At 44.8% G+C, this 72,089-nt stretch overlaps 2 long non-coding RNA genes across 2 annotated transcripts; both read left to right on the plus strand.

Annotated features, from left to right (window-relative positions):
• Positions 1-720: 720 nt before the first annotated feature.
• Positions 721-6,760, plus strand: LOC308358280. Its single transcript, XR_013968313.1, has 3 exons — positions 721-906; positions 2,553-2,615; positions 5,756-6,760. It is a non-coding gene; the product is annotated as an uncharacterized lncRNA (long non-coding RNA).
• A 25,571-nt stretch (positions 6,761-32,331) lies between these two features.
• LOC308358752 lies at positions 32,332-48,927 on the plus strand. The gene is made up of 3 exons (XR_013968335.1): positions 32,332-32,440; positions 39,982-40,098; positions 48,856-48,927. It is a non-coding gene; the product is annotated as an uncharacterized lncRNA (long non-coding RNA).
• Positions 48,928-72,089: the final 23,162 nt, after the last annotated feature.

The following is a 72,089-nucleotide window of genomic DNA, read 5'->3' on the forward strand; positions in this document are numbered from 1 at the left end:
CCTTCAACCTGTTTGGCAGTAGGCCCCTTACTTTTTATTTCAGGGCATTGCTTTAAAATGGTGGTGATTGTAAAAACCTATGCTTGTTATTTATTATTAGCATTTTTTTAAACTGCTAGTGAAATTTTGAAAGTAAGACCCTGCAGGAGTAGTTAATTTAGAAATGCCCTTATATTTATATATCCATTGTACAATTTTGGATAACTCTTTCTGGATAAAACTTCGTAGAAAAAAAGAAACACAAGAGGATATTAATTTAGAACTCATCTCTTAAGTTGAATCAAACAATTCTTGAAAGATACCCAGGCTTTTAATGTGTGTGAAGTTGTTGAGAATAACCTATATAATCTACATTCTTTATCCAAAACTCAGCATAGGTTCAAAATTAATAATGGGATAGAAAAATGTCCACTTGGAAATTTCCTTTCTAACTTTTTTTTTAAAAAGATTTTATTTATTTATTTGACAAACAGAGATCACAAGCAGGCAGAGAGGCAGGCAGAGAGAGAGGAGGAAGCAGGCTCCCTGTTGAGCAGAGAGCCCGATGCGGGGCTCGATCCCAGGACTCTGGGATCATGACCTGAGCCGAAGGCAGAGGCTTTAACCCACTGAGCCACCCAGGCGCCCCTCTAACTTTTTTTTTCATAGAAATTTCAACATAGAGAAAAGTTGAAAGAATAGCAAAATTGCCACCATCTTTGGTAACATTTTGCCTTATTTATCTCTATATATTTTTTAAAGATTTTATTTATTTATTTGACAGAGAGAGAGAGATCACAGGTAGGCAGAGAGAGAGGAGGAAGCAGGCTCCCAGCCGAGGAGAGAGCCCGACTCGGGTCTCAATCCCAGGACCTTGGATCATGACCCAAGCTGAAGGCAGAGGCCCCAACCCATCGAGCCACCCAGGTGCCCCATCTCTATATTCTTATCTTTCCATGTGTACATGTTTATTTCTACATGTAAGAGGAAGTTGTTGACTTTACTCCTAAATGTTAGCCTTTTACCCTAGAGTCCCACCTTTTTTACATGATCTTTTGGGAAAAGTCCAAGGAAGTTGTATTAGAGAATGTCTCACATTTTCTGTTTCCTCACACTGTCACCTAACTTGTTCCTCTACCAAGATTTTTTTCCATGTTGGAAGTTACACATTTTGTTGGGTTCTGAAGAACACTTCCAAGGTAATTCTGCATTTTTTGTAAACATAACATCGGTGTTTCCCATAATTAGTAATACTAAGAATTGAAGCTTTGGTAGGGTCGTCACTGCTGGAGCTTTCTATTGTATAGCTTCTTTTGCAATTAATGATCTGAATAGTGATATTTTTAACATCTCAATTTGGGAAGTGATCATGTGTATCCATAAGTTTAGGACTGGATTAAAGAGAAAACCAAACATTATGAAATAACGTTCTACTCAGAGAAGATAATGAGATGCCTGTGTATCAGAAATTTTGATATGAGGGCATAACTGTAATTGGAACATTAATTTTTAAAAAATTTTTATTTATTTATTTTGAAAGAGAGAGAGCGAGCGAGCTCACGAGCATGAGTGGGGGGAGGGGCAGAAGGAGAAGCAGACTCCACACTGAGCACGGAGCCTGATGTGGGGCTTGATCCTAGGACTTTGGGATCACTGCCTGAGCCAAAGGCAGACACTTAACTAACTGAGCCACCCAGGTGTCCCTGGAACATAAATTTTAAAAATAACAAAGTTGGGATGCCTGGGTGGCTCAGTCAGTTAAGTGGCTACCTTCAGCTCAGGTCATGATCCCAGGGTTGTGGGATTGAATCCCGCATCAGGCTCCTTGCCCAGCAGGGAGTCTGCTTTTCTCTCTGCCTCTGTCTGCCACTCTGCCTGCTTGTGTTCTCTCTCTCTCTCTCTGACAAATAAACAAAATCTTTAAAAAAGTCAATTAATTAAAAGCTTACTGTCACAGAGTATGCAATGAATAAAGCTTTAAGGGACAATCATACACATTTGTTCTAGGACAAAGCTCAACAGTATGAGTTTTGAATTCTTGAATTCTCTCTCCCATTGAGTTGCCTTTTGAAAATTAGTAGACTATGTAATATTTATTTCAGAATATTCTTCTATACCATTGTACCATGTGTCTATCATTCTAACGATACCAAAGAGTGTTGATTACTGCACATTTCAAAACTGCTACTGCTTTGTTGAAAGTCTTTTTCAATTACATATTTTAAAATCAGCTTGTCAGTTGCTATGGGGGAAAATGTTTTGGGGGATTATCATGTAGATTGTATTAAATCTACAGTTCAATATGGAGATAACTCACATCTTAACAGTGTTGAGTCCACCAATTCATGAACATGTTTTTTATTTAGGTCTTTAATTTCTCTTAGCAGTGTTGTGTAATATTCAGTCTTCCACATATTTTGTTGAACTTATCCTTAAGTATGTCATAATTCTTGAGGTTATGATACATGCTGTTGTTGAATACATATAATATATATAATGTTGAGAAGTATTCCTTATGGGTGAACCACAGTCCGTTTGTCCATTCACCAGATACCAGTTTTGGTTGTTTCCAGGTTTTGGCAATCATGAATGAAAGCACTGCTCTCACTTTTGTGTGGACATTTTCATTTCTTCAGGTAAATACCTAGGAGTAGATGTGCTGTCATATGGTAACTATATGTTTTTAACTTTAGGAGAAATTGCCAGACTATTTTCCAAAGGAACTGTACTAATTTACATTCCCAACATCAGTGTGAAAGTTCCAGTTGTTACACTGTTGTCTATACTTGGTATTGTCAGTTTGTTTTTGTTTTCAGGTACTCTAATAGGTGTCTGATGGTACCTCACTGTGTTTTTAATTTGCATTTTCCTAGTGGCTAATATGTTCACCACTTTTGCAAGTGATTATTTAACATCCACGTATCTTGCGAAGCATTTATGTATTGGGCTGTTTGTTCTCATACTGTTGAGTGTTGAAGAGTTTATTATATATTCTAGATATAAGCTCTTTGTTAGATGTATGATTTATAAATATGTTTTGTCCAACCCAGTTTGTCTTTTTATTATCTTAACTGTTGTTTATAGAGCAAAGGTATTTAATTTTTCATGTACTCCCATTTTGTTGGCTTAACTTATGGATAGTATTTTTATCTAAGAACTCTTTACCTAACCCAAGGTCATGAAGATAGTTTCCTGTATTCCCTTCTCAGAGTTTTTTGTTTAACATTTTGTGTCTATGATTCATTTTGAAATAATTTTTGTGTAATATGTGCAGTTACAGGTTGAAGTTCATTTTTTTTTGCATTTGAATGTCCAATTGTTCCAGCACCACTTGTTGCAAAGGTTATTCTTTCTTTATTGAATTACCTTTGAACTTTTGTCAAAAATGAATCTTCCACCTCCCAGTAAATATCATCGTGCCTATGACTGGTCCAAGGAAGATTAGATGTATCAGAAAAATGTTATGAATAATGATTGAGACCATTCAACAACTTCTGATTCATCTATAACCGTTTCCTTCTTTGATTATATATTTTGGACTCCATGGGCTCCATAGTATTTATGTTGGAGCCCCAGCCTCCATCCAGACCCTCCCCTACCATGATGGCCACTCACATCATCATCTGAGTTTTTATGTCTCCATTTATCTTTTCCATTTTGCTACTATATAGTACTCATTTTGATGGAGTTTGAATGTTTCCTTTCTGTGTAAACTATGCAACATCCAAAAATATGATTATAGATACTGATATCTGGTATTATCCAGATGAAATGATGGTACCCAACACAACTCTACCATAATTAGAAGCACACAGTTTCAAGTCAGCAGTGTTAGTGCCTCATTTTTTTCCATGTTTTTTTAAAATTAAGGCATAATTAACATATAATATTAGTTTCAGGTATGTAGCATAATGATTCAACATTTGTATATACACTGTGAAATGGTGGCTATAATGTCTAGTTTCCTTCTATCATAGTATAAATCTATATAGATCATACAATATTGTTGACTGTAGCACTATGCTGTATATTACATCCCTGTGACTTATTTTATGACTAGAAATGTTACATCTTGACCTCCTTCACCCATTTTACCTACCCCCCTTCTGGCAACCACAAATTTGTTCTCTGCATCTGTGCTTTGTTTTTCTGTATTCCATATATAAGTGAAATCATATGGTATTTGTTTTTTCCTGATTTATATCACAATATAATACCCTCAAGATCTATCCATGTTGTTGTAAATGGCAAGATTTTATTCTTTTTATGGCTGGATAGTATTCCATTGTATATAAATACCACATTTTCATTATCCCTTCATCCATTGATTGTTCCCATAATAATACTGCAATGAACATAGGGGTACATATATCTTTTTGAATTAGTGATTTCATTTTCTTTGGATAAATACCTAGAAGTGGAAATGCTGGATTGTATGGTAGTTCTAGGTATTTATTTATTTCATTTTTTGAGGAACCTCCATACTGTTTTCCATGGTGGCTGCACCAATTTACATTTCACCAACAGTGCACAAGGATTCTCTTTTCTCCACATTCTCATTGAAACTTGTTAATTATTGGTTTTTTCCCCAAAAGCGATTCTGACAGGTGTGAGGTGAGATCTTATTGTGGTTTTGACTTGCGTTTTCCTGATGACTGGTAATAAACATCTTTTCATATGCCTGTGGACATATGTCTTCTTTGGACCTGTATGTCTTCTTTGGAAAAATCTCTGTTCAGATCTGCCCATTTTTTAATTGGATTGTTTTTTGCTACTTAGTTGTATGAATCCTTTATATATTTTGGATATTAACCCCTTATCAATGAGTCATTTGCAAACATCATCTCCCATTCAGTAGGTTGCCTTTTTATATTGTTGATGGTTTCCTTCATTGTGCAGAAACATTTTAATTTATCTAGTCCCATTTGTTTACTTTTGCTTTTGTTGCCATTGCCTCTGGAGTCAGATCCAAAAAATACCTCCAAGAGCAACATCAAGGAACTTGCTGCCTGTTTTCTTCTAGGAGTTTTATGGTTTCTCATCTATTATTCAAGACTTTAATCCATCGTGAGCTAAAGTTTGTGAATGGTGTAAGATGGTGGTATAGTTTCATTCTTTTGCATGTGGTTATCTGGTTTTCCCAGCACCATTTATTGAAGAGACTGTCTTTCCCCAATTGTATATTCTTGGCTCCTTTTTCAGAACTTTAATTGACTGTGTATGCATGGATTTATTTATGGGCTCTCTATGCCATTATGTAGGTTTTTGTATCTGCCCAGCTTTTATCTTCTTTCTCAAGATTGCTTTGGTTATGTAGTACAAATTTTGTGGTTCCATAACAAATTTTAGGATTGTTCTATTTCTATGAAAAATGCCATTGGGATTTTGATAGGAATTACACTGAACCCATAGATTGCTTGGGGCAATATGGACATTTTAACAATATTATTTCTTCCAATCCATAAGCATGAAATATCTTTAGATTTATTTGTCTTTGATTTCTTTTATCAATGTCTTTAAAATTTCAATGTAAGGATGTTTCACCTCCTTGATTAAATTTACTGGTTGTTTTATTCTTTTTGATGTAATTGTAAGTGGGATTGTTTTCTTAATTTTTTCTGACAGTTTGTTAGTATATAGAAACAACTGTTTTATTTCATATCCTGCAACTTCATGGAATTTATTAATTCTGATATTTTTTTTGAATCTGTAGGGTTTTCTATATATAAAATCTTATTGTCCACAAATAGTGATAGTTTTATTTCTTCCTTTCCAGTTTGGATGTCTTCTATTTCTTTTCTTTACCTAACTGCTCTGGCCAAGACTTGCAATACTGTATTGAATAAAAGTGGAGAGAGTGAGCATTCTAGTCTTATTCCTGATCTTGGAGGAAAAGCTCTCAGCTTTTCACTGTTGAGTATGTTTGCTGTGACTGCTATAAATGGCCTTTATTATGTTGAGATTGATCATACTATACCCACTTTATTGAAAGTTTTTTTAATCATAAATTGATGTTGAATTTTGTCAAATGCTTTTCCTGTAACTATTGAGATGATCATATGATTTTGATTCATTTTGTTAATGTAGTTTATTACATTGATTGATTTATGGCTGTTGAACCATACTTTAATGCCTGGAATAAATCCCACTTAATCACAGTGTATGTTCTTTTTAATGGATTATTTTATTTGGATTGCTAATATTTTGTTGAGGATTTGGTATCTATGTTAGGCATATTAGGCATTAGGCATATTGGCCTGCAATTTTCTTTTTCTGTGGTGTTCTTGTCTGGTTTTGATATCAGGGTAATTCTGGCCTTGTTAAATAAGTTTGGAAGGATTTCCTCTTCTTTTTTCTTAAGAGTTTGAGAAATTTTTCTTTGTCTGAATACCTACTCACATATTCTACCTCCCCAGAAGTATCAATCAGTGTTAATTTGGTATGTATCCACTTCACAGAAATTTCACTTACATTTTTTTGATTCTTTGCCCAATCCTTTCATGACAGCTTAAACTCATAGAAAGCTTCATACTTGTTTTTTCTGCAATGTCATACAGATGTAATGGCATGTAAGACCTTTTTGCTTATCTTTTTAAAGAAGTCTCCTTCTGGGCTCACTTTTATGTGTTTTATGTATTTTATGTGTTTTATGTATTTTAACCCATAATGGTCTATATTCTCTCTATTGCTCAAATTGTAACAGGCCAGAGATGTATCTCACTTCTCTGTGTCTGGAGAGGACTATATTAGTTTTTAATAACTTTTTATTATTAAAATTTCCAAATACAGTTTATTTTTTTATTAGTTTTTTTTTTTTTTTTAATTAATAGAAACGGACCAGCATACCCAGAATATCTGAAGGTGGGGCTGAGGTAAATACCATTTCCTTGCTTGGGCAGGGCCTTGCATGGTTTGAATCTTGCAGAAGAAGGGACTAATAGGGCTTTCTTATCAGCTTGCCCAAATGTGAGACACAAGAGGAAGAAAAGCCTTTTACTGTAAATAAAAATGAACTTAAAATGGATCACAGACTGAAATAAAATGTAAAAGTACTAAATATTTAGAAGGAAATAAAAGAGGAAATTGTTAGGACTGAAGGGTAAGTGAATTATAAACAAACATTAAATGCACAAAAAATATCAAGAAAAGGATCTGTTTCCACAATTAAGAAAAAACAAAACGGGAAAAGTAGGGGCATCTGGCTGGCTCAAGTCAGTAGAGCATGTGACTCTTGACTCAGGGTTGTGAGTTCAAGCCCCACTCTGGGTCAAGAGTTTACTTTATATAAATCTTAAAGTAAAATGAAAACTAGGAAAAGAAAAGCAAAAGAAAACAAAATAAAAGATCTAAGTGGGAATCAGGGAAGTAAACAGACTAAACTCTAAGGTCGATGAAACCAAAAGCCTTAAGAAAAATAAAATAGATAAGCCTCTAGCCAAGATTTACCATATTAAAAAAAGAAAATACACACATTATCAATATCAGGAATGAGAAAGGAGACATCGCTACAGATTATACAAATACTGAAAGGGAATAAGGGAAAATCATGAAACTATCTATACCAATAAATGAACAACTTAAATGAAATGGACAAATTCCTTTAAAGGCAGAAATAACTGAAGTTTACATAACAAAAAAATAGATAACCTGTGTAGTCCTATATCTATTAAGTTAAATTTGGAATTAGAAATCTTTGCATAAAAAAAAAAAGAAATCTTCGCATAAAGTTATTTACATCCATTGCATCTCTGTGATGGAAATAAAATACAATGGTGTACTACTACATATAGTTTCCCAACTTCCCAATCAGGGACAGCATGTCATACCTTGAAAATGGCCACATGGTAAACACTCTAACTCAGAGCTTGACTTATTGTTTCATTAGCTGTGACGATTTAAGAAAATAGACATGTTAATAATTCAAATTAAAAGGGTATTGTTTTCTATAGTTTTCTATTGGGGACAACATAAAATTTTGAGGAAATATTTTCAATATTCAAACTAATTACCTCAAAGTAAATGTTACCAATATCATTGATGAATGACTGAAATTCCAACAAAGTTCTTTGCTGTTTCATTGTATTCTTGTTAATGAAAAGAGGAATATTAACCAACATTTATTTCAACAATAAGCAAAAGATATGAATGCAAAGACATTTTACCAAAGATATGTGGGTGGTAAATAACATTTTAAAAATGCTCAAGGTCATGAGTCATTAGATAAATGCAAGGTAAAGCCACAGTAAGATTCTACTACTACCCACCTGTTAAAATGGCAAACATTAAAAACATTGATCATAGCAATTGTTGCCTAGTATACGGAAGAACTGGAATTCATTCACTGCTGGGGGAAAGTAACATGGTATAAGCACTTTAAAACACAGTTTGTCCATTTCTAAAAATTTAAATATTCCTCTGCCCTGTGACAAAGGTACTGTACTCCTAGATTTTATCACAAAGGAAACGAAAGCCTCAGCCCCTATGAAGACCTGTACATTCATGGTCATAGCTTAATTTTTAATAGCTAAAAACCCATGTCACTTAACATATAAAAAGGTTAAAAAGTTACAGTGCATTTGAATAAGGATTCTGCGAAGACAGTAGATAAGAAGCATTAGGAAGTCATCTCCCTACTCTGACAAAAATTGTACTGGCAGAATGTGTCTATTGTAACTATTTTGGAACTCTGGGGTCCATTCAAAGGCTTATAACTTCCAGAGGAAGGCTTAAGCAGCAGTAAATGACAGTTAATTTGGGTCAGTGTCAGTCCTTAGCACTGTAGCAGCTCCCATCCCTTATCCCCTTGCCCTGTGGCAGGCAGCCATTTGTGTGTCCCTGGAGGACCTTGCATGCAATTTTTGGGAATCTAGGTAGGACCCCACTCTCCAAATATTGAGGATCTGTGCTCCAACCTGATTGCAGAGGTGAAAACACAGAGTGGGCAGCCATTTGTGCAACCCTTATCCAATTGCTGCAAGCCCCTCCCTCTCCGGCAGAGTGACTTCCAGGGAATTTAAAGTACCAGCACATTTTTTCCCCTCCATTGTTTCTTTCTCTCTTTTGGGAGCCAAATATTTAGGATTAAGACATTCCAAAGCAACATATACAGGAGAATTTTGAAAGTCAAGGCACAGGCTCAGAAAAGACCTGAGATCCACCACAGGCTGTTCCCCAGCACAGACAGCTTATGACAACTGAATTTTAAAAATTAAGTAAAAATGGCAAACCCTGGGGAAAGATTAAGAATCTTATTTCCAGAGTTAACACATTATTAAATTTAAATTGTCCACTGTTCCAAAAAAAAAAAATCACAAGGCATATAAAGAAACAGGAAAGTATGGCCCATTCAGAGGGAAAAAAAATCTTCAGAAACTATCTCTTAAGAAGATCTGATGGCAACTCTACTAGACAAAGACTAGAATGACTATCTTACAGATGATCAAATAACTAAGGAAGACAAGGAGAAAGGCAAGAGAGTACTGTATGAACAAAATGGAAATATTACATGAGATACAGAAAACATAAAAAGAAATAAAAAAAAAATTCTGGGGCTAAAATTACCGTAACTGCAATGAAAAATTTGTAGAGGGATTCAAAAGCAGATGTGAGAATACAGAAGAATCAGTGAACTTCAAGATAGGAAAATTAAAAGAAAAAAGATTAAAGTGAACAGAATATAAGGCACCTCTGGAACATCTTCAAGCAGAACAATATATATATTGTAGGAGTCCCAGGAGATGAGAGAAAGGAGAGAGATAACTTGAAGAATTAACTTCCCCAATTTGATGAAATACATGAATATAAGCATCCAAGAAGCTCAATGAACCTCAAGGATAAATTCAAGGAAGCCCAAATCAAGACAAATTACAGTCAAAACACAAAGATAGAAAAATCTGAAAGGCACAAGAGAGAGGACTTGTCACATACAAAGGATATTCAGTAAGATTATCCACAGATTCTTCATCAGAATCCTTAGAAGCCAGAAGGCAGGGGCTGGTACATTCAAAATATTAAAAGAAAACAGAAATGGTAACCATGAATCATATATCTGGTAAAATTGTCTTTCAAAAGGAAGGAGAAATTAATTCCTAGATAAGCAAAATCCAAGGAAGCTTGTTACCACTAGATCTTCCCAGCAGGAAATGCTAAAGGGAGTCCTTCCTCTTGAAATCAAAGGGCATTATGAAGGCATAAAGATCACTTGTAAATATAAATACATGGACAATTTACCATTTTAAAAATTCTACATGACTTGGGGCACCTGGGTGGCTCAGTGGGTTAAGGCCTCTGCCTTGGGCTTGGGTCGTGATCCCAGGGTCCTGGGATTGAGCCCCACATTGGGCTCTCTGTTCAGCAGGGAACATGCTTCCCTTCCTCCCTCTCTGCCTGCCTCTCTGTGTACCTGTGATCTTTGTCTGTCAAATAAATAAATAAAATCTTAAAAAAAAATTCTACATGATTTAAAAGTTTATGCAGGAGGCACCTGGGTGGCTCAGCTGTTAAGCGGCTGCCTTCAGCTCAGGTCATGATCCCACGGTCCCTGCATCAGGATCCCTGCTCATTTGGAAGCCTGCTTCACCCTCTCCCACCTCCCCTCTTTGTGTTCCCTCTCTTGCTGTGTTTCTCTCTGTCAAATAAATAAATAAAATCTTTTTTAAAAAGTTCATGCAGCTTGTGCATTTTTAAGAACAATTATTAGCCTATGTTTTGGACATAAAATGTATAGTATTAGTATCAATAACTGAAAGAGCTGGGGATGGAATTACATGGGAGCAGAGTTTATGTATGGTATTGAAGTTAGGTTGATATAAATTAAACATAGAGTGTTAATAAATTTTTTAAAACATTTTATTTATTTATTTGACAGAGATCACAATTAGGCAGAGAGGCAGGCAGAGAAAGAAGGGAAGCAGGCTCCCCACTGAGTGGAGAGCCCGATGTGGGGCTCGATCCCAGGACCCTGGGACCATGACCTAAGCCAAAGGCAGAGGCTTAACCCACTGAGCCACCCAGGCACCCCAGAGAGTCAACAATTTTTGAATATTCAAGATAATCTCCATGGTAACCACAAAGAAAATAGCGATAGAATATACACAAAAGGAAATGAGAAGGGAATTAAAACACTTCACATTAAAAAAAATACAAAAACAAAAGACAGTAATATAGGAAATGGAGGACAAAAAAGCCATAGAGAAAACAAATAGCAAAATCACAGAAGTAAATCCCTCATCGTAATTATGTCAATGTAAATGGATTAAACTCTCCAATCAAAAGACACAGACTGACACAATGGGTGTTTAAAAATTATCTAGCTATATGCTGTCTACGGAGACTGACTTTACAGCCAAAGACACAAGTAGGTGGAAAGTGAAAAGATGGAAAAACATTCCATACAAGTAAGTTTACAACATAAATTTGGACGTTTTTCTATCCTAATAAAAGGTTTTATACGGCAAAAGGTGTAACAATGATAAACATTTATGAAACTATTAACAGACCAAGAAAATATATAACTCAAAAATTGACAGGAAAAGACAGTTTTACAGTAGTTGGAGACTTCAATATCCTGCTCTCAATAATGGAAAAAGTCATTAAGGAATTAAAGGTCTTGAACAACATAATAAACCAGTCAGATCTAACAGAAATGTACACAATACTCTAGCCATCATCAAGAGAAAACATTGTTCTCAAGTGCATATGGGACATTTCCATGATAGACCACATTAGGTCACAAATTAAAGCTTAATAGGTTTCAAAAGATATTATACAAACCATTTAATCTCAACAGGATGAAGTTAGAAACCGACAAAAGGCAAACTGGAAAATTCACATATCTGTGGAAATTAAATAATACATGCTTAAACAATTAATGGAACAAAGGAGAAATCACAAGGAATATTAGAAAATACCCAAGAAGAAAGAAAACAAAAACACAGGGCACTGGGTGGTTCAGTCGTTTAAGTGTCCAACTCTTGATTTTGGCTCAGGTCATGATCTCAGGATTGTGAGATCAAGCCCCAGGTCAAGCTTTAGGCTCAATGCACAGTCTGCTTAGGATTCTCTTCCTCTCTTTCTGGCCCTCCACCTCCTGCCCATATGGGCACGTGCACAGGAAGGGAGGGAGGGAGGGAGGGAGGGAAGGAAAAAGGCTTATATTAAAAAAGATCTCAAATCAACAACCTTACAAAGAGCTAGAAAAAGAGCTAAACCAAGAGTTAGACAAAGTTAAGAAATACTAAAGATGAGAGATTTTAAAAATAGAGAATAGAAAAACAATAGAGAAAAACAAATCCAAAAGATGGTTCTTCATAAAGATTAACAAAATTGACCAATCTTTAGCTAGAGTGACTAAAAGAAGAGAGAAGACTCAAATTACTAGAATCAGAAATACAAGTGGAGACATAACTACCAATTCTACAGAAATAAAAAGGATTGTGAGAGTACTTTGAACAATCGTACACACACACGAAAAAATGGAACCTAGGTGAAATAGACAATCCTTAGAAACACAAATCCTATCAAGACTGAACCATGAGAGAATATCTGAATAAACTTATAATTAGAGGGGCGCCTGGGTGGCTCAGTGGGTTGGGCCGCTGCCTTCGGCTCAGGTCCTGGTCTCGGGGTCCTGGGACAGAGCCCTGCATCGGGCTCTCTGCTCGGCAGGGAGCCTGCTTCCCGCCTCTCTCTGTCTGCCTCTCTGCCTACTTGTGACTTATCTGTCAAATAAATAAATAAAACCTTTAAAACAAACAAACAAACAAACAAACAAACAAAAAAACCTTGTACTTAGTAAGTATAATGAATAAAAACCAAAACCCTCCCCAAACAAAGCTCTGGACCCAGTGACTCCATTGGGGAATTATACACATTAAAGAAATAGCACTAATGTTTGTTAGGATTTTCCAAAAAGTTGGAAGAGGAGAGAATAATTCCTAATTCATTTGCCCTATACCAAAGCCAGAAAATGATACACAAGGAAAGTACAGACCAATATTACTTACGAACATTGGTACAAATATCTTCAACAAAATACTAGCAAACAGAATTTAGCAGCATACTGAAAGGATTACACACCATGTTTTTTTTTTTTTTTTTTTTTTTTTTTTTTCAAAGATTTTATTTATTTATTTGTCAGAGAGAGAGAGAGGGAGAGAGAGTGAACAAGCACAGGCAGGCAGAGTGGCAGGCAGAGGCAGAGGGAGAAGCAGGCTCCCCGCTGAGCAAGGAGCCCGATGCGGGACTCGATCCCAGGACGCTGGGATCATGACCTGAGCCGAAGGCAGCTGCTTAACCAACTGAGCCACCCAGGCGTCCCTACACACCATGTTTAAGCGGGATTTATTCTTGGAAGGCAAGGAAGTTTCAACATATGAAAATCGGTGTAATATACATTAATGGAAGGAAAAACCATAGGACCCTATCAATTGATGCAAAAAAAGCATCTGACAAATCCAACATCCTTTCACCATAAAAACACTCAAGAAGCTAGGACAGAGGGAAACTATATCTATCAGGACAGATACTATTCAAGCACTTAAAACAAATTTTTTTTTAAAAGATAAAACAAGCATTGCTGAGGATGTGGAAAAATCAGAATCACTGGTAGGAATATAAAATGATAGAGCAACTGTGGGAAGCAGTATGGAGGTTCCTCAAAAAATTAAAAATATAATTACCATATGAGCCAGTAATTCCACTTCCAGATATACCTATAAAGAAAGCGAGGGGGTGCCTGGGTGGCTCAGTTGGTTAACTGTATGCCTTCAGCTCAGGTCATGATCCCGGAATCCCAGGACGGAGACCTACACTGGGCTCCCTGCTCAGCAGGGAGTCGGCTTCTCCCTCTGCCCCTCACCCTACTCCTGTCTCTCTCTCCTGTTTGCTCGCTCTCAAATAAATACAATCTTAAAAAATAAAACAACAATAGAAGGCAAGGTCTCAAAGAGATAGTTGTACACCCATGTTCATAGCTGCATGGTTCACAACAGCTAAAGGTGGAAGTAAACCAAATAACCATTGACAGATGAGTGAATAAGCAAAATATGGCACAGAAATACAATGGCATATTATTCAGCCTTAAAAAGAAATTCTGACACATGGCATAAAACACGGATGAACCTTGAGGACATTAAGCTAAGTGAAATAAACCAGCCACAAGAAGACAAATACTAGATGACTCTATTCATAGGAGGTACCTGGAGTAATCAAGTTCAGAGAGACAGAAAGTAGAAGGGCAGTTTCCAGGGGCTTGGCGGCGGGGAGAGACTTTGGAGTTATTGTTTAATGGCTACACACTTTTGGTTTTGCAAGAAGAAAAGAGCTTGGGATGTGAATGGTGGTGATGGCTGTACAATATGAATGTACTTAATACTCCTGAACTATGCACTTAGAGATGGTCTGGATGGTAAATTTTATGTTATGTGTATTTTACCAGAGATTTTTTAATTTAAAAAATAAAGCATAAAAAACTGTGATCAATTCACTTGAGAGCCCTATGCAACAGCAAAAAGAATGACCTGTTCATACACATAGCAAGGATAATTCTCCAGATAATTACATTGTGAAAGAAAATAGACCAAAAATAGGAAATCAGTGGTTTACTGGGAAGGCAAGGAGGGATAGTAAAGGGCATGAGGTAGTTTTGTGGGTGATGGATAGGTCCATTGTCATGGTTCTGTGTTGGTTCCGAGTGTATACATACTGAAAAACTTCTTAAACGGTGCACATCAAATACGTACGACTGTTGCATGACAACTGTATCTCAACAAAGCATTTAAAGAAATTGTTGCACATAAAAATCTTATCTCCCATTCATGTCAGAAAATTAGAGGATTTGGCAATCCTACATTGACTCTCTCTCTCTCTCTCATGCCTTGGCAGCAAAAATGGCTATGTGACAAATGCTACACCCGTGGAGTACAGGATCTGCCTTCTCTCAGCCCCCGTTCTCCCACCAGTGCAGCAACAGCTGTGTCACGAAAAGTGCAGGGAGCCTTAGTACCCACAAAACCTTTAGATATTTGCTCTGTCAGTGACCTAAGTCATAGGACAGAGGTCTGGAGGGCCTGAGAATTTCTGCAAAGCCTGAATCCTGCACAGTCACATTCAAAGGAACATTTGTGGATGTACTTTTAGAACAGGTACATTCCCTCTAGCTTGCTACAGACTCGCCTATTCTACTCTCACGCCCAGTGTTTCCATACAAATTATGGTCTCAGCTGGGCCAGTAAATCTGACAGTTAGGACACCTGAATACCAGAGGCTAAACTTCAAGGCAAATGGCTCCTTGGCAAGTGTCAGGTAAACAGTGTCTACTTAACAGTGCTAGGGAACGTGAGGCATGCCGTGGAAACAGGGGGCCCTATTCATGCCGCTCCCCGATGCAGAGGAGGTTGTCACAACTGCCCCGTCCTCAGGGTCATCCCTGGCTCACAAAAATTCACGCCACTCAGATCCCAACATTAGGCCCACAAAGTCCTACCATCTTTCCCAGGAGAGGTTGAGTAGCAACACAAAGGAGGCCAAATCCGGACCGAGAGCTATTCTCCACCATCCTGCTCTTTCTCTGAGGCAATACATTTAGAAACCCTTTTCATTTGGTAGACCTCAACTGCGTTCTCAACCCACTTCCCAGTGATCAAAACACATCGGATTAAAGGTGGCTTGATCATTAAGGCAATGTAAAGTAGGTGCTTGTTGGGATGCGTAGGCTGGAGTCTGGATAAATCCATCATGAGCATCGTATGAGATCAGCCATGTCCTTGAAAGAAGGGAAACCTCTGCAAGCCGCCCAGCAGAACGCAGCTCAAGTCTTCACAGCCAAAGATATCGGTCATGTCCATAGCTACACTGGTCACAGAAGGAAGGAATGACATCTTCCTTTGGCCTCAGGCTACTCGGGAATCCCTCTCAGAAAAGGAAGAGGTCCGAACACAGGGACTGGCTGACACATATTCTTGGAGACCTGCCAGAGCTCTATGGCTTCTAACTCAAAGACTCGCAGTGGCAAAGGTCTGATAGAGTCCATGGTGAGAAAAATGCTACTTCGTTCCAGAAAGCTTCCAACAGAACTAGCATTCATAGGGACTCTGCCCATTGTGGACACTGGGATGAACAAGGTTCACCCCCTGGCTGATGGCCCCCCCATAAAGACTGATCTCAGGGCTTATCACCGGCGCACATCTTTGTGCTGGAGAGTGGTGCACACTCTCTGCACTCCTTTCTCTCGTGTGAATTTTCTGGTGCCGGACGAGGGTAGCCCTCTTGCTGAAGGTTTTCCCACATTCGAGGCACTCATAAGGCCGCTCACCGGTGTGAAGTCTCCGATGGCTATGGAGGCTGGAGCTGTGCTTAAAGAATTTCCCACATTCGGGGCACTGATAAGGCCGTTCCCCCGTGTGAAGTCTCCGATGGCTATGGAGGCTGGAGCTCTGGCTAAACAATTTCCCACATTCGATGCACTCATAAGGCCGCTCCCCAGTGTGGACTCTCTGATGCTTCATGAGGTCAGAGCTCCAGATGAAGGCTCTCCCACATTCGCTGCACCCGTAAGGCCGTTCACCAGTGTGGATGATATGATGTTGGATGAGACTGGAGATGCGGCTGAAGAATTTCCCACATTCATTGCACTTATAAGGTCTTTCTCCAGTGTGAACCCTCCAGTGCTTAATGAGGCTGGAGTTGCAGTTGAAAGACTTCCCGCACTCTCTGCACTCGTGAGCGCTTCTGCCCGTATGGACCTTCTTATGAAGAATGAGGTTGGAGCGCTGGCTGAAGAACTTCCCACACTCACTGCACTCATAAGGCTTCTCTCCAGTGTGCACCCTCTTATGCTGAGTGAGGTTGGAGCTTTGGCTAAAGAATTTCCCACATTCGCTGCACACATAAGGGCTTTCCCCAGTGTGAACTCTCTGATGTCTCACGAGACTAGAGTGTCGGCTGAAGAACTTCCCACATTCGCAGCACTCATAAGGCTTTCCTCTGTTGTGATCTCTCTGGTGCTGAGAGAGGCCAGAGGCGTGGCTAAAGAATATCCCACATTTGTTGCACTCAAAAGGCCTTTCTCCGGTGTGGGTTCTCTGGTGCTGAACAGGTGCGGGCTTGTCACGGAAAGCGTTCCCAAATTCACCGCACTTGTTAGGACTTTGCGCGCCAGTGCTCTGGGGAGGCTCCTCCACTCTGTGAACGACCTGGCGCTGGAGAAAGCCGGATGTGGCCATACCACCCGCGAAGTCCTTCCCATCCCCCCTGACTGTGAGAGGCTCCGTTGATGCGTCATCTCTGCAGCTCCTCACAAGGGAGGGCCTGTCCTCATCCCTTCGGACAGGCTTGTCTATATTCTGCTGCTGCTGAAGGTTTACACCGGACTCCGACCCTCTCCGAGATGCCTCACACGCATCTGGTTTCTGCCTGGGATGTGCTGCCTGGTGTTCGGTCAGGTGCAAAACGTCTTTCATGTGCAGGCCATGTGCGTCACGGAAGGAGTTCTTCTGGTTGCACAGAGCCTCCTTGAGCCTCCTGTCCTGTGACACTCCTTCTGCAGACACACTACGCTCACCCTCCACTCCACGGCCAAAACCTGAAAGCAGAGAAATGCTGGTGAAGCTCCCAGGATCCCTGAGGGAAGGAAGCAGCCCATGACAAATCATGCCTGACCCTGGCACGAGTCCTTGGGACTGCTGGCAGGAGGAGGAGCCTGACGTCGGGGTAAGGAATGGTCTGCCGCAGTACCATGCCTGGCAGGGTCCCAAACCAGGGGAGGCCTTGCCAGGCCTAAGGACACAAGGATGAGGCTCAGTCTTGGGCCGGAAGGTGGGGTCTCCAACTCCCTTCTCTCTAAAGGCTTTCTGGCAGGGCCTTGGCCGCTGCTAACACACGAGCCCCAGGCAGAATGGTGTGTCCAGGCCCAGGAAAGTCTGACTGCAACTGAGCAGCTCTTGTTTACGGACTATGAAAGGGAATACGCACCTATCATGACATAGTGAGTGTAGGTCCACGCTGGAGACAGTCTCAGAGGGAGCTGTGTAAAGAGTGAGCCAGGGGACGCAAGTCAGAGCAGAAACAGGTGGGCCGAGGGTCAAGAGCAGGAAAGGAAAGGTAGAAGAGAGAGGTGGACAATGGCTTCGGCACCAAAACTATGATGAACCTGAGGAAACACTGCAGGTGGGATTTGAAGACAGCAGTGACATCACCTGTCCCCCCATCCCCCACTCACCAGAGACAAGTCCACTGTACGCCCCTCGTGCCATGAGTGACGTCATGTCCACCCTGTCAGGCACCCACGGCTCTGCCCCCATCTGCAGCGGGGCAACTATGTGAGACCTGAAAGACGTCAGTCCTGAGGAAAGACAGGGTTGGTAAGTGGCCAGCACCTGGCCAGGTGACCCACCTGGTGACAGACCACAGGAAAGAAAGTGAAAGAGTACAACAGGAACACACGAGAGGTAAGGCAGGAACATCCCATTGGTCACGGCTAGCGGGAACTGCATCAGGGTTGTGGCGCTCAGGCCCTAGGAAACGTTAGCTAAAGGACGTGGTCACCCAGGCAGGGAGGGGCCGAGCACGCCGAGATCCACTGGGCCACCCACAGGACTCCTCATCCCCGGCCCCTCCCCACAATGCTTTGTGGCAGCAGGTACTGGAGCTGCTCCGTGAGGGACTGGGACACTGCGCTCAGCCTGGGCCTGGAACCTGCAGCGCATATCCTGGGAGAGTGAGGAAGGATGCGGTGCCCATAGGGCTGGCCAAGTGAAAGAAAAGGGGACAGGCGGAAATGAGCTCAGGACACCCAGCAGGGGTGAAGGCCTTACCCAGAGAGGCTATAAGGGCAATGTTCTCCAGCATCACATCGCAGTACAGAAGCCTCTGAGACTCATCAAGGAGCCCCCACTCCTCCTGGGAGAAGTCAATGGTCACGTCCTCAAAGGTCACACAGCCCTGCCATAATGGGGACAGTTCATTCCAGGATCAGCTTCTCTCCTCAGGCCCTCCCATCTGTCCCCTGCTCCCCTTCCTCCCCAGCTTCCCAACTCAGAGGAGATCCCAGGCAGTGGCTCCACTGGTGTTTGCTTTTTCTCTGCCTCACCTGACCTCTCTGTCAGTCCACAGCATCAACGGGCAGGGGGCAGAGAGACACCAGGACCCAACGCCCTCCTCTGTGGGCCCCCTCTCATGTCACCAACATTATCCTTCCCATATACAAACATGGACTCAATCTTCTCCCTTAATGGCCAGTACCAAGGCCCTGGGGCCAACAGCTCACACTCACTCCTTATATACATATCCCTTCTTGGACTGCACCTTCCTCAGACTCTGGACCTCACCATTGCATCCCCATTGTCACTGTACCTTCTCCCCATCCCAGCCCACATCACAGCATCGCTACAGACCCGTACATGTCACTGCACACGACAACCAGAACGTTCTTAGCAAACACAACCATGATCCCATCCAGACCCTTGGATGGCTCCCACTGCCAACAGCAACACCGGCCCATGATTTGAAGGGCTCCCCGCCCAGCATTCTCCTAGCCTCAGCCTAAGCCACGCAGAGCCACACACCAGATACCCTCGGGCCTCTTCCTCTTCTGTGCTGCACATGGGTTCTCCGATCCCCACCCTCAGGGTCACCCACTCCCAGCCGACCCCATTTGCCCCTGAGCTAATTTCCCAGCCCAAATGAAAACCCCCGGGCCCCATCAACGGGCACCACAGGGCCTGCTGAGAATGCAGAGCGGTGAACAAGCACCAGCCCAAGGCTCGCCTTAATACTACCTTCATTACAACTGAGCCTACCCATCCCTCCCATATCTATACCACCTGCCAGACCCCCTTGCCCGCCCCCCACAACCGGACAAGTACTCCTCCATGTCTGTCTCGATGGCGCCCAACAAGCCAACCACGGTGTCCCAGCACGAGACCCCGTTCTCAGATCAGAGGCCCCGCCTTCCTCTTTCCCTCTAACACCACTGCCACCATGACCTGAAGGTTCACCCTCTTGAACTGGCCACACAACCACACTCTTGTCCATGCACCAGATACCACATTTTAGATATTTTCACTGTGGAAAGACTATCCAAGTAAGAAGAGCAAAGGCTATTGATACTGAGCTTGAGATAGGAAGGGAGAGAGTCCCTGTCGCTCACGTTTTGGCAGACTCAAAGGCAGGCAGAGGAGTGGGAAAGCTTTTAGCGGGAAAGGGAAGGCTTCAGATGTGCCCTGAGTGGGGGCCTGCTGGCCAGGAGAGGCTGTAGGCGGGCTAACTAGATGCGGGGCATCCTACGTGACTGGTTAGGCGTGCGTGTTTGGTTTTCTCTCCTTGGTCCCAGACTGGAAGTAGGACCAAAAATTAGCGAAGCTGGCAGTTATTAATCCAGCCCTGGTCGTGTGGGGCGGGTTGTTACAGAAGGTACTGTTTCTGGATTGTCACTAGAGATAGCAATCTGGCTTCCTGCGAGTCTAATTTAAGCGGGCTAGAGTCCCGGGTTGTTTGTTGTAGATAAAGAGGTTGGTTTCCTGGGCAGGTCCCTGCAGGTTGTGACTATGAATTCTATTTCTATATATGGTCTGGCCTTTGTCCCTTTGTGTATTGGGCCTCTCCCGACCTGAACTATACCACCCTCACACACCAGATCCGGTGTCTATTTGCCCACTCGACTCCATTCCGGGGTCTCTGGGACACCAGAGCTCAGCAGGGCCAAAACTTCACTTCTGTTCTTATATTGAAAATTCCTTCTGGAACCAACTTCCCCATCTCAGTTGATGGCGCATCCTTCCTTCCAGCTGCTGCAGCCAAAGCTCATCCCTTCTCTTTTTCACTTTCCACATCGGAAAATCCGGTGGGCCTGACTTAAAAGAGGCATCCAGAATACAATCACTTCTGCCTCCAGCCACCTGCACTACTCACCTGAGCTACTCCAATAACGCGCTCCTTGCCTCCCTGCCTCCACCCTAACTCCAAGTCCGTTTTCCACTCTGTGTCCACAGGGAGCCCGTCAGGACCCGAGTCAGATCACCTCCCTCTTCTCCTCGAGACGGTCTATGGCTCCCAACACCCTCAGAACAGCTCTTCAGCCCGCCATTCCGGGCCTCACTGTCTCCCACCTGCTCTCCGATCACTCAGCTCAATCTCACTGCCAAGCATTTGCGCACGCAGGTCCCTGTGTCTAGGAAGCCTCTCCTCGCCTCCTGCCACTAGATTTCGGAAATGCGAAGCGCTCTGGAGGTACCACCTCCGGCCTGAATCCAGCACCCCAGGCAGGGCGTAGCTCCCCTCCAGCGCCCCCAGACTCAAAAGCCGAGGAAAAGTGGGAGAGGATAGAGGCAGACAAGGCCCACCTCCGCGGTCCGTGCGCCAGGCACAAGGGCGTGGGGGTCGCGGCGGCTACCTGTGCACTCACCTGTGCCGGGGCCCTGGGCACCTCCGCCACCACCATCGCTGCCCCGGCTCGCAGCGGAGCCGCCGGAGACGGGTCAACGCCCAGTGCCGCCATCCGTGCCCGGGCTCGCAGCGGAGTCGCCGGAGACCGGTCAGCTTCACCTAACCCGGGGCACGGCGGGCCCTGGGGCTCCCGGCTGATGCCGGCGTGCGGGACGCGAGGCGCGGGCGGACCTGGCGTACCCGCGTCTCTGGGCGCCGGGCGCAGCAGGTACCCAGCTCCCCGGTCTCGGCCCTCTAGCTCCGAAAAGGCCGGGTGACGCGGGCGCGCGAACCCCTGCCCGGGCCTGGCTGGCTGGCCTGGAACACAGGAAGTTCCGGCCCGGGGCGGTGCCGCGATCCCGGGCTGTCATTGGCCCGGCGCCAGGCGCGACTCCAGGTTTAGTCTCCTGTGACGGCGTTTCCGGTCCCGCCCCCAGCCGTGCTGGTGGCTGTGCAAGGTGGTTTACGGGGGTTGCTGAGTGAGAGGTTCTGGGGGGCGTGGGGGCTAAGTAGTTGTGCTGGGAGGGCGGTGCGAGGGGACCGTGCTGGATGGTGGTCGCGGGGCACAGTTCTAGGAGGTGATTCGTCTGGGCGAGGGTCCACCGCGGGGGCGCTGGGTGGTGGTGCGAACGGGGTGATAGAAGGTGGTTCCGGGAACGCGGAGCTGGGAGGGCGGTGCGAGGGGGCGGTGCTGGGTTGTGGTGCGGGGGTGTAGGGGCGGTGGAGCGGGGTGGTAGTGTGGAGGTGGCTGTGTTGTGAACTGTGCGAGTGTGCGGTGCCTGGGAAGCCGCGCCCCGGTGGGCACGGTGTTGGGTGGGAGAAGTCAGCGCGGAGGGGCGGTGCCTGCGCAGGTTTCCTGCTTCTCGCTGGTTCCTGCTGGTTCTCCGATGTTGGGGAGTCCAGCAGCTTTATCCTCTTCACTGGCCGTCCCCAGACTGCTTTGTCTGGAGTTAAGTCCCAGTCGCCCTTAGGGGACTATCATGGGAGACCAATTTGTGCGTGGGTGCAGGTGAGTCCTACACCTTTTGATGGGGTCTGTAATCAAAGGAGTGAGACTGATACAAAGTGAAGGTCAAGCAAAGCTTTATTTCGCTCTAGCACACAGGATGAAACCGACTGGTCCAGGGTGTCTCTTACAGAGAAAGCAGCTACCCCCAGCCTCACAGACTAGCTTTTAAAGAGCAAAGGCCATGTGGTTGAGCCTGGCCAATGAGATTGTAACACACAGAGAAAGTTGCATAGTCATACTAGGTCAGATGCAGGTGGCCAATTAAATTACAATTTACCATATAGTAGCTGTTTGAGCTAGCCTATCACTCTGGTCAGAATTGGCGCCCAAGTTTGGAGCCCAAAAGGCGGGATTTACATTCTTTGGTGGTTAGGGAGATAGTATGTGCACTTTACTGATTGGATGTCTCCACCTGGCCTGACTGGTCCTTGTATTCTGGGCTCTGTTATCTCCCCCGACCTGACCCGTCCTTGTGTTTGGGCTCTGTTATCAGGGACTGGCCGACCATATTTTACTGGTTTCCCCAACTTGCTTCTAAGTAAGGTCCTCTTGCGCGGAGGAGGGGATGAAGGGTCAGCTTAAGTTTTACTGCACAAACAACAAAATGGCTGTTTCACGGAGGTGGAGTCGCTCTGGCTAAGTAGGCCTTCCGGAGGACCTAGGTTCACACTGACTAATGAAAAATCAACACCTGATCTGCGGGGTCTGTGTACTCATAGTGAACGTAGCTCTAATTCAGTGCTCCTCAAGCCAGCAGCAGCATCATTTGTTAAAAATGCAAGGTCTTGGGCTACAACGTAAACCTAGGGACTCGGAAATTCTGCAGGTGGGGCCCAGTATTGTGCACGCGTACACGCGTGCGTGTGTTTTTGTGTCTGTCTCTTGGTACGTAACAGGGCCCACACGTGTTTACTGCTGCATAGGTAAGAGCCATCAGCAGCAGCAACAGCATTGTCATCCCAAGTCCCACTGTGGGAGGGCGAATCAGAGACACCTCTCTGCAGGATAACTGGGATATTTGTCAAAATAATGACTCTCTAATTCAGCAAAAAACTGCATGGATGATGGTGATAATGTTTACGTGAAAGCACCCTTTTAACCATTTGGCTATTTTATTATTTAAAATACATCAGAAAAAAACACACCACGCAGGAGAGTTTCATAAACAAGAGGTAGGCGTATTGTGTAAGGGACGGATTCTTACAGGCCACATGATTCAACGTTGGAGAACATGAGGGTTAGATGTTAGCGCCTCAGGCTTGAGTGGACATCATGGAAATGACATGATGTCAAGTTCATTACACAGGGTGTCATGTCATCACTCATGTCTAATTCTTAGGCATTGAAGAAAAAATTATTCAAGACATTTGCTGAGGAATGATAAGGCAGACTCAATTCGCAGGCCCTATTGTGCTAGGTATAGGGACCACTGCCATAGGAGCTTATAGTGAGAGAGAAGGATTGAGATCCAGGTAGAAGAAAGAAAAGTGGGAATTTATAGCCAAGGAACAGGTGGGGGTTCGGGGATGGGAAATTACTAAGAAAAGACGAGAGGTTAGAGAGGTTCTGGCTAAACCTAACAGGATTTTTGCTGAAGGCCGACTGGGATCCTCAGCTGTCACCTGGGGCGTGTTGAGGAATGAGGGACCCGATCAGGTATCACCAGTGATCAGGTACGGAGGGTAGTTCTGGTCAAACTGACTTTGGGATTCTTGCTACAACACAGACAAGAACATGGAAGTCTGAACGTCAGGGCCTCGTGGAGAAGAGAATTCAGAAGAGCCTAAGTAGAGGTTGGTCAAGGAGAATATCTTTGTCACAGGAACCAACACTTGCCCCTCTCCTGACTATCCTGTGGCCTTCAGAACAGCCAAATCCAGGTTCAAATATCTGATCACGAGACATCCCCCTTGAGGTCCATCAGCTGCAGGTTACCAGGCCTTGTCCCCACCAAGGCTCCATCAGCCCACCACCCCAACATGCAGCCCACCAGGGACCACCGGTTCCTGGAGAATTGGAAACTAAGGTCCAAGGAGGCCCTATCAGAGTGCGGCACGACATGAGGACATAATGAGGACGTAATCTCACGGTCCCTTCCGTCCATTTTTCATTGCCCTCAAACTCATTTATGTGGTCCAAATTAAAGGGAAGGGAAGCAGGGTTTATAGAAGGAGGCAAAGAGATTGCTGAGGGCGCCTGGGTGGCTCAGTCAGTTCAGCATCTCGCTCTTGATTTCTGCTCGGGTCATGGTCTCAGGGGCTGTGAGGTCGAGCCCTGTGTCAGGCTCCTGCTCAGCCGGGAGTCTGCTGGAGATTCCACCTTTCCCTCTGGCCGTCCCCCGACTCTCACTCTTTCTCTCTCTCTTTCAAATGAATAGATAAATCCTTTTTAAAAAGAGAGATGGATGAGCGTATCAGGAGTTTCAAGACAATCCATCAATTTGGTAACCAAATACTCATTTTTTAATCCTCTTGTGCATTCAACACTCATTGCCTCTATTTTATGTGACAGCCCCAAAACCCTATCCAGTCACTGCCTCAATCTCAGTCTTAGTACTTATGCTCCTAACCTAACCTACTCCCAGGAGACTATAACAAAGTAGGTTACTTGTCACCTCTCGCTCCCAGGATAACCTGTGGTTCAGGGACATGTGCAAGGACCTTTTTAAACTACTGAAGAAATTACTACCAACCTAAATTTTGATACATAGCAAAAGCGTGTCCCAAGAAAAAAGATAACTGAAATAAGATTATCTCAAGCCCCAAAGGAAAATTTTAATGGAAAAGTAACCGACATAAAATGCGATTCTAATGACTATAACTTAAGAACAATGAAAAGGGATTCCAGGCAAAATCTTCGGGGGGAGAGGGGTGAGGATCTGAGAAAGACATGTGTCTGTGTCTTCCTCTAATAGTGCATTCTCTGTACCAAATGTGAATATTATCCCCTGTGGAGTTAGAATGAAGGCATTACCATGCATACGATGAAAATCATAGTACTTGGGTCACCTGGGTGGCTCAGTCGGTTAAGCGTCTGCCTTCAGCTCAGGTCATGATCTCAGGGATTGAGCCCCACATCTGGTTTCCTGCTTGGCAGAGAGCCTGCTTCTCCCTCTAACTCTGACCCTCCGCGTGCTTGTGTTCTCTCTCTCTCTCTGTCTCATGGATAAATAAAATCTTTAAAAATAAATCATAGTACTCAAAATGGGACAAAGTGATGGTTATTCCAAGTTCCCTATATTGTCCAGGAGGAAGGTAAAGGTATTTAGATCTCTATGCACTCATATGTTAAGTTTTATAATTTTTACCTCGAAAGAATAAGTAAAATCAAAGAATATGCTTTCCAAACTAGAAAAAAATTATGGATTATAAATGAGTAGAAAGGATTTTTAAAGGACTAGGTAAAGAACAAGTGAGGCAAAGAAAAGCACAAAACCCAAACACATCAACTATTACATTCAATTAATGTGAAAAAAACATTCAGATTAGCAGTCAGAGATTTTTAATGTCCCAAATGCCCTGAACGATTAATCATAATTCATTTTCATGTTTATAAGTCTGATTCTGCTTTTTATTTGTTTATTCATTTGGATTTTTTTTTTTTTTTAGATTTTACATATGAGTGAAATGAAATGGTTTTGTCTTTCTCAATCTGACTTATTTCACTTGACATACTACCCTCTAGGTCCATCCATGTTGTCACAAATCTCATGAGCTCATCCTTTTTAATGGCTGTGTAATATTCCACCCACATCATCCTTAGCCATTCATCTATTGGTGAACTCCTAGGTTGCTCCCCTATGTTGGCTATTGTAAATAATGCTGCAGGAAACATAGGAGTGCATGTTATCTTTTTGAATTCGTGGTTTTGTGTTCTTTGGGTAAATGCCCAGTAGGGGAATTAATTGCATCATACGGTATTTCTCTTACTAATGTTTTGAGGAACCTCCATACTGTTTTCCACAGTGGCTGCGCCAATTTAAATTCCCACCAGCAGTGTACAAGGGTTCCTTTTTCTCCACATGCTTGCCAACACTTGTTATTTCCTGTTTCTTTCATTTTAGCCAATCTGGGAGGCGTAAGGTAAAGGACTACATTTTTTAAATTAGCAGGCATTATATTCAGAGCAGTTTTAGGCACAGAGCAACATTGAGCAGAACACACAGTGTCCCCATATACCTCTTCTCCCCCACATGCATGCAGGTCCTCCCTCCTTGGGCATCTGGATAGGGTTGTGCATGTGTTATAATCCATGAACTAACATTGACACATCAGTATTAAACAAAATGAATCCATAGTTTACATTAGAGTTCCCTGTGTTGTACTTTTGAGAAAGGGAAACTGAAGGAATCCTACTTCAAAAACAAACAAAACAAAACTTTTTTTGTCCTTTTCCTGTCTCTGTTCCTCCTAGGACCTGCACCCCCACCTTACCCAGGCCTTGATGTATGTCGTCCTTGTGAAGGTCAAGGAGTTCATGATTTCTCTGGAGTCTTCTAGCAGAATAGCTAACATCTAAAGGCTTGATCAGGTGAGGTTGTCAGGTACATTTTCCAAGCCACTGACTCCAGATGCCTTGAGGCCAAGACCCCTGGCGCCAGGGTATAGGTGACTTAAAGAGGACACCTGAGCAGTCACCCTTGTTAGACCAGGTCCTGGATGCCTAAGAGGACATGTGTACCAGATCACCATCACCAATAGAACTCCAGACCCCAAACAAAGATGACTCTTTCTCCTTTCCTTTCAAGTCTTCCAGATGTTCTCTCTGCATCTACTCTCTCTCCACCTTCAATAAACCCTGCTCTTCCTTCCTGAGGGCTCGTGTTTGATCTCCTTCCTGCACGAAGCCAAGGATGCATTTGGCTGGTCCTGGAGGACCCCCTCTGGGTCCTCAGACCTCACCTACGTGCCTTTCTATGGGTTTTGGTCCTGGAGGACCCCGTCTGGGTCCTCAGACCTCACCTACGTGCCTTTCTATGGGTTTTGACAAATATTTATTACATGTGGAGTCTAAGTGGGATGTCTCTCCAGATCAAATGAGCCCCCCCCCCCTTTAAAGGGGAACTAGCTGAGTTCAAGCCTCAGAATTATTCCACCTTCCTGCACGGCTTTCAGAATGAATCAGGTGATACACAGAACATTGCCCTTTTCTGATATGATCATTCACCCAGATTCTGGAGATGCCTTTTCTTAAACGGATACCACCTCTCAGTTTGAAATAGAAATAGAAATAGAAATAGAAATAGAAATAGAAATAGAAATAGAAATAGAAATATAGAAATAGAAATAGAAATAAATAGAAATCCTCACCAACACCTTCCTGCTGCCAGGAGGGGCTCACTGTGAAGGGCATGGCAGCCAGTATGTGTGTGGGAGGGGGGCAGCCAAACCCTGAGATATAAGCTCATGATTCTGTGAGGTTCCCACCCCCAAAACTGTAATTATTTCATTTGTAGCTGCACTGGGAATATGGGTTTGGGAGCTGAAGATGTTTCTCAAAAATTTTCCCTCAGTTGTTAATTACAAAAAAACAATTACAAGTTTCTAGTTAGAACCCCATAGGAGAGTATTTGAGTATTTGTGAGAGGCTCTTTTTTCCCCCTTGATCTCTCTGTGTAGACTGGGTCTTCTCTGAAGAACAGCAGGAAATACTGAGTTCTGACACATGAGGGACGGGTGGCCAGGTCTGTGTGTCTCTGTGGATTCTTCACTTCCCAGAGAAGTTTCTCTATCCCGAAACTAGTACTTTGTTAATCTTCTGACCACAGAACTGAACCATCAATTACACTTATTAGTAGAGAAACAGAATGAGACACAATATCTGGGAAGAGTATTCAGAGATACAAGTAAAAGCAACATGATGTATACAACACAGTTAGAAATTGTTTCACAAATCAAAGTTAATGAATTTGGCCTTGTTTGAACGATCCAGTGCCAGTTAATAGGAACATTGTTTAGGAACATATGCTTTACCATAATTGACCTCTCTTCATAAGAAATACAGAGAGAGCAATATCCACAGAAGAAAGAAGTTTCTAAAAGAGTAATTCACAGATTTAAAACAGCAGACCAGATGGCTCAACTAGAATATTTTACCAGTCCTGTAAATATTGGATGAGCCAACCCTCTCGTACTTAATTCAAGAAGATCACATGGTTACAACAGTTCTTTACTCTGTTGTTGTGTTTGAGTTTTCAGTAATGAGCTCTTGCTGCTTTGGTAAGAAGATATAGAAATTAGGAGTTGAAACTGATCCTTCGGTTTTCCCTACAAACAAATCCACATGTGATGCAGGTTCACTGTGCAATGAGCAGTCATTTTCAAGTCAGAGCCATCATGGTGGGCAACTAAGACTGCACGCAAACATGAACTCATTTATCCACTTACATGCAGATGGAAACACGTGTGTATGCACACCCACATTCGCATATACTTACATACTAGTAGACACATACATAGTCATTCATGTACTTATGCAACTGCAGTTGAAATTCACAAACATTCAGGCACATACTGAACACATACAAGCTAACTCTCATTGACCTGAATGTTCACCACACCTTCACACAAAACAGTTCACATTCATTTTCACACAATCGGCTAACACATTCATCGTGATATGTTCATATACAGAAGACATATCTCCAGACCTCTGGATGCCAGAAATGGGGGCCCCTTTTATCATTTGTAGTCTTCCAAGCCTGCAACAATCCACAAGGAGAGTATTTTCAATACATGGCCTTAAAAATTTCTTTGAGCATTACAACCCTAGGTCATGTCATGTGGTGGGACTGTTGGAGTATGTGGGCAGGGGCAGTTCATGGGAGTCTGATAGAGCAGGTGAGAGAGAAGGCACAAGGAAAGAAGGGCATAGGGACAAGACAGTCGTGCCAAGGTCCTGGGTTGAAGGGGAGGAGAGTGTAGGAGAAGAAAGAATGCAGAGGGGTAAAAGACAAGTGTGTTTGATGTCACAGAGAACACTGCCACATTTGAGGGTACAAGGACACAAAGTGTGCCAGGAAGTGAAGGTCTGGTGTATATTGGGATCTGGGAAAAGAGAGGAGTGAGGTTTCATGGGAATGAAGGGGAAAATGGGGATGGGCACTTTGTAGGGAAGATATTTATGGTCTGTGGTTGGTGAAATTAACAGGAGAAAAGGCCTTGTAGGAATTAAAACTTGTTTGGGGAGGAGGAAGGGAATATGTGGGGGTTAGGTGGACCTCGAAGGAAGAGAGTGTGGTCCAAGGTAGATAGAGAAGGTTAGAAGAAGAGAGGGTTTGGAGAGGTTAGGAGAAGAGACTTTGAACATGAGGAGAGAGGCAATAGAGGCACAGGACAGTCAGGGAGCCAGAGAGCCAGGAGAAAGGGTCAAGGTGATAAAGGTGGGGTAATGGGTGTGGGTGTGGATTGGGTTCATACAAGAGTCGAGACTGGGACACTGGATGGTGTTGGGCATAGAGGACCCAGGGGGAGATACTGGTATTGGGAGTGGATGTTTGGCAAGACAAAGAAGAGTCTGGATGGTGTGGTTTGTGGGAGTGATAGGAAGGGAGGAGGGTCACCTTGGAGTCCCTGCAATAGTGATCATGTAGGAACAGTATCAAGAAGATGACAAGAAGGAGGTGGTGTGCAATGCAGAAGTCTGATGGGGCTGAGCACAGGTGATGGGTGCATGCAGGTTTAGCGGGTGACTCCAGCTCCACAGGTGGGATCGTTGAGTATCTAGGTGGGAGATGGGTATGCAGGGTGAGGCAAAGGAATGACGGAGCTAGGAGGGATGGTGGTGGCACAGGACACATTGGAAGGCACTCTTGGACCCCCATTCATTAATTCCAGCTTCATGGTTAAATCACAAGTGTCAAGCAAGCTTCTAATTTCATTTAGGTGGCAAAACTCTTGCTCATATAAAATGCTCCACCACATCATCAAATAGAAAATACAGTATAGGAATGAAGGTGCCATTTTGGATAACAAAACTCAGCCCTTGCTTGGGAAATCAGGTAAAGGATGAGACCTGGGTGGGTCAGGCTGGAGAGGCTGTTTACTGGTATTCCACATTGCAAGAGTTAGGAAGACCTGTCCCATCCCAGACTCTACATATTTATTGAAAAACTGTTAGGGGTCAAAGAAATTTTATGCCCCAGCATATCATTTTTTAAAATTTTATTTTATTTTTTCACTGTTCCAAGATTCATTGTTTATGCACTACACTCAGTGCTCCATGCAATATGTGCCCTCCTTAATACTCACCACCAGGTTACCCATCCCCCACCCCTTCCCCTCCAAAACCCTCATTCTGATGAGGATTCTTTTATGTGTTGTGACATTTGTAAAATCCAGCACTTTAATTATCTGAGCTTTAGTAACTCTTATTCATGGGCTTTATTGTAAGAAAATAAACCATGGGCTACCCGAAAATTTTAAGGATATTTCCCCCAGGTGTTTTCATCATAAGAAACCATAAGAACTACATCAAAAACTAATGACCTACTGCATGGTGACTAACATAAATAACAAAATTAAAAATAAAAATAATAGAAACCATAAGAAGAAGGACTCACAGGTAATAGAGTTGTAGATTGATAATGTCTAAATTATTTTTCATTGCAGAAATTCCACTGATTTCTTAAGACAGATCTCCAGTTTGGGGGTTGCTCCCTTGGTTTAGTTATGACACCAAGTAAAAGGGATATGGAAGTTTAGAGTTACTAATGAGATGACCTTTAAAAAGAGATATTATCCCAGATTGTCTGGTGCACCCGAAGCAATTCCATGAGTCCTCAAGTGAGAGAACACACACAGATTTGACAGAAAAAGAAATCAGAGATTTGAAGCATACAAGGGATTGAACAGACTTGAAGCTGAAGTGTAAGTGAGCACATGTAGAAACCATAAGAAGGAGATAAATTGTGCTAACAACCTAAAAGATTATGGAAGGGGATTCTTCCCCAGGCTCTGGAGATTGAAACCCAGGCTGATGGACACCCTGATGTCCGATGGTGACCCTAATCAGAGTACCCAGCCAAGGTCTCACATGTTTTTGATGTAAGTACTATTTGAAAATAAATGTGTATCTCGCTAAACATCTATTAAGAAGCTCCATCAATGCAACACACTAAATATTTATTCCTCCCCACCCCGAAATCACATGGTGAAATCTAATCCCCAGTATGATTGCATTTGGAGAGGGGGTTTGGGGCGATGCATAAGCGATGAGGACGAGCTCTTGTGAATGAGAACATTCACGGTCTAAAAAATGACCCCAGAGAGCCCCTTCCGCCATGACAGTACACAGGGGTAGGATGGCATCTATGAGCAGAACTGGGCACAGGAGACGGTCCTTCTGAAAACCTTCCAGGTGGTCCTAATGGGAATCCAGCCTCGAGGACCGCTTAGCCAGACATTGTCTCTCAAAGTGTTGTATGTGAATCTCCTGAATTCCTGTTGAAACCGAATCTATAGGAGAACCCCACTCTAGGAGACTGAGATACAGCTGCGGTAGGGCCCACGAATGAGCCCTTTCAGCACGGTCCCTGAGGGGCTGATGCTTCTCCCCCCAGAACCCTGTTTCCACAGCATCCCTCCACACCAGTCCCTCCTTTGGTAGCACCAGAGAAAGAAAGCAGGACACACCCGATCCCCTACATACTACCGTCACATCTCAACATAAATACTGTGGGTTCCCTGCATTTAGCAAATGAAGGGGAAGGAACGGAACCAGAACTGGTGATTCCGGTTGGGAGGAGGGGCTGCTATAGCGAAAAGTCTGAAGACCCCACCAGCCAAGGCCGGGTGTAGAGAACTTGCAAGTTCTAGGTCCTAGGCGGGGGTGGGGGAGGGGGTGGGGGTGTGGGGGAGCCCTTCGTGGGTGGCCTCTGCGCATGCGCGAATGTGGGTGTGGGTTCTGGCTCCCTGCGCGTGCGCATTTGGAAGCAGTGACCCTCGCCTTTTCCGAGTTGGCTTCGGCGCTGCAGCAACCTTCGCTGTTCCGCCTGAGGGACCGCGTTATAGCAGCGGATTCTCCTTCGGCGAGGTTAGTTGTCAGGGAGTGTGGTCTGGTGCAGGTGTGGTAGTGCTTGAGGGCCCCGAGGAGGGAGGGGACTGCGTGCTGCCGGCCGCTCAGCTCAGAGCTCACAGCGGCTCCAGAGCCTGCACCGCGGGACAGGCTGGGGTCGGGGTCCTGTGAGAGGGACTGTTTTGGACTAGAGTCTGGTGGTACCTTTAACTGTGTGTGTTCAGTGACGAGTCCCAGGACCGTGGTGCCGCCCTCGAGGGCATCTAGAGTTTAGGGGACAAGGGTTTCAGGTCCCGGGGGTGGGGCAAGGGACCACATGCTGTGCTCCCTGTGGAGCGCATGCGCAAGGTCCTGGGCTGGGAGGAAGTGGGAAAGAGGGAAGGCTGGGATCCAGAACATGTGGGAATGAGAAGATGGGTTTGTGCTTCATTTATTTATTTACTTATTTTTAGATTTAATGTATTTATTTAGAGAGAGAGCACGAGCAGGGGAAGGGCCAGAGGGGGAAGAGTTTGGGCTTCAGACCGTTTGCACGAAGAGGGCAATCTGAGTCCTGGTCTGTGGGCTTGGGGAGGAGCTGGGTCTTGTGGGTGGTAGAGTGGTCCAGATGTGGGGGGATCAGGTGTGGAGTACAGATCCTAGTTCTGACGAGGGCAAGATGGGCCGGGAGACCTGGGGACAGGTGTGCGGCGGGAGAGGTTGCACCTGAGCAGAACCAGCATTGTTGGGAGGCCTTCGCAGCTGCAGCTTGGTTGTGGGGCTGAGTCTCCCCGCTTCCAGGCACGGCACCAGTGTTGGCTGCACACAGACTGCCCCATTGTCCATGCGGGGGCGCAGGAGTTGGCCGCACACAAAGCACACGACTCATCCTCCATGTAACAAGTCCCAGTGCTCAGGTCCAGACGCTGGCTGGAGTAGACTGGAGCTAACAGCCTGTGCACGGATGCCAGACCTCCAGTCAGAGAAGGACAAATACCATATAGTCTCAGTCATATGCGGAATCTAAGAAGGAAAACAGATGAATATGTGGGAAGAAAAGAAGAAGGAAAGTTGAGAGAGAAACAAGCCATAAGAGATTCTTAATGATAGAGAACAAACTGATGGTTGGAGGGACATGGGTGGGAGAAGGGCTAGATGGGTGATGGGTATTAAAGAGGGCACTTGTGATCAGCACTAGGTGTCATATGTAATGATGAATTACTAAATACTACTCCAGTAACCAGTATGATGCTGTATGTTTAAGAAGTTGAAGATAACACAAAGAAATGGAAAAGCATCCATGCTCATGGATTAGAAGAACAAATATTGTTAAAATTTCTATATTACTGAAAGCAATCTACACATTTAGTGCAATCCTTCTCAAAATACCATCAGCGTTTTTCACACAGCTAGAACAGTCAATCCTCAAATTTGTATGGATCCACAAAAGACCCTGAATAGCCAAAGCAATCTTGAAAAACCAAACCAAAGCTGGAGGCATCACTATTCTGAACTTCAAGTGATATTACCAAAGTATAGTGATCAAGACAGTATGGTGCTGGCACAAACAGACATGCATAGGTTAATGGGGCAGAAAAGAAAACCCGGAAATTAACCCACAGCTTCATGGTCAGCTAATTTTCACCAAAGCAGGAAAGAGCATTCAATGGGAAAAAGATGTTTTTGAGAAAACTGGAAAGCAACATGGGAAAGAATGAAACTGTACCATTTTCTTACAGTATACACAAAAATAATTCCAAAATGGATGAAAGGGCTAAATGTGAGACAGGAAACCATCGAAATCCTACAGGAGCACACAAAGACCTCTTTGACCTTGCCCATAGCAATTTCTTACTAGCTACCTTGCTGGAGGCAAGGGAAATGAAAGCAAAAATAAACTACTGGGACTTCAACAAGATAAAAAGCTTCTGCACAGCAAAGGAAATAACAAAACTAGAAGGCGACCTTCAGAATGGGAGAGGAGTTTGCAAATGACATATCTGGTAAGAGTTAGTCTCAAATATATTGTATATACATATATAAAAAATATATGTATATGTATATATATTAAAATATATACATATATATTTGGTTGATATATACATATACCAACCAAAACACAAACAATCCAGTTTAAAAATGGGCAGAAGACATGAGTTGACATTTTTTCAAAGAAGACATACAGATGGCTAAGAGACATGAGGAGATGCTCAACATCACTCATCATCAGGGAAATAGCAGTGAAAATTACGATGAGCTATCACCTCACAACTCTTAAGAATGGCTAAAATTAAAAACATGGGAAACAACAGGTGTTAGTTAGGAGGCATAGAAAGGGGAGCCCTCTTACTCTGTTGGGAATGCAAACTGGTACAGCCACTCTGGAGAACAGTATGTTGGTTCCTCCAAAAGCTAAAAAGAGAACTACCCTATACTCCAGCAATTGCACTACTACTAGGTACTTACCCAAAAGATACAAAAATAGCTATTGGAAAGGATATATGCGCCCCTGTGTTTATAGAAGCATTAGCAACAATAGCCAAATTACAGAAAGGAACAAATGTCTATCAGTTGATGAATGGATAAAGAAGATGTGTCATACATATATACGATGGAATATCACTCAGTCATAAAAAAGAATGAAGTCTTGCCATTTGTGGTGATGTGGATAGAGCTAGAGTGTATTATACTAAATGAAATAAGTCAGAGAAAGACAAATACCGAATGATTTCACTCATATGTGGAATTTAAGAAAGAAAACAGATGAACATACGGGAAGGGAGAAAAGAAAAAAAGGAGAGTGTGAAACTGCCACAGGAGACTCTTAAATGTAGAGAACAGACAGGGTTGATGGAGGGAGGTGGATGGAGAATGGACCAGATGGGTGATGAGTATTAAAGAGGGCACTTGTTTTTGTTTGTTTGTTTTTTGTTTGATAGAGAACTCGAGTAGGCAGAGTGGCAGGCAAAGGGAGAGGGAGAAGCAAGCTCCCTGCCTAGCAGAGAGCCCAACAAAGGGCTTGATGCTGGGACCCCGGTATCATGACCTGAACTGAAGGCAGACACTTAACCAACTGAGCCACCCATGAGCCCTGAGGGCACTTGTTTTGATGAGCACCGAGTGTTGTATGTCAGCGATGAATCACTAAATTCTGTTCCTGAAACCAATATTGCAATGTATGTTAACTAACTAGAATTTAAATAAAAACTTGGAAAAAAGGTAGGAGGATGTTAGAACAAATATTTTGCAACCATCATCTGATAATTGACTCACATAAAAATCATCAGCAGATGCCAAAATACTTAGAAGAGAGATAAGTTGTTCCAACAATGTCAAAATATCACTCCAGGGACACCTGGGTGCCTCAGTCCATTAAGTCCAACTCTTGGATCAGCTCAGGTCATGATCTCAGAGTCATGAGATCAAGCTCCCAGTCAGGCTGTGCACTTAGTTCAGAGTCTTTTGGGATTCTGTCTCTTCCCTCTGCCACTCCCCTTGCTTGCACACTTGCCCCTCCACACACACACACTCTCTCTCTCTCAAAAATTAATAAAATCTTTTTAAAAATAAAAAACACATTACTCCAGCAATTACTTATTAACAAAGCAGGGGAAAAGCACCTTGAAAATTAACAGGTCTAGTAAATGGTATCATCACCAAATAAGAAAACTTAATCAGCAAGTGTAGAAGATACTTATAACCTTTGCCTCTGAGTTGATGCCCTTAGTCTTTTCATTCCCACACTCTTCCCAGCTGACTTCATCACCAACACCCATTTTGTTTCCTTAACACCATTATCCCTCCACCAAGGTTTCACCTCTCTTTTAACCCTCTATTTTTGTCCTGGACCACTAACCATGTCCAGCCCATCCATACTCCAAGAACATAGTGTCATATCATATTTGTTGTTGTCTTTCATATCAATGCTATTTGAAGGTTCCAGCTACCAAGCAGTCAGTTCCCCTTGTTAAGCAGCTGACCAATCCATGCTTTAACCACTTCTCTTACTGGACTCACACAAGCTGAGCCACTTTGCAGCAGTTGTGACCACCCAGGATCAGGTACCAGACAACCAGGGACAGCTTTATGATTTGAACCTGTGAAGTGCTTCAAGTCAGCCAGTTCAGTGGGAACTCTAGAAAACTAGCTCCTCTCACTCTGCTTCCACACATGAGCTGTTCCTGTGGCTCTAGCCTGTTACCCTGTCCCCATATATAGTGCCCTCCCTCCAGCATGGTCCTGCCTGGCATCCTTCTCCTTTTGGAGCTGTTATTAAGAGTTCTGACTTTCTTCCAGTCACGTGTCATGGTGTTGTCCACCATCAAATAACATCGAAATCCTACAAAATGTATGTTTCCTGCCTTCTGTTCTCTAAGCCCACATGGACATGAATTGTCCTGGGCTTTCCCACCCTTCCCCTTACTGTTGCTGATTGTCTCCCTTCCGGATTTTCCCCCTTGTTCTTATGACCAGTGTACACCTAGGCCCCCAAACTAATGTCTGTTGTGTTACACCCTTAACTTCCATGCACATTCTCCTCTTGTTCCCTTAAGACCTGCAGTGCACTTGAAACATCGTGCACCCTTTAAGCCCTGTGTGCCTTTTTATCCTGCATACTCTCACACCTCCCACACTCCATATACTCCTGTTAGGAATATTGTTTATCCCCGAATTCATATTTCATAGCCCTAATAACTAACAATCAGAATGTGGAGATGAGATGGGACCTTCAAAGAGATGATTAGGCTAAAAATGAGGCTGTTGCAGTGCACCCTAATACAATATGACTGGTGTCCTTACTAGGAGAGGAAGTTAGAAAATAGCAGCAATGCAGATGTGCAAGACCAGAAAAGAGGCTGAGCGAACATCACATAGGGAGAAGCTGGCCATATTCAAGCAACAATAGAAGCCTCAGAAGAAACAAACCCTGCCAACCCCTGGATCTTAGATTTGTCACCTAAAAACTCTGAAGAAATAAGTTTCTGTTGTTTATGCCATCCAGTCTTCGATATTTTGTCAAGGCAGCCCTACTGAACTAACACTGTCCCGTGTCACCATGTTTCATTGCTTTGCCCTCTTCCCCTCTGCTGCTGTTCTGCTGTGTTACAACCCATGAATTGCCTTTCACCACCAAATTTTCCACCACACCCTGCATTTCCAGAGCACAGCTCAGAGAAGTTTTGAAATGCTACACATGTAAAATGTGCTCCTGGCATTCGCAAAGAGTGCAGTTGCAGACCTGGCTCCTCTTTCTTGCATTCACAGGCTTGGACATAGGAAAAGAATTACTCTATACAGACATTTTTCTGAGGCGCATACACCTGGTGACTTTGTGAGGGTTTTTGTGAAATTGAGTAGGACAGTGGTGTTTGGGTGTGTATTATGAGTGTGTATGAATGTGAGTGTGAGAGTCAGTGGTCAGTGTGCACATGACTTTGGAGGTGAGCCTGTATATGCCAGGATGGGAAAGACTGTATGTGCATGTGTAGTTGTCTCGAGTGCGCGTACTGTGTGTGTTTCTGAGTATGTGAGCATGTACGTGCATGTTCCTATGTGTTCGCAGAATGGGTTGACAACCATATGGTTCTATTCCTATACTGGGATACTGGATGAGTAGGAAGGATATAGGGAAAATTTGGCAAAACTTAACAGAGGTCTGTCCTTTGCCATCTCACCCTGGAAGATAATCTAGACCCCTTGTAATGTCATGCTCATAGTATTGCCTTTGTTTATCTCAGGGCATGGCCACCAGATGGTCTGATAGTGATTTATGATGGGACCTTGGGCCAGGCAGAGTCAGGTCCACTTCTGAAGTAGCTGAACACAAAATAAATCAGCCAGACTTCCCTAGAACAGGAGAATAAAGACCAGCTATCCAGTCAGTATGTGATTGAGCTCCAGTAAAAAGTGTGAACACCAAGGCTGGGTGAGCATCCCTGGTGGCAGTATGCTTACGAGTGTTGTCAAGTATCGATGTCTGGAGAATAACACATCCATCACTTCACAGAGGGGACACTGGAACTCTTTCATGCGTTTTCTGGACTCTACCCCATATACGTCTTCCTGTCTAGTATTAATGTGTATCCTATCCTTTCAGATACAGATTAATAAGCCATAGTGGTGAGAGTGGTGAGTACAACAGCTCTCAGTGCCTTATAGGAGTTCTTCTGAAGAATTCTGAAAATGGCGCATGGTTTTAGGAACCCTGAACTTGAGTTGGTATCAGAAATAGGTGTGTTCGCATTGAACGTTAAAAAAAAAAAAAAGAGTAGGTGTGGTTTGGTTAGAATGGTGAAAATTTACAACTCAGGAAACAACAGGTGTTGGCGAAGATTCAGAGAAAAGGGAACCCTTTCTTTAAAAATAAATCATAGTACTCAAAATGGGACAAAGTGATGAATATTACGAGTTCCCTATATTGCCCAGGAGGAAAGTAAAGGTATTTATATCTCTGTGTACTCGTATGTTAAGTTTTATAATTTTTAGCTTAAAAGAATAAGTAAAATCAAAGAATATGCTTTCCAAACTAGAAAAAAATTATGGATTATAAATGAGTAGAAAGGATTTTTAAAGGACTAGGTAAAGAACAAGTGAGGCAAAGAAAAGCACAAAACCCAAACACATCAACTATTACATTCAATTAATGTGAAAAAAACATTCAGATTAGCAGTCAGAGATTTTTAATGTCCCAAATGCCCTGAACGATTACTCATAATTCATTTTCATGTTTATAAGTCTGATTCTGCTTTTTATTTGTTTATTCATTTGGATTTTTTTTTTTTTTAGATTTTACATATGAGTGAAATGAAATGGTTTTGTCTTTCTCAATCTGACTTATTTCACTTGACATACTACCCTCTAGGTCCATCCATGTTGTCACAAATCTCACGAGCTCATCCTTTTTAATGGCTGTGATATTCCACCCACATCTTCCTTAGCCATTCATCTATCGGTGAACTCCTAGGTTGCTCCCCTATGTTGGCTATTGTAAATAATGCTGCAAGAAACATAGGAGTGCATGTATCTTTTTGAATTCATGTTTTTGCTTTCTTTGCCCAGCAGGGGAATTAATTGCATCATACGGTATTTCTCTTACTAATGTTTTGAGGAACCTCCATACTGTTTTCCACAGTGGCTGCGCCAATTTAAATTCCCACCAGCAGTGTACAAGGATTCCTTTTTCTCCACATGCTTGCCAACACTTGTTATTTCCTGTTTCTTTCATTTCAGCCAATCTGGGAGGCGTAAGGTAAAGGACTACATTTTTTAAATTAACAGGCATTATATTCAGAGCAGTTTTAGGCACAGAGCAACATTGAGCAGAACACACAGTGTCCCCATATACCTCTTCTCCCCCACATGCATGCAGGTCCTCCCTCCTTGGGCATCTGGGTAGGGTTGTGCATGTGTTATAATCCATGAACTAACACTGACACATCAGTATTAAACAAAATGAATCCTTAGTTTACATTAGAGTTCCCTGTGTTGTACTTTTGAGAAAGGGAAACTGAAGGAATCCTACTTCAAAAACAAACAAAACAAAACTTTTTTTGTCCTTTTCCTGTCTCTGTTCCTTCTAGGACCTGCACCCCCACCTTACCCAGGCCTTGAGGTATGTCGTCCTTGTGAAGGTCAAGGAGTTCATGATTTCTCTGGAGTCTTCTGGCAGAATAGCTAACACCTAAAGGCTTGATCAGGTGAGGTTGTCATGTACGTTTTCCAAGCCACTGACTCCAGATGCCTCGAGGCCAAGACCTATACCCTGGCTCCAGGGTATAGGTGACTTAGAGAGGACACCTGAGCACTCACCCTTGTTAGACCAGGTCCTGGATGCCTAAGAGGACATGTGTACCAGATCACCATCGCCAATAGAACTCCAGACCCCAAACAAAGATGACTCTTTGTCCTTTGCTTTCGAGTCTTCCAGATGTTCTCTCTGCATCTACTCTCTCTCCACCTTCAATAAACCCTGCTCTTCCTTCCTGAGGGCTCGTGTTTGATCTCCTTCCTGCACAAAGCCAAGGATGCATTTGGCTGGTCCTGGAGGACCCCCTCTGGGTCCTCAGACCTCACCTACGTGCCTCACTTTCTATGGGTTTTGACAAATATTTATCACATGTGGAGTCTAAGTGGGATGTCTCTCCAGATCAGATGAGGCCCCTAGATGTGGAGTGACAATTGGATGGAAGCCAGTGGAAGCTGGTGTCATGGGCCATGAAAGAGTTCATCTGAAGCAGAACAAAGGAGATTGCCGTGTATTGAATACACTGCAATGGAGAAGGGGCAGGACAGCAGACGAGAGGCTGTGTGCAAGGAGGCAGTGGGTGGAGACTCTTTTTTTTTTAGGATTTTTTTTTTAATGTATTTATTTGACAGAGATCACAAGCAGGCAGGCAGAGAGAGAGAGTGGAGGAAGCAGGCTCCCCACTGAGCAGGGAGCCCCAAGTGGGACTCGATCCCAGGACCCTGAGATCATGACCTGAGCCGAAGGCAGAGGCCTTAACCCACTGAGCCACCCAGGTGCCCCGTGGGGACTGTTTTTAAAGGAGTGAGATGAAGAGGTATGGATGGATGGAATTCTCCATTTTTGGTAACTGTGCCTGGTTGTAAGGAGCCCAGTGGTCATTTGGGGCCTGTGGAGATTTTGAGGTGGGTCACCGGATGGGCCTGTCTGGATTCAGCTGGGGGGTCCCTGTGGGCCCTTTTGACATTCCATTGCTCAAGCCTCTTTGCCTAAAAGTGACCTCTATATCTTGTAGTCACCGTTATACTTGCATATAAAGTACTTTCATTGCCGTAAACAAATCCCACGTGTTCCGTCTACTCATCCATCTACCCCTTCTGCCCCCAGGAACTCCTCAAAACTACTGAGTTTTTACTGCCTCCATGATTTTTCCTTTTCCAGAATGGCATCTAGTTAGAATGATACAATATTTAGCCTCTTCATATTGGCTTCTTTCACTTAGTGGTATATACTTAAGTTTCCTCTAAGTCTGTTCATAGCTTGGTAGCTCATTTCTTTTTAGCACTGCGTAATATTCCATTGTCTGAGTGGACCATGGTTTACATTTACATTCACCTACTGAAGGACATCTTGGTTACTTCCAGTTTCTGGCAATTATGAATAAAGCTGCTATAAACATCCATATGCAAGTTTGTGTGTGTGGACAGAAGTTTTCGATTCTTTTGAGGAAATACCACGGAGTGCAATTGCTGAATTGTGTTAAGAGTCTGTTGAGTTTTGCAAGAGATTGCCACATTGTCTCCAAAGCCAATGTACCATTTTGCATTCCCACCAGCGATGAATGAGAGTTCTTGTTGCTCCACATCCTCACCAGCATTTGGTGTTGTCGGTGTTTTGGATTGTGGCATTCTGAGAGGTGTGGAGGGGTATGACACTGTGGTGTTAATTTGCATTTCCCTAACGATATGTGGTGCTGAGCATCTTTTCATATGCTTACTCGCCCTCTGTGTCTCTTTGGGGAGGTGTCTGTTCAGCCTTTTGCCCAGTTTTTATTGGGTGGTTTTCTTTCTCTGTCCAGTTAGAAGTCCTTCATTTTAGTCACTGTCCTTTATCAGATACACGTTTTGTAAAAGATGCCCTCCCCATTTGAAGGTTGTCTTCTTATTCTATTGATAGTCCCTTTCACGAGCAGAAGTTTTAAATTTGAAGGAAGCCCAGTTCCTCAATTTCTTTCTTTTATGGCTCGTCCTTTGGTACTGTATATAAAAAGTGACACCCAAACACAAGGTCATTCAGATTTTGTTTTGCAGTTTTGTGCTTTAAATTTAGGGCTGTGAACAATTTCGAGTTAATTTTTGTAGAGATGAAAGGTCTATGTCTAGATTCTAGATTTGTTATTTATTTATTTATTTATTTTTTTGCTATGGGGATGTCCAGTTGTCCCAGCGCCATTTGTTGGAAAGATTACCCTCTCTCCATCAAACTGTTTTTGCTCATTTGTCACAGATAAGGGTCCATTTCTGAGCTCTGTATGGGTCCATTTCTGAGCTCTGCAAGACCACCATGCCGTTCTCCAGTTCTCAGCAGACACTGACTGTGTCCTATAAATCAGCAGACACTGACTGTGTCCTATAAATCTGCCTCAATTCTGACCCTCCCTACCTGTCTCATGGAAAGGGTTGCCAATTTGCCCAGGAATCATGAGCCATAAATAAAATTGTAAAATGCGTATTATTTTCCCCAAACCCCACCACTATCTTTGCTTTTATACCCTCTGACACCACTTCTTTCATCATGGTTGATTTACACTCTGCTTTCTTCAGCAGACCCCCTGTATGTAACTCCAAGCCCCTTTCATCCTCCTATGTGAAAATCAACAGTGTACCTGGACTGTCGTGCTCCAGGGTTTTCCCAATGTCCCCACTTGTTTTGCCTGAATATTCAGTGTAAATCTGAAGCCTCTGGGCTTCTCTTATAATTCAGTGCTCACTCAATATGTGGAGGACCTTCTTTGTTCTACTGGGTTCAGTAAGTTGGAGTCAGACACTTAATACTCACTAGAAGCTCTGGCTTGGGTTAACCTTGAAAATAAAACTGTCAGTGATTTTACTAACAAAATGGGTTTATTCAGGAATTGCAGAGAATTACAACTCCGGAGTGGCAAACTACAGCAAAACCATAGGCAAGTCCAAAGAACAAAGGAGAAGAATGCTCTTTTATGGAGAAAAGGGGGGAGTTGGGAGAGGCTGTTGTAAACAAAAAGTCCATTGGAGTCAAAGGGGGAGTCCAAAGTCTAGTCACTTTTCATTAGTTGAGTTGTGATAGTCTCTCATTGGCTGGGCTGTTGCTGGGCAAGGAGGAAATCTTCCTTCCACATCCTGGGGTTGTAAAGGAGGCTTCCTCCTGTTGGAAAATGCAAAGTAGGTCTCATCCTGTTGGCTCTGCAAGGGGCTGTGAGGAATGATAGAGTATGAGAGCTCCCCCTTCTGGCCTCCCGATTGCATGTTAGGCGACATTTCCTTTTATTCAGTTTCACAGTTTTAGCTCAAAAGCAATCTACTGTCTATGCAGATATTAATTTTCCTAGTCTTAACTAAAGTGCAGGCCCTTGTGAGAATCCCAAGTTCTGCTGTCTGGGATGAATTCTCTTCCCTGGGATGATTTTGTGTTGGGCTAAGTCTCCTATTCATGGGATTCTGGAAATCTGTAATGGCAGATGCTGCCCACCCATCTTCCTCCAGGAACCACCAGTTTGTTCTCTCTAGTAAAGAGTCTGTTTCTTGGTTTGTCTCTTTATTTTCCTTGTTCATTTGTTCTGTTTCTTACATTCCATGTATGAGTGAAATCATATGGTACTTGTCTCCGCCTAACTTACTTCACTAAGCATTATATGCTCCAGTTCCATCCATATAATTGCAAATGGTAAGATTTCATTCTTTTTTTTTTTAAGATTTTGTTTATTTTAGAGAGAAAGAGAGAGAGAGAGTGCGCATGAGCGGGAGGGGCAGAGAAAGAGAGAGAGAGAGAATCTCAAGTAGACGCCCCACTGAACGTGGACCCAGCCATGGGCTGGATACCGGGACCCTTGAGCTTAAACCAAGGGTTGGAACCTTAACCGACCGAGTCACCCAAGTGCCCCAAAGTTTCATTCTTTTTATGGCTTAATACTATTCCATTGTGTGTGGTGTGTGTATCTGGGGGAGGGGGGACACCTTCTTTATCTATTCGTTTGTTGATGGACACTTGGGCTGCTTCCGTAACTTGGCTCTTGTAAATAACGCTACTGTAAACAAAGGAGTGCATGTATCCTTTCAAATTAGTGTTTTTGTGTCCTATGGATAAATACCCGGTAGTGGGATTCCTGGATCATATGATTAATTCTAGTTTTAACTTTTTGAGGACCCTCCATACCTTTTTCCCAGAGTGACTGTACCAGTTTGCATTCCCACCAACAGTGTAAGAGGGCACCTTTTTCGCCACATCCTTGCCAACACCTGTTGTTTCTTGTGTTGCTGATTTTAGCTGTTCTGACGGGTGTGAGGTGATCTCTCATTGTACTGTTGATTTGCATTTCCCTGACGATGAGCGATGTTGCACATCTTTTCATGTGTCTTTTGGGAATCTGTTTGTCTTCTTTGGAGAACTTTCTGTTGATGTCTCCTAGTGCCTCTTTATTACTGATTGTTTTCAAAGTATTACGATTTCCTTCTCAATTCTTTTCATTGAATATAGAAATCCCCTTTCAAGTCATCCAAAAAGAATTCCCTAGCATTTTTCATGAAACTTGGTTGTCAAGGTGCTTGGGTCTGATGCCTTGTCTGTGGTGTGGAAACAGTGCCTCTCGGGTTACTTTTAAAATTTCTTTGGGGATTTATATCTCTTTTTAGGTGTCCTCTCTGTTTTTCAGCCTGTCTTTGCAAATTATAGTTCCAAGATTAGTGTTTGTCATTTACGTTTTTAATTTACTAGTATATTTTTGTACGTCCTTAAGGAAATTTGTTTTCCTGCCATCTCAGGAGATGAAGGACAGTGATATTCACATCTGCGAGTCTGGGCTCAGGCACAGGTTTGCTTCCTGGCTCAGTTGCTGTGAACTTTCAGAAGAAAATGGATATAAAGCCACCAAGTTACTAGTAATCAAGTTGTCCGTTCTATGCTAGGAGTGTTTCTGATGCTGTTCCTTTCAAAATACACAAGTTCTTAACCAACAACTGCCTCAAAGGATAGTGCTATCCGTTTTTGCGAGACTTGAACCCCAAACTAATGCCAGCATTGCATGGCTTCTCACTGTTCTCTCCAAAACCTCAGCCAAGCCACCCCCTGCTCACAGGGACCACTCTTTGGGATTCCAGCCCCTGAGGATTAAATGGAGTCGCCATGCTATTCACGAACATTCTGTATCTTCCTCTTCCCTCTCATATAACCCAACTACAGCCCGTACACATCCCTGAATCAACCAGCTGTTTTCTTATAACCCCTGGGTTTTCCAATCTCTGAGGTGCTTTTGCCTTAACAGGAGAACACGCGAAGTTGGGGATTGGATGTGTATTATAATCCAGCCATCCACAGGATTAGACTTTGGGTTCAGGTTTCAGAAATCTCAACTTGGTGGTGGAGGGAAATAAGGGTTTCTTTTAGGATGGCCCTAAAAGCTTTCTTTTTTTTTTTTTTAAAGATTTTATTTATTTATTTATTTGACAGAGAGAGAGAGAGATCACAAGTAGGCAGAGAGAGAGAGGGGGAAGCAGGCTCCCCGCTGAGCAGAGAGCCTGATGCGGGGCTCGATCCCAGGACCCTGAGATTATGACCTGAGCCGAAGGCAGAGGCTTAACCCACTGAGCCACCCAGGCGCCTCCTAAAAGCTTTCTGTCTCTTACCTTGACCTTGAGCTGCGAGTTTGAAGCCCTGAGCTCATCTTCTTTGTGTACTTTGAAGCAACCAACAGACCTCATTATACTCCTTTTTAAATTTTTGCTAAAATGATCTGTGGCCACAATGATGTGGTTGGTCATCTAGAGCCTTAACCCAGAGACGCTTCAACACAGGTATCTTTTTTTTTTAATTTAATTTTTTGTTCTTTTTTAATACACATATAATGTATTTTTATCCCCAGGGGTACAGGTCTGTGAATCGCCAGGTTTACACACTTCACAGCACTCACCATAGCACATACCCTCCCCAATGTCCATAATCCCATCCCCCTCTCCTGACCCCCCCCCCAGCAACCCTCAGTTTGTTTTGTGATATTAAGAGTCACTTATGTTTTGTCTCCCTCCCGATCCCATCTTGTTTCATTTATTCTTTTCCTACACCCCAAACCCTCCATGTTGCATCTCCACTTCCTCATATCAGGGAGATCATATGATAGTTGTCTTTCTCTGATTGACTTATTTCACTAAGCATGATACCCTCTAGTTTCATCCACATCATCGCAAATGGCAAGCTTTCATTTCCTTTGATGGCTGCATAGTATTCCATTTTGTATATATACCACATCTTCTTTATCCATTCATCTGTTGGACATCTAGGTTCTTTCCATAGTTTGGCTATTTTGGACATTGCTGCTATAAACATTCAGGCGCACGTGCCCCTTTGGATCACTACGTTTGTATCTTTAGGGTAAATACCCAGTAGTGCAATTGCTGGGTCATAGGGCAGCTCTATTTTCAACTTTTTGAGGAACCTCCACGCTGTTTTCCAGAGTGGTTGCACCAGCTTGCATTCCCACCAACAGTGTAGGAGGGTTCCCCTTTCTCCACATCCTCACCAGCATCTGTCATTTCCTGACTTGTTAATTTTAGCCATTCTGACTGGTGTGAGGTGGTATCTTATTATGGTTTTGATTTGTATTTCCCTGATGCCGAGAGATGTGGAGCACTTTTTCATGTGTCTGTTGGCCATCTAGATGTCTTCTTTGCAGAAATGTCTGTTCATGTCCTCTGCCCATTTCTTGATTGGATTATTTGTTCTTTGGGTGTTGAGTTTGCTAAGTTCTTTATAGATTTTGGACACTAGCCCTTTATCTGATACATCGTTTGCAAATATCTTCTCCCATTCTGTCAGTTGTCTTTTGGTTTTGTTAACTGTTTCGTTTGCTGCAGCACAGGTGTCTTGATTACAGGTGTCGTGTTGGTCCCAGCCTGTCCGAAGGTAATGTTCTCAGCTAGGAATACCTGAGGCCCTCGCCAGGCCCATATTATTTGTAGGGAGCCCCAGACATTTCCCCCAGCAGGGCCCGTATTGTGGCTGGACTGGATCTTGTTGCTCTTACTTTGGTTGCAGGATGCACTTAGGGGAAAACCGTCGGGGAATTTTGAAAAACAAGACTGATTACTCACAAGTCTTGGCATGCCGGGGCCACAGAGTGAGGTCACAGACAGAGAGAGAGAGAAAACACAGCCCTGGGGCTCTGCCTTTATTAGGCCTAGAGTCTGAGGATGGGGTCTCCAGGGTTTCACAAGGTCACTCTATATTGGCTAATTTGAAGCATTAGAGTGGGAATCAGGGCACGGGAGACTGAGGCAGGGTCACTCCAGGAGCATCAGTTGTTTTCTTTTTAAGATGTGTTTATTTATTTTAGAGAGAGAGAGAGAGAATACACAGGGGGAGGGGCAGCGGGAGAGAATCTTAAAGCAGACTCTGTGCTGCGCAACATGGGCCTCGATCTTGCGACACTGAGGTCATGACTAGAGCCAAAATCAAGAGTCAGACACACAACTGGCTGAGCCACCCAGGTGCCCCAAGAAGTGCCAGTTTCGCCATCACCCAGTGTCTTCTGAAAGGAGAACTTCATGGGTGTGGGGGTGCCTAGTTCCTTATCTGGTTATTTTACTAGTAGCTGCGTCCTACAGCTGGCGATACGTTTATCTGGAGCGGATGTCTTTTGAAATGGAGACTTTGGCAATCAGCGCTTCACATCAGGCATTACATTTCAGCAGGCAATAACTTTAGTCACTGGTGTGCCACTGCCCACCACGAACAGCTGCTGTCTCCTCTACCATGAGAAACAGGGGCGTGAACACGGTTAAATCTAATCAAATCGGAGCACCTGGTCCAGATTCCTATCCTTCAGTTTCTGTTCCCTGGGACCACTCATCATACCATCGCTATCTGTCTGAATTCAGCGAGGGAAGCAGAACTTCTGTGAAGATACTGGGATAAGGGATTGCTTATAAGAACCGGACCTTGGGGTGCCTGGGAGGGTTCAGCTGGTTAAGTGTCAGACTCTTTTTTTTTTTTTAAGGATTTTATTTACTTATTTGACGGAGATCACAAGTAGGCAGAGAGGCAGGCAGAGAGAGAGAGAGGGGGGGGGAAGCAGGCTCCCTGCTGAGCAGAGACCCCGATGCAGGGCTTAATCCCAGGACGCCGGGATCATGACCTGAGCTGAAAGCAGAGACTTTAACCCACTGAGCCACCCAGGCGCCCCAAGTGTCAGAATCTTGACTTCATGATCTCAGGGTCATCCTGGGATCGAGCCCCTCCTCTGGCTTCGCACTCAGCAGGCAGTCTGCTTGAGGATTCTCTCTCTCTCCCTCTGCCCCATCCCCCCTCCCCCCACTCACATGCTCTCTGTCTCTGTCAAATAAATAAATAAATAAATAAATAAATAAAAATTTTAAAAAAGAGAGTGTCATGATGGCACGTGGCTGATAAGGCAGCATTCATCCAAGGTCTAGCTTACCTGCTTCCAAACATTATGCTCTGTTCTGGACACAGCAAGAGAGAGCTCCTGGCTTCCATTCCTGGTCAGTGATTTGGATTCTAATTCCGGATTTAACTTTCCCTCAAGCCACAAATTTTCCCTCTAGGCTTTAGGCTCCTGGCGTCTCAGATGTGAGTTGCCTAGAATCCTGTATGCGAGACCACTTTGTAAATTCTAAAGCACTAGAAAAATGCCATTAGTTATCATTTCTTAGGTGATTCTCAAATTAAACGTTGATGATGAAGGATCCATCAAATAAAAAATATTGCTCGAATTTATTGACAGGAGCAGCAGAGTCCTTGAATAGAGTCAACCCGGAGCAGACCCCGAGGAAGTTGTGCATACCACAGGAGCAGGTACGGACAGCAGGCTGGGTGGAAAGTGGGTAAAAGGAAAACACTAGGGAATAATTCCCCTTGACTGCCCTGGTTTGGGTTCCCTGTGTGGGATGGCTTCCGTCCAGGCCTGGGTCCAGCCCTGGGGTGCATGGGTCGTCTGGAGTGAGTCCAGCTTTAATCCAGTGTGGCAAACGGTGAAGAATAAGGAGTTTTGAGTCTCCTACGGCTGATTTGGATCCATAAAAACTGTGAAATGGCCTGGTCACCCAATTTCACTGTCCTTTAGATTGCTAACTACAACATAGGGGAAGGGTGGAAGGTAATTTACAGCATTTGCGAAAACCTGTACTTCGATATTAAAGGTTTAGTCATGATGGTTGCTCAGTGAAATCTATCTACAGGAAGAAATATTTTATTAGTTCACTCGGCACAAGGAACACATCTTACTTATTGACACAACCCCAGATCTTACTCAATGCCAAAACACACTACGGCCGTAAGAAAAGTCTTCCGAATGAATAAATACACGGATGACATAGTAAATAAACGGGACGTGAAGCTAAAAGTGATAGTGGGAGAAGCCAAAAGCAAAATTGTGCTCTGCCATTGGGTGTGCAGGTTAGGTAAGGCTGCAATGTCCTGGCGTCTCTGACCCAGAAGGTGTTGTGGAGTCTCATTTTAATGACCCGGAGGCCAGAGTGTTGAAGGCTCCCCTGAGGATATTCATATGCACACAAGGACAAGATTCTCTGCAAGTCTAGCTCATTCCCGACTGTAGAGAGCCTGGCGTGTGAACAGAGATGTGCTGGAAGCGGGCACACCGCCTGGGTGTAGACACTGGAGAAGGACACAAAGCCCCATCCTCGGGGCTCTCCTGGGATGCAAGACCAGACCTCTGGGGTTGGTGGTGGAGTCAGAGCCAATGTGAAACACTGAGGAAGTGTTCTCAAAGTGCTTCTAAGACGAGATTCAAACAGCCACTCCTCAGGCAGAAAATCTAGTTCCCCTGCCTCTTGCTTGGTGATGGTACCTCTTGGTCTGTGATCCCTGATCATGACCCTGCCTCCTGCCTGTCACCTTGAAAGCAGGAGACATGTTGATTCTCCCCTGCAGAGTGTCTGCCAAGGAAGCACCATGCACAAGGCTAGTGACCCTGGCACTAGCACCCAGGCACCCCCGCTGGTGGTAGAACTCCCCCCAACCCCCTCCCTGGTAATGGTGGAACCAGGGAGGGGGAGTTCAAGAAAGAAGGTACCTGGAGGACAGAGGAGCTCAGCCCCCTTAGAAAGAACTTTTTTTTTTAGGAAGAACTTTTTAAAAATTTTTTTTCTTTGTGGGGGAGGGGCAGAGGAGGGGAGAAAGAGAATCTTAAGCAGGCTCCACACCCAGCACAGAGCTGGAGGTGGGGCTCGTCTCAGGATCCTGAGATCATGACGTGAGCTGAAATCAAGGATCGGTTGCCCAACCGACTGAGCCACCCGATCACCCCCTAGGAGGGACTTTTAAAAACCTTTCTCCTTCCCCATTGATAAGGCGCTTCATAATCCAGTGCCCTTTAAGGTACAGGACTTCATTCACACTGTACCTAGACCCACCGCATAGGCTGAGACTAGGTTAAAAGACAGATGTGGGAAGCGGAGTGACAGGGAGGTGAATGCATAAGCTGACGTTCACAGGATGAGTCAGGCAAATTTAGGACAAGAAATCACTTTACGAAATGTCCTCGTTTGCTAAGTGCTATTTCCAGGATGTGGCAATAGCCGACTTCTTTCCTCACTCACTGTTCCGGAGCATTTCTGGGGACTTTAGCCTTGTCCTTCCTCCTCCGTTCTCCTTCCCCAATTTGAGGGTTTGTTTTTTTATCCTAGAATTCTCAGTTAATCTCCTATTAAATGTCCACTGACTGCTATGATTTCTCACGTTCGACAGAAGTTTCACCAAGGATGTGCTAAATTTTCAGTATATGCTAGCAAAATAATAATGATGTCATTATAGCGTTCTTGAATGCAAGGACACTGATTTCCTGTCGTATCGCCAGCACTTTAACAAAATATTTATGGAACGAATGAATCACGAATCAAGTGGAGGGATTTGCTAAGTTAAATGGGCGGTAAGCACTCAAGTGCTATGGTGGGCACAGAGCCCTGAGAGATGGCATGTGTAGACACACTGTCAGCACCACAGAAGAGAGCTGGGTTCGTCTTCTCAAATAATGGCCAATGCTCTGTGTCCTAATCCCTTTTCCTGTTCCTTTCCTGTTCCTGTTCCTTTTCTGTGGTGCAGAAAAAGGAAGTTAAAGTCTGGATGTATTTTCTGTTCACATGAAATGCCGTAAAGTTCTTTTTAAAGATTTTCTTTCTTTATTTGAGAGAGAGAGAAAGAGAGAGAGAGGCCAAGGGTGATCAGAGGGGAAGGGAGAGGGAGAGAGAGAATCTCAAGCAGACTCCTTCCGGAGCATGGAGCCCCACCTGGGGCTCGATCTCACGACCCTGAGATCATGACTTGAGCTGAATCCAAGAGTCTGATGACGCTCAACCTGCCGGGCCACCCAGGCCCTCAATGCTGTGAAGTTCTTTGAAGAGTTCAGAAAACCTCCAGATGTTGACTTCTTCAGTAGGAACTTCCAGCTCTTTGTTCTGTCAAGTGCCTTACTCATCTGGGGTAGAAATCCTCTCCTTCCTGGGTCCCCAAACAACTCCCCCTCACCAGACGTCTGAGGAGGGATGTGGAACGATGTGCTCTGCCTCCATCCCATGTTTCTTCTCTGAGGCTCCACCCCAGGACCCTCTCCCCCCACTGCGCACACACAGACACCAGCCACACTGTCCCTTCTCCCATTGCTTCCCCCCCACCATCTCCCGCATCCCAGTGAAAGGAAAGAAAAGCTTTGTTTCTCCGTTCACAGATCACAGGGAGGGCTTCCGTAAGTGCATGGATGAAAAGACAGAGTATTACGACTAGAGAAGTTTAAAAATGCATGAAAGTATTTATGTACATTATTAGTAGTTCCATCACATAGACGGTTAGAATTAAAATTATTGGGCTGACCAAATGCAGACCTTTAAAATTTTTATGTTGATCAGGGGCACCTGAATGGTTCAGTGGGTTAAGCTTCTGCCTTCGGCTTGGGTTGTGATCTCAGGGTCCTGGGATCAAGCCCTGCATTGGGTTCTCTGCTCAGAAGAGAGCCTGCTTCCCCCCGCCCCCCGCCTATTTGTGATCTCTCTCTCTCTGTCAAATAAATAAATAAAATCTTTTTTAAGAAAGGACAAAAATATAAAATTTTTATGTTGGTCAAAGTTACACACACATAGTAGAAAAGGTAAAATAATTCAGCATGCAGTTGTCTTCTCCACCTCATGCCTTCTCATCCTTGATTCTATTCTCCAGAATCAACCACTCTCTTTTAGTGGACACTTCTGTCTTAATCTTCATGTTTACAAACAGAAAGTTTGTACACAGTCTTGATGTTTTAGCTGTATATATTACCCATTGACTTTTTACTGGACGATGATAAATTAGCTCTTACACACGTATAATACATATTACACACATCCTTTCCCACACACCACTATCCTTCCCTCCCATCCAACCTCCCAAGGTTGTCATTATTTCATGATTTTTATGAAATCAACACTCAGTGATTCTATGGTTATGATTAGGAAAATGTTAGAGCTGAGCTATGTAGTGTGCAGTGATTTCCATTTTGTCCCCATGCAAGATTTTTGTTTTTCTTTACAACTGAAGTTAACATTTGCCATTTTCCCCCCCTTTGGAATCACTGAACCTGCTTTTTTGAATCACTGAACTGGTGGCTCTTTCACAGGCTGCAGAATTCTCTCACTGGGACTTCCCTTCACCATCTCTCGCTAGGTTGACTCCCCTCTTACCTCCCTCCTGGTTTACTCCCTTGTGTTTTGCTGGACATATCTTCTAGAAGCTTCTTGAGGAAGAGTGCAATTTTTTGAAACATCCTACGTCTGAAAATGTCTAATCCCGTTTCCTATTGATTGATAGTTTGGTGTCCTATCCATAATCCTTCAACAGTAATTTTTTTTTCTTTCTGGAAGTTTTTAGAACTGATGTTCTGAAGTGTCATTATTGTATTTTTTAATTTTGGAATATAGGTATAATTTAATTATTGTGCTCCACAGTAGGTAGGTCCCTTCCAATTTTCGGTTGTGCGATTTTTCTTGTAACATTTCTTTAATAATTTCTTCACTACTGTGTTTTTTGTTGTTTCTCTTTTTGGAGTATCTGGATTTATCTTCTAATTTTCTTCTTTTTTAAAAAAGATTTTATTTATTTATTTGACAGGCAGAGAATACAAGTAGGCAGAGAGAGAGTGGGAAGCAGGCTCCACGCTGAACAGAGAGCCCCATGCGGGGCTCGATCCCAGGACCCCGAGATCATGACCCAAGCCGAAGGCAGCGGCTTAACTCACTGAGCCACCCAGGCACCCTATCCTCTAATTTTCTTATCTTTTCTCTTACTATCCATTATATCTTACATTCTACTTTCTAGGAGTTTCCTTTTTTGGTTTAACACTTACAGTGTATATGAAGTACTTTTCCATTTCCATTTCCATATTGCTACAAGTTTTTATCATGAATTAATGTTGAATTTTTTGGAATGCTTTTTTTTTGCATCTTTTGATCTGTTAATATATTGAATTACATTTACAGATTTTCTTTGTTAAACTGTCCTTGCATTCATAGCATAAACCCAACTGCAGGATTCAGTCTGCTAATATTTGGGGGGATGTTTTTACATCTATGCTTAGGAGTATAATTTTCCCTTCCCATAATGAGATTGTGTATTTTAGTATCAAGGTAATGCTAGCTTTGTAAAATGAGCTGGGAGAGCTCTTTTCACTTTTCTTTTTGAAGATTTTATTTATTTGACAGAGAGAGACACAGCAAGAGAGGGAACACAGCAGGGAGAGAGGGAGAGGGAGAAGCAGGCTTCCTACCAAGCAGGGAGCCCGATGTGGGGCTCGCTGTGGGGCTCGATCCCAGGACCCTGGGATCATGGCCTGAGCCCAAGGCAGATGCTTAACAGCTGAGCCACCCAGGCGCCCCTCTCTTTGCTTTTCTTTCTGGAAACGACTTTGTATAAAATTGGAATTACTTTTTCCTATTATGTTTGGCAGAACTCGCTGTTAAAACAGTTTGGTCTGTGTTTGTGTGTGTGTAGTCTGATGGGGGAGTTCAGGGAGTAGTGCCAGTAATTAAACTTTTTTTTAAAGTAAGTTCTTTTTTAAAAAAATACTCCTGTTTCTGAGAATAGGTGTTCCCCCCGCAAGAGTTTATTTATTTATTTATTTATTATTTATTTGTTTATTTATTTACTTGTTTATTTGAGAGAGAGGGAGAGCACGAGCACAAGCAGGGAGAGCTGCAGGCAAAGGGAGAAGCAGGCTCCCCACTGAGCATGGAGCCCTGATGTGGGGCGCCATCACGGGACCCCATGATCATGACCTGAGCCGAAGGCAGACAGAATTCTGGTGTCCCAGAGTAGGTAGTGTTTTGCTCAGTGAACAAAAGAGCTGAGAGTGGCCCCAGTGGGCTTGTCGCATGGACGTGCAAACCTCATCGGTGGCAGTGGGCTCCCTCTGGGAGCCGTGTGCCACCCAGAGCTGTCTGGTCCTCTAGCGGCCTGAGCGTCTGCTGGTGCGGCCAGCTTTCTGCTGCCTGTCCCTCCTTTCCTCATGCTTGGAGGGGCAAGGACGGTTGTTTCCTATTACATTAGTTTTAAAAAATGAATTAAATTAATTTTAAAAATATTTTTTGAAGATTTTATTTATTTATTTGACAGACAGAAATCACAAGTAGGCAGAGAGGCAGGCAGAGAGAGAAGGGAAGCAGGCTCCCCACTGAGCAGAGAGCTCGATGTGGGGCTCGATCCCAGGACCCTGAGATCATGACCTGAGCGGAAGCCAGAGGCTTTAACCCACTGAGCCACCCAGGCACCCCAGAGAGTCAATAATTTTTGAATATTCACGATAATCTCTGTGGTAACCACAAAGAAAATAGCGATAGAATATACACAAAAGGAAATGAGAGGGAATTAAAACATTTCACATTAAAAAAATAAAAAAACAAAAGACAGTAATATAGGAAATGGAGGACAAAAAAGCCATAGAGAAAACAAATACCAAAATCACAGAAGTAAATCCCTCATTGTAATTATGTCAATGCAAATGGATTAAACTCTCCAATCAAAAGACACAGACTGACACAATGGGTGTTTACAAAATTATTTAGCTATATGCTGTCTACGGAGACTAACTTTACAGCCAAAGACACAAGTAGGTGGAAAGTGAAAGGATGGAAAAACATTCCATACAAGTATGTTTACAACATAAATTTGGACGTTTTTCTATCCTAATAAAAGGTTTTATACTGCAAAAGGTATAACAGTGATAAACATTTATGAAACTATTAACAGACCAAGAAAATATATAACTCAAAAATTGACAGGAAAAAACAGTTTTACAGTAGTTGGAGACTTCAATATCCTGCTCTCAATAATGGAAAAAAGTCATTAAGGAATTAAAGGTCTTGAACAACATAATAAACCAGTCAGATCTAACAGAAATGTACACAATACTCTAGCCATCATCAAGAGAAAACATTGTTCTCAAGTGCATATGGGACATTTCCATGATAGACCACATCAGGTCACAAATTAAAGCTTAATAGGTTTCAAAAGGTATTATACAAACCATTTAATCTCAACAGGATGAAGTTAGAAACCGACAAAAGGCAAATTGGAAAATTCACATATCTGTGGAAATTAAATAATACATGCTTAAACAATCAATGGAACAAAGGAGAAATCACAAGGAATATTAGAAAATACCCAAGATGAATGAAAACAAAAACACAGGGCACTGGGTGGTTCAGTCATTTAAGTGTCCCAACTCTTGATTTTGGCTCAGGTCATGATCTCAGGATTGTGAGATCAAGCCCCAGGTCAAGCTTTCAATGCACAGTCTGCTTAAGATTCTCTTCCTCTCTTTCTGGCCCTCTACCTCCTGCCCATATGGGCACGTGCACAGGAAGGGAGGGAGGGAGGGAGGGAAGGAAGGAAGGAGGGAAGGAAGAAGGCTTATATTAAAAAAGATCTCAAATCAACGACCTTACTTTTGCAACTTACAGAGCTAGAAAAAGAACTAAAGCAAGAGTTAGACAAAGTTAAGAAATACTAAAGATGAGAGATTTTAAAAATAGAGAATAGAAAAACAATAGAGAAAAACAAATCCAAAGGATGGTTCTTCATAAAGATTAACAAAATTGACCAATCTTTAGCTAGAGTGACTAAAAGAAGAGAGAAGATTCAAATTACTAGAATCAGAAATATAAGTGGAGACATTACTACCAATTCTACAGAAATAAAAAGGATTATGAGAGTACTACGAACAATCATACACACACACACAGAAAATGGAACCTAGATGAAATAGACAATCCTTAGAAACACAAATCCTATCAAGGCTGAACCATGAAGAGAATATCTGAATAAACTTCTAATTAGTAAGTATCATGAATAAACAACCAAAAACGTCCCCACAACAAAGCTCTGGACCCAGTGACTCCACTGGGGAATTATACACATTAAAGAAATAGCACTAAAGTTTGTTACGATTTTCCAAAAAGTTGGAAGAGAAGAGAATAATTCCTAATTCACTTGCCCTGATACCAAACCCAGAAAATGATACACAAGGAAAGTACAGACCAATATTACTTATGAACATTGGTACAAATATCTTCAACAAAATACTAGCAAACAAAATACTAGTAAACAGAATTTAGTAGCATATGAAAGGATTACACACCATGTTTAAGCGGGATTGATTCTTGGAATGCAAGGAAGTTTCAACATATGAAAATCAGTGTAATACACATTAACGGAAGGAAAAACCATAGGACCCTAACAACTGATGCAAAGAAAGCATTTGAAAAATCCAACATCCTTTCATGATAAAAACACTCAATAAGCTAGGACAGAAGGAAGCTATATCTATCAGGACAGATACTACTCAAGCATTTAAAACAATTTTTTTTTAAAGATAAAACAAGCGTTGCTGAGGATGTGGAAAAATAAGAATCATTGGTAGGAATATAAAATGATAGAGCAACGGTGGGCAACAGTATGGAGGTTCCTCAAAAAATTAAAAATATAATTACCATATGAGCCGGTAATTCCACTTCCAGATATACCTATAAAGAAAGCAAGGGGGTGCCTGGGTGGCTCAGTTGGTTAACTGTCTGCCTTCAGCTCAGGTCATGATCCCGGAGCACCCACTGGGCTCCCTGCTTAGCAGGGAGTCGGCTTCTCCCTCTACCCCTCACCCTATTCCTGTCTGTCTCTCCTGTTTGCTCACTCTCAAATAAATACAATCTTAAAAAATAAAACAACAATAGAAGGCAAGGTCTCAAAGAGATAGTTGTACACCCATGTTCATAGCTGCATGGTTCACAACAGCTAAAAGGTGGAAGTAAACCAAATAACCATTGACAGATGAGTGAATAAGCAAAATATGGCACAGAAATACAATGGCATATTATTCAGCCTTAAAAAGAAATTCTGACACATGGCATAAAACACGGATGAACCTTGAAGATATTATGCTAAGTGAAATAAACCAGCCACAAGAAGACAAATAGTAGATGACTCTCTTCATAGGAGGTACCTGGGGTAATCAAGTTCAGAGAGACAGAAAGTAGAAGGGCAGTTTCCTCTTCCAGGGGAGAGACTTTGGAGTTATTGTTTAATGGCTAGAGACTTTTGGTTTTGCAAGATGAAAAGAGCTCGGGATGTGAATGGCGGTGATGGCTGTACAATATGAATGTACTTAATACTCCTGAACTATGCACTGGATGGTAAATTTTATGTTATGTGTATTTTACCAGAGATTTTTTAATTTAAAAAATAAAGCATAAAAAATTGTGATCGATTGACTCGAGAGCACGATGCAACAGCAAAAAGAATGGCCTGTTCATACATACAGCATGGATAATTCTCCAGATGATTATGTTGTGAAAGAAAATAGACCAAAAATAAGATATAAATACTTTATGATTCCAGTTGTATAAAATTCTAAGAAAGGCAAACAAATCTGCAGTTAAAAAAAAGAAAGAGAGGAAAGGAAATCAGTGGTTTACTGGGAAGGCAAGGAGGGATAGTAAAGGGCATGAGGTAGCTTTGTGGGTGATGGATAGGTCCACTGTCATGGTTCTTTGTTGGTTCCCTGAGTGTATACATACTGAAAAACTTCTTAAACGGTGCACATCAAATACATACGACTGTTGCATGACAACTGTATCTCAACAAAGCATTTAAAGAAATTGTTGCACATAAAAATCTGATCTCCCGTTCATGCCAGAAAATTAGAGGATTTGGCAATCCTACATTGACTCTCTCTCTCTCTCTCTCTCTCATGCCTCAGCAGCAAAAATGGCTATGTGACAAATGCTACACCCCTGGAGTACAGGATCTGCCTTCTCTCAGCCCCCGTTCTCCCACCAGTGCAGCAACAGCTGTGTCACGAAAAGTGCAGGGAGCCTTAGTACCCACAAAACCTTTAGATATTTGCTCTGTCAGTGACCTAAGTCATAGGACAGAGGTCTGGAGGGCCTGAGAATTTCTGCAAAGCCTGAATCCTACACATTCACATTCAAAGGAACATTTGTGGATGTACTTTTAGAACAGGTACATTCCCTCTAGCTTGCTACAGACTCGCCTATTCTACTCTCACGCCCAGTGTTTCCATACAAATTATGGTCTCAGCTGGGCCAGTAAATCTGACAGTTAGGACACCTGAATACCAGAGGCTAAACTTCAAGGCAAATGGCTCCTTGGCAAGTGTCAGGTAAACAGTGTCTACTTAACAGTGCTAGGGAACGTGAGGCATGCCGTGGAAACAGGGGGCCCTATTCATGCCGCTCCCCGATGCAGAGGAGGTTGTCACAACTGCCCCGTCCTCAGGGTCATCCCTGGCTCACAAAAATTCACGCCACTCAGATCCCAACATTAGGCCCACAAAGTCCTACCATCTTTCCCAGGAGAGGTTGAGTAGCAACACAAAGGAGGCCAAATCCGGACCGAGAGCTATTCTCCACCATCCTGCTCTTTCTCTGAGGCAATACATTTAGAAACCCTTTTCATTTGGTAGACCTCAACTGCGTTCTCAACCCACTTCCCAGTGATCAAAACACATCGGATTAAAGGTGGCTTGATCATTAAGGCAATGTAAAGTAGGTGCTTGTTGGGATGCGTAGGCTGGAGTCTGGATAAATCCATCATGAGCATCGTATGAGATCAGCCATGTCCTTGAAAGAAGGGAAACCTCTGCAAGCCGCCCAGCAGAACGCAGCTCAAGTCTTCACAGCCAAAGATATCGGTCATGTCCATAGCTACACTGGTCACAGAAGGAAGGAATGACATCTTCCTTTGGCCTCGGGCTACTCGGGAATCCCTCTCAGAAAAGGAAGAGGTCCGAACACAGGGACTGGCTGACACATATTCTTGGAGACCTGCCAGAGCTCTGTGGCTTCTAACTCAAAGACTCGCAGTGGCAAAGGTCTGATAGAGTCCATGGTGAGAAAAATGCTACTTTGTTCCAGAAAGCTTCCAACAGAACTAGCATTCATAGGGACTCTGCCCATTGTGGACACTGGGATGAACAAGGTTCACCCCCTGGCTGATGGCCCCCCCATAAAGACTGATCTCAGGGCTTATCACCGGCGCACATCTTTGTGCTGGAGAGTGGTGCACACTCTCTGCACTCCTTTCTCTCGTGTGAATTTTCTGGTGCCGGACGAGGGTAGGCCTCTGGCTGAAGGCTTTTCCACATTCACTGCACTTATATGGCCTGTCTGGTTTGTGAACCTTCTGGTGTTGCCTCAGATTAGACCTCTGCCTGAAGGTTTTCCCACAATCGAGGCACTCATAAGGCCGCTCACTGGTGTGAAGTCTCCGATGGTTATTGAGGCTGGAGCTTTGGTTAAAGAATTTCCCACATTCGGGGCACTGATAAGGCCGTTCCCCCGTGTGAAGTCTCCGATGGCTATGGAGGCTGGAGCTCTGGCTAAACAATTTCCCACATTCGATGCACTCATAAGGCCGCTCCCCAGTGTGGACTCTCTGATGCTTCATGAGGTCAGAGCTCCGGCTGAAGGCTTTCCCACATTCTCTGCACCCGTAAGGCCGTTCACCAGTGTGGACGATCTGATGTTGGATGAGACTGGCGATGTGGCTGAAGAATTTCCCACATTCATTGCACTTATAAGGTCTTTCTCCAGTGTGAACCCTCCAGTGCTTAATGAGGCTAGAGTTGCAGTTGAAAGACTTCCCGCACTCTTTGCACTCGTGAGCGCTTCTGCCCGTATGGACCCGCTTATGATGAATGAGGTTGGAGCGCTGGCTGAAGAACCTCCCACACTCACTGCACTCATAAGGCTTCTCTCCAGTGTGCACCCTCTTATGCTGAATGAGGTTGGAGCTTCGGCTAAAGAATTTCCCACATTCGCTGCACACATAAGGGCTTTCCCCAGTGTGAACTCTCTGATGTCTCACGAGACTAGAGTGTCGGCTGAAGAACTTCCCACATTCGCAGCACTCATAAGGCTTTCCTCTGTTGTGATCTCTCTGGTGCTGAGAGAGGCCAGAGGCGTGGCTAAAGAATATCCCGCATTTGTTGCACTCAAAAGGCCTTTCTCCGGTGTGGGTTCTCTGGTGCTGAACAGGTGCGGGCTTGTCACGGAAAGCGTTCCCAAATTCACCGCACTTGTTAGGACTTTGCGCGCCAGTGCTCTGGGGAGGCTCCTCCACTCTGTGAACGACCTGGCGCTGGAGAAAGCCGGATGTGGCCATACCACCCGCGAAGTCCTTCCCATCCCCCCTGACTGTGAGAGGCTCCGTTGATGCGTCATCTCTGCAGCTCCTCACAAGGGAGGGCCTGTCCTCATCCCTTCGGACAGGCTTGTCTATATTCTGCTGCTGCTGAAGGTTTACACCGGACTCCGACCCTCTCCGAGATGCCTCACACGCATCTGGTTTCTGCCTGGGATGTGCTGCCTGGTGTTCGGTCAGGTGCAAAACGTCTTTCATGTACAGGCCATGTGCGTCACGGAAGGAGTTTTTCTGGTTGCACAGAGCCTCCTTGAGCCTCCTGTCCTGTGACACTCCTTCTGCAGACACACTACGCTCACCCTCCGCTCCACAGCCAAAACCTGAAAGCAGAGAAATGCTGGTGAAGCTCCCAGGATCCCTGAGGGAAGGAAGCAGCCCATGACAAATCATGCCTGACCCTGGCACGAGTCCTTGGGACTGCTGGCAGGAGGAGGAGCCTGACGTCGGGGTGAGGAGTGGTCTGCCACAGTACCATGCCTGGCAGGGTCCCAAACCAGGGGAGGCCTTGCCAGGCCTAAGGACACAAGGATGAGGCTCAGTCTTGGGCCGGAAGGTGGGGTCTCCAACTCCCTTCTCTCTAAAGGCTTTCTGGCAGGGCCTTGGCCGCTGCTAACACATGAGCCCCAGGCAGAATGGTGTGTCCAGGCCCAGGAAAGTCTGACTGCAACTGAGCAGCTCTTGTTTACGGACTATGAAAGGGAATACGCACCTATCATGACATAGTGAGTGTAGGTCCACGCTGGAGACAGTCTCAGAGGGAGCTGTGTAAAGAGTGAGCCAGGGGACGCAAGTCAGAGCAGAAACAGGTGGGCCGAGGGTCAAGAGCAGGAAAGGAAAGGTAGAAGAGAGAGGTGGACAATGGCTTCGGCACCAAAACTATGATGAACCTGAGGAAACACTGCAGGTGGGATTTGAAGACAGCAGTGACATCACCTGTCCCCCCATCCCCCACTCACCAGAGACAAGTCCACTGTACGCCCCTCGTGCCATGAGTGACGTCATGTCCACCCTGTCAGGCACCCACGGCTCTGCCCCCATCTGCAGCGGGGCAACTATGTGAGACCTGAAAGACGTCAGTCCTGAGGAAAGACAGGGTTGGTAAGTGGCCAGCACCTGGCCAGGTGACCCACCTGGTGACAGACCACAGGAAAGAAAGTGAAAGAGTACAACAGGAACACACGAGAGGTAAGGCAGGAACATCCCATTGGTCACGGCTAGCGGGAACTGCATCAGGGTTGTGGCGCTCAGGCCCTAGGAAACGTTAGCTAAAGGACGTGGTCACCCAGGCAGGGAGGGGCCGAGCCTGCCGGGATCCACTGGGCCACCCGCAGGACTCCTCATTCCCGGCCCCTCCCCACAATGCTTTGTGGCAGCAGGTACTGGAGCTGCTCCGGGAGGGGCTGGGACACTGCGCTCGGCCTGGGCCTGGAACCTGCAGCGCATATCCTGGGAGAGTGAGAAAGGATGCGGTGCCCATAGGGCTGGCCAAGTGAAAGAAAAGGGGACAGGCGGAAATGAGCTCAGGACACCCAGAAGGGGTGAAGGCCTTACCCAGTGAGGCTACAAGGGCAATGTTCTCCAGCATCACATCGCAGTACAGAAGCCTCTGAGACTCATCAAGGAGCCCCCACTCCTCCTGGGAGAAGTCAATGGTCACGTCCTCAAAGGTCACACAGCCCTGCCATAATGGGGACAGTTCATTCCAGGATCAGCTTCTCTCCTCAGGCCCTCCCATCTGTCCCCTGCTCCCCTTCCTCCCCAGCTTCCCAACTCAGAGGAGATCCCAGGCAGTGGCTCCACTGGTGTTTGCTTTTTCTCTGCCTCACCTGACCTCTCTGTCAGTCCACAGCATCAACGGGCAGGGGGCAGAGAGACACCAGGGCCCAACGCCCTCCTCTGTGGGCCCCCTCCTATGTCTCCAACATTACATATACAACATATACAAACATGGACTCAATCTTCTCCCTTAATGGCCAGTACCAAGGCCCTGGGGCCAACAGCTCACACTCACTCCTTATATGTGTATCACTTCTTGGACTGCACCTTCCTCAGACTCTGGACCTCACCATTGCATCCCCATTGTCACTGTACCTTCTCCCCATCCCAGCCCACATCACAGCATCGCTATAGACCCTTACATGTCACTGCACATGACAACCAGAACGTTCTTAGCAAACACAACCATGATCCCATCCAGACCCTTGGATGGCTCCCACTGCCAACAGCAACACCGGCCCATGATTTGAAGGGCTCCCCGCCCAGCATTCTCCTAGCCTCAGCCTAAGCCACGCAGAGCCACACAGACACCAGATACCCTCGGGCCTCTTCCTCTTCTGTGCTGCACATGGATTCTCCGATCCCCACCCTCAGGGTCACCCACTCCCAGCCGACCCCATTTGCCCCTGAGCTAATTTCCCAGCCCAAATGAAAACGCCCGGGCCCCATCAACGGGCACCACAGGGCCTGCTGAGAATGCAGAGCGGTGAACAAGCACCAGCCCAAGGCTCGCCTTAATACTACCTTCATTACAACTGAGCCTACCCATCCCTCCCATATCTATACCACCTGCCAGACCCCCTTGCCCGCCCCCCACAACCGGACAAGTACTCCTCCATGTCTGTCTCGATGGCGCCCAACAAGCCAACCACGGTGTCCCAGCACGAGACCCCGTTCTCAGATCAGAGGCCCCGCCTTCCTCTTTCCCTCTAACACCACTGCCACCATGACCTGAAGGTTCACCCTCTTGAACTGGCCACACAACCACACTCTTGTCCATGCACCAGATACCACATTTTAGATATTTTCACTGTGGAAAGACTAACCAAGTAAGAAGAGCAAAGGCTATTGATACTGAGCTTGAGATAGGAAGGGAGAGAGTCCCTGTCGCTCACGTTTTGGCAGACTCAAAGGCAGGCAGAGGAGTGGGAAAGCTTTTAGCGGGAAAGGGAAGGCTTCAGATGTGCCCTGAGTGGGGGCCTGCTGGCCAGGAGAGGCTGTAGGCGGGCTAACTAGATGCGGGGCATCCTACGTGACTGGTTAGGCGTGCGTGTTTGGTTTTCTCTCCTTGGTCCCAGACTGGAAGTAGGACCAAAAATTAGAGAAGCTGGCAGTTATTAATCCAGCCCTGGTCGTGTGGGGTGGGTTGTTACAGAAGGTACTGTTTCTGGATTGTCACTAGAGATAGCAATCTGGCTTCCTGCGAGTCTAATTTAAGCGGGCTAGAGTCCCGGGTTGTTTGTTGTAGATAAAGAGGTTGGTTTCCTGGGCAGGTCCCTGCAGGTTGTGGCTAAGAATTCTATTTCTATATATGGTCTGGCCTTTGTCCCTTTGTGTATTGGGCCTCTCCCCACCTGAGCTATACCACCCTCACACACCAGATCCGGTGTCTAGCTGCCCACTCGACTCCATTCCGGGGTCTCTGGGACACCAGAGCTCAGCAGGGCCAAAATCTCACTTCTGTTCTTATATTGAAAATTCCTTCTAGAACCAACTTCCCCATCCGCATCCATCAGTTGATGGCGCATCCATCCTTCCAGCTGCTGCAGCCAAAGCTCATCCCTTCTCTTTTTCACTTTCCACATCGGAAAATCCGGTGGGCCTGACTTAAAAGAGGCATCCAGAATACAATCACTTCTACCTCCAGCCACCTGCACTACTCACCTGAGCTACTCCAATAACGCGCTCCTTGCCCTCCCTGTCTCCACCCTAACCCCAAGTCCGTTTTCCACTCTGCGTCCACAGGGAGCCTATCAAGACCTGAGTCAGATCACCTCCCTCTTCTACTCGAAACCGTCTATGGCTCCCAATACCCTCAGAACAGCTCCTCAGCCCGCCATTCCCTTTTGCTCTCCGAACTGTCTCCCATTTGCTCTCCGAACACTCAGCTCAATCTCACCGCCAAGCATTTGCGCACGCAGGTCCCTGTGTCCAAGAAACCCCTCCTCGAATCTTGCCACTAGATTTCGGAAATGCGAAGCGCTCTGGAGGTACCACCTCCGGCCTGGATCCAGCACTCCAGGCTGGGCGTAGCTCCCCTCCAGCGCCCCCAGACTCAAAAGCCGAGGAGAAGTGGGAGAGGATAGAGACAGACAAGGCCCACCTCCGTGGTCCGGGCGCCAGGCACAAGGGCGTGGGGGTCGCGGCGGCTACCTGTGCACTCACCTGTGCCGGGGCCCTGAGCGCCTCCGCCACCACCATCGCTGCCCCGGCTCGCAGCGGAGTCGCCGGAGACGGGTCAACGCCCAGTGCCGCCATCCGTGCCCGGGCTCGCAGCGGAGCCGCCGGAGACCGGTCAGCTTCGCCTGACCCGGGGTACGGCGGGCCCTGGGGCTCCCGGCTGATGCCGGCGTGCGGGACGCGAGGCGCGGGCGGACAGGGCGGACCTGGCGGACCCGCGTCTCTGGGGTGCCGGGCGGAGCAGGGGCCCAGCCCCCCGGTCTCGGCCCCCTAGCTCCGGAAAGGCTGGGTGACGCGGGCGCGCGACCCCCTGCCCGGGCCGGGGCTGGCTGGCCTGGAACGCAGGAAGTTTCGGCCCCGAGCGGCGCCGCGCTCCCGGGCTGTCATTGGCCCGGCGCCAGGCGCGAACTGCAGCTTTAGTCTCCTCGGACTACGTTTCCCGTCCCGCCCACGGCCGTGCTGGTGGGCGGTGCAACGTGGGGGTGCTGGGGTCGGTGGTGCTGAGTGGGGGCCTGGGGGCGGAACTGGGAGGCTGTGCTGGGAGGGCGATGCCGGGTGGTTCGGTGGGGGGGGGGGGAGGTGATGAGTGAGCGGTTCTGGGGGGCGTCGGGGCTAAGTAGTTCTGCTGGGAGCGTGGGGCGATGCTGGGAGGGCGGTCCGAGAGGGTCGTGCTGGATGGTGGTCGGGGGGTACAGTTCTAGGAGGTGGTGCTGGGACGGCGGCGCTGGGTAGTGATGCGTCTGGGGGAGGGTCCTGGGCGGGGGCGCTGGGTGCTGGTGCGGGCACGGTGATAGAAGGTGGTTCGGGGAACGCGGAGCTGGGAGGTGGTGCGAGGGGGCGGTGCTGGGTTGTGGTGCGCGGCGGGGGGGCGGGGGGAGAGGCGGGGCACGACGGTGAGGGGCCGGTGCGGGGTGCGCGGAGCTGGGTGGTAGTGCGGCGGTGGCTGAGTTGGGGACGGTGCGAGTGGGCGTTGCTTGGGAAGCTGCGCCCGGGGCGGGGGCGGTGTTAGGTGGGAGAAGTCAGCGCGGAGGGGCGGTGCCTGCGAAGGTTTCCTGCTTCTCGTTGGTTCCTGCTGGTTCTCGGATGTTGGGGCCTATGGCAGCTTTATCCTCTTCACTGGCCATCCCCGGACTGCTCTGTCTGGAGCCAAGTCCCAGTCGCCGTTAGGGGACTATCACTGGAGACCCAATTTGTGTGTGGGTGCAGGTGAGTCTTGCACCTTTTGATGTGGTCCGTGATCAAAATGTTCCCTGATGGTCCGTGATGGTGATCAGAATGGTCCGTGATCAAAATTTTGTACTCAAAATGGGACAAAGTGATGAATATTCCAAGTTCCCTATATTGCCCAGGAGGAAGGTAAAGGTATTTATAACTCTTTGTATCAGCGGACTGATACAAAGCGATGGTCAAGCAAAGCTTTATTTGGCGCCAGCACCAAGGATGAAACCCACCAACCCTGGTGTCTCTTACAGAGAGAGCAACCACCCCCAGCCTCACAGACTAGCTTTTATAGAGCAAAGGCCATGTGGTTGAGCCTGGCCAATGAGATTGTAACACACAGAGAAAGTTGCATAGTCATACTAGGTCAGATGCAGGTGGCCAATTAAATTACAATTTACCATATAGTAGCTGTTTGAACGAACCTATCACTCTGGTCAGAATTGGCGCCCACGTTTGGCATCCAAAAGAGGGGGTTTACGTTCTTTGGTGGTTAGGGAGATAGTATGTGCGCTTTACTGATTGGATGTCTCCACCTGGCTTGACTTCTACTTGTATTCTGGGCTCTGTTATCTCCACCTGACTTGACCAGACCTCGTGTTTGGGCTCTGTTATCAGGGACTGGTCGACCATATTTTACTGGTTTCCCCAACTTGCTTCTAAGTAAGTTCCTCTGGGGTGGCCAGGGGAGCAGGGTCAGTGTAAGTTTTACTGCACAAACAACAAAATGGCTGTTTCGCGGAGGTGGAGTCGCTCTGGCTAAGTAGGCCCTTATACTTTCAGACCTTCCGGATGACCCAGGTTCACACTGACTAATGAAAAATCAACACCTGATCTGCGGGGTCTGTGTACTCATAGTGAACGTAGCTCTAATTCAGTGCTCCTCAAGCCAGCAGCAGCATCATTTGTTAAAAATGCAAGGTCTTGGGCTACAACGTAAACCTAGGGACTCGGAAATTCTGCAGGTGGGGCCCAGTATTGTGCACGCGTACACGCGTGCGTGTGTTTTTGTGTCTGTCTCTTGGTACGTAACAGGGCCCACACGTGTTTACTGCTGCATAGGTAAGAGCCATCAGCAGCAGCAACAGCATTGTCATCCCAAGTCCCACTGTGGGAGGGCGAATCAGAGACACCTCTCTGCAGGATAACTGGGATATTTGTCAAAATAATGACTCTCTAATTCAGCAAAAAACTGCATGGATGATGGTGATAATGTTTACGTGAAAGCACCCTTTTAACCATTTGGCTATTTTATTATTTAAAATACATCAGAAAAAAACACACCACGCAGGAGAGTTTCATAAACAAGAGGTAGGCGTATTGTGTAAGGGACGGATTCTTACAGGCCACATGATTCAACGTTGGAGAACATGAGGGTTAGATGTTAGCGCCTCAGGCTTGAGTGGACATCATGGAAATGACATGATGTCAAGTTCATTACACAGGGTGTCATGTCATCACTCATGTCTAATTCTTAGGCATTGAAGAAAAAATTATTCAAGACATTTGCTGAGGAATGATAAGGCAGACTCAATTCGCAGGCCCTATTGTGCTAGGTATAGGGACCACTGCCATAGGAGCTTATAGTGAGAGAGAAGGATTGAGATCCAGGTAGAAGAAAGAAAAGTGGGAATTTATAGCCAAGGAACAGGTGGGGGTTCGGGGATGGGAAATTACTAAGAAAAGACGAGAGGTTAGAGAGGTTCTGGCTAAACCTAACAGGATTTTTGCTGAAGGCCGACTGGGATCCTCAGCTGTCACCTGGGGCGTGTTGAGGAATGAGGGACCCGATCAGGTATCACCAGTGATCAGGTACGGAGGGTAGTTCTGGTCAAACTGACTTTGGGATTCTTGCTACAACACAGACAAGAACATGGAAGTCTGAACGTCAGGGCCTCGTGGAGAAGAGAATTCAGAAGAGCCTAAGTAGAGGTTGGTCAAGGAGAATATCTTTGTCACAGGAACCAACACTTGCCCCTCTCCTGACTATCCTGTGGCCTTCAGAACAGCCAAATCCAGGTTCAAATATCTGATCACGAGACATCCCCCTTGAGGTCCATCAGCTGCAGGTTACCAGGCCTTGTCCCCACCAAGGCTCCATCAGCCCACCACCCCAACATGCAGCCCACCAGGGACCACCGGTTCCTGGAGAATTGGAAACTAAGGTCCAAGGAGGCCCTATCAGAGTGCGGCACGACATGAGGACATAATGAGGACGTAATCTCACGGTCCCTTCCGTCCATTTTTCATTGCCCTCAAACTCATTTATGTGGTCCAAATTAAAGGGAAGGGAAGCAGGGTTTATAGAAGGAGGCAAAGAGATTGCTGAGGGCGCCTGGGTGGCTCAGTCAGTTCAGCATCTCGCTCTTGATTTCTGCTCGGGTCATGGTCTCAGGGGCTGTGAGGTCGAGCCCTGTGTCAGGCTCCTGCTCAGCCGGGAGTCTGCTGGAGATTCCACCTTTCCCTCTGGCCGTCCCCCGACTCTCACTCTTTCTCTCTCTCTTTCAAATGAATAGATAAATCCTTTTTAAAAAGAGAGATGGATGAGCGTATCAGGAGTTTCAAGACAATCCATCAATTTGGTAACCAAATACTCATTTTTTAATCCTCTTGTGCATTCAACACTCATTGCCTCTATTTTATGTGACAGCCCCAAAACCCTATCCAGTCACTGCCTCAATCTCAGTCTTAGTACTTATGCTCCTAACCTAACCTACTCCCAGGAGACTATAACAAAGTAGGTTACTTGTCACCTCTCGCTCCCAGGATAACCTGTGGTTCAGGGACATGTGCAAGGACCTTTTTAAACTACTGAAGAAATTACTACCAACCTAAATTTTGATACATAGCAAAAGCGTGTCCCAAGAAAAAAGATAACTGAAATAAGATTATCTCAAGCCCCAAAGGAAAATTTTAATGGAAAAGTAACCGACATAAAATGCGATTCTAATGACTATAACTTAAGAACAATGAAAAGGGATTCCAGGCAAAATCTTCGGGGGGAGAGGGGTGAGGATCTAAGAAAGACATGTGTCTGTGTCTTCCTCTAATAGTGCATTCTCTGTACCAAATGTGAATATTATCCCCTGTGGAGTTAGAACAAAGGCCTTACCATGCATACGATAAAAATCATAGTACTTGGGGCGCCTGGGTGGCTCAGTCGGTTAAGCGTCTGCCTTCAGCTCAGGTCATGATCTCAGGGATTGAGCCCCACATCTGGTTTCCTGCTTGGCAGAGAGCCTGCTTCTCCCTCTAACTCTGACCCTCTGCGTGCTTGTGTTCTCTCTCTCTCTCTGTCTCATGGATAAATAAAATCTTTAAAAATAAATCATAGTACTCAAAATGGGACAAAGTGATGGTTATTCCAAGTTCCCTATATTGCCCAGGAGGAAGGTAAAGGTATTTATATCTCTGTGCACTCCTATGTTAAGTTTTACAATTTTTAGCTTAAAAGAATAAGTAAAATCAAAGAATATGCTTTCCAAACTAGAAAAAAATTATGGATTATAAATGAGTAGAAAGGATTTTTAAAGGACTAGGTAAAGAACAAGTGAGGCAAAGAAAAGCACAAAACCCAAACACATCAACTATTACGTTCAATTAATATGAAAAAAGACATTCAGATTAGCAGTCAGAGATTTTTAATGTCCCAAATGCCCTGAATGATTAATCATAATTCATTTTCATGTTTGTAAGTCTGATTCTTCTTTTTATTTGTTTATTCATTTGGATTTTTTTTTTTTTAGATTTTACATATGAGTGAAATGAAATGGTTTTGTCTTTCTCAATCTGACTTATTTCACTTGACATACTACCCTCTAGGTCCATCCATGTTGTCACAAATCTCATGAGCTCATCCTTTTTAATGGCTGTGTAATATTCCACCCACATCTTCCTTAGCCATTCATCTATCGATGAAGTCCTAGGTTGCTCCCCTATGTTGGCTATTGTAAATAATGCTGCAGGAAACATAGGAGTGCATGTATCTTTTTGAATTCGTGGTTTTGCGTTCTTTGGGTAAATGCCCAGTAGTGGAATTATTGCATCATACGGTATTTCTCTTACTAATTTTTTGAGGAACCTCCATACTGTTTTCCACAGTGGCTGCGCCAATTTAAATTCCCACCAGCAGTGTACAAGGGTTCCTTTTTCTCCACATGCTTGCCAACACTTGTTATTTCCTGTTTCTTTCATTTCAGCCAATCTGGGAGGCGTAAGGTAAAGGACTACCTTTTTAAAATTAACAGGCATTATATTCAGAGCAGTTTTAGGCACAGAGCAACATTGAGCAGAACACACAGTGTCCCCATATACCTCTTCTCCCCCACATGCATGCAGGTCCTCCCTCCTTGGGCATCTGGGTCGGGTTGTGCATGTGTTATAATCCATGAACTAACATTGACACATCAGTATTAAACAAAATGAATCCATAGTTTACATTAGAGTTCCCTGTGTTGTACTTTTGAGAAAGGGAAACTGAAGGAATCCTACTTCAAAAACAAACAAAACAAAACAAAACTTTTTTGTCCTTTTCCTGTCTCTGTTCCTCCTAGGACCTGCACCCCCACCTTACCCAGGCCTTGAGGTATGTCGTGCTTGTGAAGGTCAAGGAGTTCATGATTTCTCTGGAGTCTTCTAGCAGAATAGCTAACACCTAAAGGCTTGATCAGGTGAGGTTGTCAGGTACATTTTCCAAGCCACTGACTCCAGATGCCTCGAGGCCAGGACCCCTGGCGCCAGGGTATAGGTGACTTAGAGAGGACACCTGAGCACTCACCCTTGTTAGACCAGGTCCTGGATGCCTAAGAGGACATGTGTACCAGATCACCATCGCCAATAGAACTCCAGACCCCAAACAAAGATGACTCTTTGTCCTTTGCTTTCGAGTCTTCCAGATGTTCTCTCTGCATCTACTCTCTCTCCACCTTCAATAAACCCTGCTCTTCCTTCCTGAGGGCTCGTGTTTGATCTCCTTCCTGCACAAAGCCAAGGATGCTCTTGGCTGGTCCTGGAGGACCCCCTCTGGGTCCTCAGACCTCGCCTATGTGCCTCACTTTCTATGGGTTTTGACAAATATTTATCACACGTGGAGTCTAAGTGGGATGTCTCTCCAGATCAGATGAGGCCCCCAGATATGGAGTGACAATTGGATGGAAGCCGGTGTCGTGGGCCATGAAAGAGCTCATCTGAAGCAGAACAAAAGAGATTGCCCTGTATTGAATACAACGTAATGGAGAAGGGGCAGGACAGCAGACGAGAGGCCGTGTGCAAGGAAGCAGTGGGTGGGACTATTTTTAAAGGAGGGAGATGAAGAGGTATGGATAGATGGAATTCTCCATTTTTGGTAACTGTGCCTGGTTGTAAGGAGCCCAGTGGTCATTTAGGGCCTGTGGATATTTTGAGGTGGGTCACCGGATGGGCCTGTCTGGATTCAGCTGGGGGGTCCCTGTGGGCCCTTTCGACATTCCGTTGCTCAAGCCTCTTTGCCTAAAAGTGACCTCTACATCTTGTAGTCACTGTTATACTTGCATACAAAGTACTTTCATTGCCGTAAACAAATCCCCTGTGTTCCATCTACTCATCCATCCACCCCTTCTGCCCCCAGGAACCCCAAGTTTTTACTGCCTCCTTGATTTTTCCGTTTCCAGAATGGCGTCTAGTTAGAATGATACAATATTTAGCCTCTTCATATTGGCTTCTTTCACTTAGTGGTATACACTTAAGTTTCCTCTAAGTCTGTTCATAGCTTGGTAGCTCATTTCTTTTTAGCACTGCGTAATATTCCATTGTCTGAGTGGACCATGGTTTATATTTCCATTCACCTACTGAAGGACATCTTGGTTACTTCCAGTTTCTGGCGATTATGAA

The sequence above is a fragment of the Martes martes genome (assembly GCF_963455335.1).
Source record: "Martes martes genome assembly, chromosome: 17".
In the NCBI taxonomy this organism is placed as follows: domain Eukaryota; kingdom Metazoa; phylum Chordata; class Mammalia; order Carnivora; family Mustelidae; genus Martes; species Martes martes.